We start from the raw sequence: 61,944 nt of genomic DNA, 5'->3' as shown, positions 1-61,944 counted from the left end.
TATGTATTATCGTAAGTTTAAATTATATTGATAAATAAATATTTTAATTATTAATAAATTGTATTTTTGAATTAATTTTTTTGAAATTAAAAAATATATAATTATTTTTTTTAATTATTTTAAAATAAATTACAAATAAATATTAAAAGATGAATCCTTTGAGACCTAAAATAATGTTTAAAATTTTAAAATAAAATTTATTATTAGAATAAAAAAATTTAGGAGATTTTGAGAGTGTTATAACACTATTAAATTTACCAAAAAATAGTTAAAATCTCAAATTGAGATTTAGTATTAAAGATGTACTAAGAAGTCTCTTTCGAAGCATCTCAAGAACAGAAATCATAAGTATGACTAAAAAAAAGTTATGTGCCAGATTACTGCTTCCAGTAAATGCCTGAAACCACTTTTTTGTATTGCGGAGTTGTTAATCAATGCATGCTCGGTGGTCATAGAAAGTGGGCATGTCGATCTATCACTTTTCTTTTTTTCCAACTTTGCTTTGACCGGTAAACTATCTGAGCTTGCACGCCAAATCAGTTTGGAGCATTTTTTATAACTGCTGGAATCTGCTACACTTTCTTCCGAAATTGTTCATATATGGCCTCCACTTTTTGTTTGAGTATGTTGTTGAAAAGTAATTTTAAGATAGTTAATTTCGTTTGAATGTAGAAAAAAATTAACTTTTATATCTTTTAGACGATAAGAGAGTACAAAAACAACTGTGAGGAATAATCATAAGTTACAAATTTCATATATATATATATAAAAGTGAGAATGGAATTGTTTGTAATACTATATGCACAACATTTTTCTCACGTAACCAGTGGTGGAGAGAGAAGAGACAAAATGTAGCTATCATTGAGTGGATGCTAGCAATTTACGAAAGTAATAAAAGAAAATTAAAAACCTATTTAATAACTTTTTTCTCCTTCATCGTATTACATCATCAATCAAATTAATCATTTATTTTTTCTCTTAAAATTATAGACAACTTAAAGTTATTTAAAAAAAAACATTTTTCAACATAAAAAAATGTTATATACACCAATTTTTGGAAAGAAAAATATTTTTTGGATAATCTTAAATTTTCTATCACTTGAGAGAGAAAAATGAGATGTTTTCTACCACTTGAGAGAGAAAGAGGAGATGAGAGATACCAGGTTTATTAAGCTACAGGTTTTTATTACTTCTACAAAAAGCAACTAACTATGACCCGACGAGTAATGATAATTGGCATAATTATTGTATACATAAACCTCACTCAAGCTCTAACAAGCCCTCTTGAGTCTTGAATATTCTATTAAATTTTTTATGGAGCCCCTACACGAGACATGAATGCAAACTTGCTAAAACTAAAATCTAGTGTGTGTGTATATATATATATATATATATATATATTATTCCTTCACAAGTTTGACATCTGGATTTCTCATGGTTTTGAGCCACATGTCAGCCATGATTCTTGATGAAATGCTCCACAGAAAATCTGGCCCTTTTACCAATGCATGCTTGCCTTTCTTCCCTGCCTTAAGTTTTCCCAATCCATATTCAATCAACCATTGCATTGCAGTTAGCCTTTGCTTCTCACTGTCCCATGCATTCTTTGTAACACTCCTCACTTTCAAACCTCCCATATGCATGCTTGTTACCTTGAACATTTTCTCCTCCTCATCATCTTGGTAGTGATCACATTCACTCCCCTTTGTGTCTTCTTCACTTGTTGCATGAATGAGAACCACCACAGGACCTCCAACTGCTTCAAATCTCCTTATTGGATCCCTCAGTTGAACAACAAACATGAGTGTGATGTTTGATGTATCACTGTAGCTTTGGTCTCTGATCCAATCCTCAAGTGAAACAGCAGAAGCTAATAGTTCATTCTCTTTGTTCCCTTCCTCAGTGTTGAGTGGAGAAACATCAAAAGGAGCTTCTTCCTCTGCCATGTCAACTTGGATTTTCAACCCTTCAACTGCCATGAATTCAATCTTCTGCATTGTGAAGGCTAGAATTTTCTCTGCTGTAAGTGGGGTTTCATCCACATTCCAAAGTCCTGTTGAAATCCGTTCTTGTCTTCCTGAACTCATTGCATTGGCCATTCCTTTGAGGGCAGAAACTATACGTGCAGCACTCGAACTAGCTCCTTCTTTGTTTCTTCCTTGTATGATGGCAGAAGCAATGCCTTCAAAAGCAATCTGTTCAGCAGTTTTACCTATAAGTTCATCTAGGGGCATCATGGAGAAAACTTGAGAGCTGAGTTCATCAAGGCCAATGCCAGCCAATTTCTGAAACAACTCTAACCCATTTGGGAACTGATTTGATGCCAACACATAAGGCTTTGACATCTGCATTGCTAGCTTTGGAGTGTCATTTCTAGCCACAGCATTATCTAAAGGATTCAACGATGTCAAGTAGCCTCCATCCTTTGTTTGAACCACACACCCCAAGCCCTTGCCAAGATCCGAGAGATACACTTCAGATTCTGCCATTTGTAATGAGGGGATTTTAGATTGGTTGATTTTGAAACCTCTGGCCTTTTGATCCTCAAGCATGTGAAGAAACTCCCTTGTCACATTTTCTTCATCAGAATCCAATCTTGGTGAATCAGCTTCCTCACTTTTTGTGAACTTCTTGTTATCTTCTCTCATTATGGACTCAAGAGCCTTTATCTGCTTGGCAATTGAATCAAGCTCAGTTAATCTAGTAAGGCGCAGTTGATCATGCAGTATTTCCTTGACAACCTCACTTGTAGCTGACTTCACTTCTATGGATTTCTCAGATTCTTCTCCATCATATTCTTTCTTCTCTTGAACTTCAACCCCTTTATCAACAACCTCAAAATCTGGGATATCAAAATCCTCCAGCTTCTCTTTGCTACCACCATGTTTCTGGATAGAGGGAGGGGCATCATGAACTAGGTGTGGATAATCATCAAGATTCAAATCATCTATACATTGAATATCTTCTGCCAACCTTCTCTGTGAAGGAGTCCATGCATCACTTCTGCTTGTTATTCTAGGACTTGGCAAGCTGAATGATGACTTGGATTGTTTGCGAGCAAATGAAGATGTGAGATTTCTGAACCTTTTGGACTTCATGTTCTCATCCTGGTTGTATATCTGAACTCCTCCTTCTTTCTCCATGATTTGGAAGCCAAGTTTCAGAACAAGTTCTCCTCCTTTTGCCTTCCCTGACAAGCCAAAGCTTCTGTCCCACTGCCTCACACGCAAGCCTTGCTGGCTTTTCTCAACGGATTCTTGAATCAACTGGCTCAAGTCAACACTGTTTCTTCCGAAGCTAAGCTCTTTGGCATCAACTGCAACAAGGTATATCCAAAATGGTCTTGGCTCAAACTTAAGCTGCTTTCCACTACCATGGTTGCAGTAAACATGGCACCTTACGAAAAGGGTCTCTTCAAAATCTGCACCACCTTGATCAACCCTTGATGGCATTGTCTGAACACTCCCATCTTTGGTCTCTTTCTTTCTAACACAAACAGAAAGCCTTAGTCCATTCATGGATGAAGGAAGGCCTTGAGCAGTGACCACTTCGACAGAAAACAAACAGCTTAGTTTATTCATTCCAATATGAGAAAGAATCCTCATAGGCTTCCAGCTCCAAATCCCTTTCTTGTCACCTGAATTTTCTGTGTCATCGAACTTTTTGGTATCTGGCTGAGTGAGAGGTGCCTTGGCATCTTCAGGCTTTGGCCTTGATCTCCATGGAGACAAGGACATGCGGCGAGACCGAGTTTTGTTGCTTTGCTTGTTGTTGTTAACTTTAGCAGTGTCATTGTCATGATCTTCAGCAGATGAGACAAAAGGAGGTGAGGCTCTTGGTATAGCTAATGAAGCTGTTCTTCTAGATGTGTTTGAGATTTGTGAATATTGGTTAAGAGTTTCACTAAGGGCCTCTAGTTTCTCAAGGAGCTGAACATTTGAGTTTCTCTTGGTAGAGGAGTCATCTGCTGCCATCATTAGTGAATGAAGAACAGAAGTTGTTGCTACCAAAAAATAATTGCTGATGATTTATGTCACAAAGAAAGAGATCAGTTTTCGGACGAGGAAGAAGATAAGGTGGTTATCACACGCTTGGAAGGTTGGATAGTTAACTTGGGAGGAAGGACTATGCATTTAATGAATGATGAAAACAGTGAAGGTGTTGGACCTTTCTGAACCAAGAATCTGATGAAGTGTATTTGTGGTGGATAAAACATGAACGATGGGATTGGCATTGCATTGCCTTGGTGACCAAGACAAGTTTGAAAAGTAATAGACAAAAGGTCCCAGTGAATTTAATCTTGGTTTTCCCTATGGTTACACAGCACCAGAATATGTTGAGGGGTATTTTAGTTGATACGGCAATGTCCAAATATGCAAATTTTGTAGTTATTTATCAGGAAAGTCACACGTGCAAACACTTCATAGGTATTTTTTATTTAATTATAGTTTGTTGGGCATTTATTTTTTCTTGGAAGTCCTTAGTTCTGTTCTTAATATGATCATTACTTTCTAAAAATTTCTGAAGAAAAATAATGTAACCCCTTGTGGGACTGTTTAGACACGTGGTGCATAGAATTTTAACCTCTTATGGGTGATGTCAATTATTTTCCTCTAACATATTAATGATTGTGGCTTATAATTTACTCAAATGTTGTCTATAGTTTGATTGTCTGTGACGATCATGACAGTCCATGAAGATCCTGCATCAGGTACTACTGCCTCTAGGGACTTATTACTTTTTTATCATCCATGTCCTTGTCTTTTGAACTTTCTCACATATGATACTTCAAAAATACTCCGAGTTTGGCCTATATCAAACAAGTGTAATATTTTCTCATAATTTTATGTTAGTGCAAATCTTCGATTCCTATTTTTACCATTTTATATTAAAGATAAATGCTAACCAATACTCTTTCATGATTTTTTATTAAAATACGTAAAAATTATATTGTTTATGATTTTTTTTATATTCTTTCATAATTTTCACATTAAATTTTATTTAAGGATATTGGTCAATAAGATCCTATATTAAAGTATGCCTCCATTGGTGACATGCAATGAATCTACTAACACCGCAGAGCAATGTAGGGGGAAATCAAAGTTATTTAAGTAATTTTACATAGAACATAGAAAAAGTGAGTGTATTTAACAAATAAGAAGAGTGTAAATAGTGAAAGCCTTGGATGGGGTCCAGAACCAAGTGTTATTAATGTTAGGAATATCTCATGCTTGGAAGGTAGGTTAATTAACTTGAGGTCGAAGGACTATGCTATTATATATGATGGATGATGAAAGCTAGTGAAGTTGTTGGACCTTTCTGAACCAAGAAAATCTGATGAAGTATATTTGAGGTGAACGAAACATGAACGATACCATCCCATTGCCTTGGTTGCTGACCAAGACCAATCTGAAAATTAATAGGCAAAGTGGTCCCAGAAAATTTAATGCTGGCTTCCCTAGCTAGTCAGATGCAAGGGGTAATTGATCACTGTGATAACCTTTTGTAATATGAAAATTTTCTATTGGTGTGGACTCAAAGATCAATGTGAAAAGTAGAATAGTCAAGAATTCAGTCTAGCTAGAGTGGTCACAAAGGATTAAATTGATGTAATAATTGCTTGGCTAAGCTGCAACCATGTAAATGTTGGAAGAGAAACTCTTCCAAGTTCATCAAGGGCATACGTGTACAAGAGTAGACGTACACACGAAACATTATTTCTTTTTTTTTCTTTAGACACATTAGAAAATGACGTTCACAAACGTTGAAGGGAAAAGAGGAAGGAAAATAGCCCCACCAATCACCCGCAAGTGTAAAAATTTCTAGTAGAAGTCAAAGAAGATGAAAAAGGTTCTTGATGCACTTCTTATATCATTGAGAAGCTAAACATTGAATTTCCCAAAACCTTTGGTAGGGAAGAAAATCCCTTGTGATCAAGGAGATCAATTATTTTATTTTCATCTTAATTTTTTCTTGCTTATTATTTTTTGGCAGACCTGATCAATGCTTGGTTTTTGCCATGTCTATATTGTTTTTAGCCATGATTCTATTTCTTATTCATCTTCAGTCCTTCACAAAAAATTTGCATTAATTTTTTTATTTTGTGTTATTAATTTAGAATCAATTAAAACAAGTTGAACCTCCCTCTATTTGTTTTAACAAAGACTAGCTTTTTCTAAAGTAATTTAGCTCTGGCAAATTGATGCCTAAGGAAGCTTATGCGTACACTCCCTTTTGTTTCATCATTTAAAAGTAGTTTGTCATTCATGATTGTACTACTTCATGAACTCAACATGCTAGTTATCCTATCCAACAATTTAATTGTTTTCTCCATCTTTGTTTTCCTAGGAAATGTGGTTAATTATTCTTAACTATATTGACACAGAATTGCAATTTAGAATTGGAAACTGAAATTTCTGGCAAAACGAGCTAGTGCCACCATTACACGAAAATTTTTAACACAGTACTAGTACATGCATTATGAATTATGATGAGTTGCTCAGAGTCAGAATGAAGTTATTCAACATCATGTGAAAGCACACTCCTATTAGCACTATATCAACTATTATAATTATGCATATTTGATAGTATTACATATATACTTATGTGATTTATGGGACTAATAAAGAAAATGTGATTTATGGAATGCTGAGGAACACATGCAGTTGATGCCAATGCTGAAACATTTAATATATCACCAAGTGGAATACAATCTTTGATTGGTGTAATCTATATGAAGTTTTTCCATGACAATGAGCTATCCAAGTTGTGCAATGATTTTTCATAATGTTGTGATTTGTGACCAAACAATTACTTGCCTCCCCATTATTTTGAACAACCATACAAAGATCCGGGCAAAAACATGTACTTAAGCATTAGAACTATTTGTTCCACTTGCAAATCAAGATGTTTAATTTTGCCCATTCATCATATATTCATTTGCTTTTTGCGCTCATTAAGTATATGGTTGTCATTTGCTCTTTCTTTTTGGGATGAAATAAAAAAAACAAGGTTGCGTTCCACGCAAGAAGTAAAATATTCCTCCCTATAGTATTAAAATGGCTGTACTAATATTTCTCTACTTTATAACTCTGTGTAATTATTATAAAATAAGTTGTGCTACCCTCCTTGTGACAGGCAACTCGTAAAGGTAAGCCTAATTAAATAAGTTGGTAAAACGCAAAATAAAAATAGTAAATTAATTTCTAGGTCCTGTGTACTATTGTACCTAAAAAATGCTAAATATATTTCTATAATTTAAAGTCATATAATGAATTCAGTTTATTTCTATTTTTAAAATAAAAACTATACAAAATAATAAAATAGAAATATATACCCTTAATTTAAAATATTTTTTTATAAAATACCTTAATAAAAATTCTAGCCTTTCAATACTTTCTAGCTGAGTTAGCTTTATCAACTAAATCCGAATAACTCATCCTTATCAATTCCTGTGCATGCACTTGACCACGTGTGTGTCTAATTTTAAACTACAACGATGTTCTTAGGTTTGCGCAATACTCGTATCTTTTCTTTATTTTTCTCTATATGTTTCCATGCGAAGTGTGTATATGTGTATCATTTTTCAATTTGAAAAATGCATGTGTCTACTTGCTGCATCTGTATCACTATATATAGAACCAAAGGCAATGCACCAACATACAAGTGATATTTTTACCAAAATTTTTAATTATTTACCATATTAAATGATCTAATAATAAAGCAACATAATGTTTTTATCAAAATAATTTTTAAAATTTTTTAAAAGTTAGATTGTCACCTCTCCCAACTTTCAAAATAATTTTATTGAAAATATAGCTAAAATGTTTCCCAACTTTCTAAATAACATTCTAAAAGTTTTTCCAAACTTTAGATGTCTGAGAATCTAAAAATTTCCCTTACACTAAATCCTCCCTTATGGTTTAAATATTTGAATAATTCACACATATTTGCTATATTTTCCGCTAATCTTAAACTTTTTTTCAATCATTTTTAAAGTTTTCTACATGTTTTATGTTTATATAGTCTTTTGTTATTCCGCTCGTGGATCAACCCTTAGCCTGCGAGTTAGGAGTGCTGCTAGGTGCACCCAGCAGTTTTGCTGGTGCACCCAACAATTGCTGTGAAAAGGCCATAATGCTCCTCACTAATTTTTTTTTTTAAAAATGAAACCTCTCTCTCTCCCTCCCACGTTTGCGCTTCTGCTTCTTCTTCTTTCGGATCACCTTCCTGCTTCTTCTTCTTCCTGCTTCTTCTTCCTACGTCTTCTCCATTGCTTGCGCGTCTTCTTTGTGCCTCTTCTTCTTCTTCGTTGAGGAGGTTGCCGAGGTAGCTTGCGGTGGTGCTGCGAGGAAGCTTCCGCGAAGAGCAACGATCGTTGAGGAGGTTAGCGCGTCCACCGTCGAGGTAAGCACCGTGAACCTTAGCTTTTTATGGTCCAGTGTTGCCGGCGATGACAGAAACCGCTGTCGGAAATCGCTGGGAGCTTTACGGATCAAGTGATCCGTAAGCATCTTCCGGATCAACTTGATCCAGAAAATATTTACGGATCACTTGATCCGTAAAGTATGTTGAGTAGTTTACGGATCACTTGATCTGTAAAATACTCAATATACTTTACGGATCACCTGATCCATAAAACTCACAGTTTGATTTTAATTAAAAAATTGCCAAATATTATTTGATACCTCTGAATGTATGCTAAATATTTGATAAATAGTGTCATGAATATCTACTGTTTCATACAAATTGCCATGAATGTATGCTAATTATTTGCTAAATACTTTATTTGATTTAATGCGAATATGTAATTGCCTTTTATGTGATTACATACAAATTCATTCCTTTAACTAAGTTATGACTAATATGATTGATATCCCTATAAGCTAACTTCCATGTGCTTCCATATAAGCCAACTTCCATGTACTTCCTTTAACTAAGTTATGACCAATATGATTGATATCCCTATAAGCCAACTTCCATGTGCTTCATATAAGCCAACTTCCATGTACTTCCTTTAACTAAGTTATGACCAATATAATTGATATCCCTATAAGCCAACTTCCATGTGCTTCATCTCAACATATCGAGGCACACAGTCAGCACCCAAGCAATCTGCAACTTCTTGTACCTAAATTCATATCTAACAATTTAATTAGAGGAGAACAACAATGAATAGAAATAGAAAATCCAAATTAGAGGAGAACAACAACGAATAGCAATCTGCAGCTTCTTGTACCTAAATTCATACCTTAGATAGATGCAAATACTTGCAATTAATGGATTAAACTAGGAAATAGGAATTTGACATGATAGAACTAGGAATTTGGCATGATGGTAGTTTGCTTAGAACCTCTGAGCCTGTATGTGAAGAAATGCATTTGGAATCATGAACCAACTATCCCAAAACCTTAAGTTATTTAGAACTCTAAGCCACATGGTCGGCTATAATATAATATCACAAATGATGAACCAACTATTCCATACAAATGGTTTTATATCAAACTTTAGAGCAATAAGCATTTTGGTCATCAATTAAGTAGCCATTCTATCACCTAATGCTAATACTAATTCAATTCCCAAAACCCTATCATAATCATCAATTAAATTTCAAAAATTGAAAACATAAAAGGTAGAGAAACAAAACACAAATTCTCAATTAATAAAAGGGACTTTAAATTTAATCACAACCTCGAGATCCTTGAATTTACTTTGGGCTACACTAAACATTATTTTATCACAAATTGCATGAGATATTAGAATGAATCATAAAAACACTTGGTAAACTACTTAGTAGTTAATATTTCAATTAATATTGCTTGGGGCTCATAGGAATGCACTTCACTGCCAGTATAGGTTGAACCAAATGAGTAGTTGCTTCCATTTCTTCCTTTAACTAAGTTATGACCATAAAGGATAGAGTATCCTTAGAAAAGAAATAGCTCATAAAGGATAAAGTATCCTTTAACTAAGTTATGACCATGTACTTCCTTTATAGGTTGAACCAAATGAATAAGCATAAAGCTTGACCAGTCCACATAAGGTTGATTTCTTCTTTCTTTGGCTTTGTTCATCTAATATTAAGAAGATTGATTTCTTCTTTCTTTGGCTTTGTTCATCTAATATCAATAATATTAGGATCCATAATCAATTTCCATTCAATCATATAGTGTACTGAATAAAAACTAACCCGATAAAAGCCTAACATGTGTAGCCTTTCTTGACATGCCTTTCTTGAAAGCCTAACAGCTTGCGCGACTTCCAGTCAATGAAATTTGCGTTAGACCAATGAAATTTGAGTGAATGAAATGGGTGATTGAATTTGCGTCACTCATTTGCAGATCATGGTTAAGACCAGAGGATTAGGTCGTGCCTTAGGTCAGGTTACTAGCAGAGGTGTCGGCAGAGGAGATCGTGATGATTCCGATGATGCTCCGCAGTGTCGACGGCCTACTGCATCCGCACGGAGGCAGCGAGTCGCTGTGACTGCGGATCACGTCGATGAGCTAGTCATCCCTGCGCCAGATGTTCAGGATGACTCGATGGAGGCACCAGCTTCTGTAGAGGACATTCCTGCGGACTTTCCTGCGGACACAGGCGCAGAGCCTGCTGAGGACGCGCATGAGGAATTTTCGGGTGGTCCGAGCGACCCATCCGTGTTGACCCTGTATGCGAATCACGTTGCTTGCAGCGTATGGACGGGAGAGGTATTTATACTATTTAATTTTAGTTACTTGTAATTAGTTTTCCTTTAAATGATGATTTTAACGAATTTTGCGTTCCTTTATACTTCAATTCAGGAGTGTCCTGAATTGAAGCTATCCTCTCATGGGAGGAAGGTCCACAGTTTAGGTAGGTCTGTCTCTGTCATTGAGGGACTTGTTGCTGGTACAGGACTAAGTCCTCTAATCGCGTGTTCGGTAGACACCGGCGATCAGGGACTTTTTTCCGCGTTTGTGGAGTAGTGGCACTGGGAGACGTCTAGTTTCCATCTCCCGGTGGGAGAGCTCACCATCACATTGGACGACGTCTCCTCTCTTCTCCATCTTCCCGTTATTGGCGACTTACACTCATTTGAGCCCTTGCATGTGGACGATGCGGTTCAGATGTTGGTGGACTTGTTGATGGTCTCTCCAGAGTCTGCTAGGGCTGAGACAGTCCAGTGTCGCGGACCGTACGTACGCCTGCAATGGGTGCGTGATATATATGAGCGTCGATGCCAGGCAGGTCATTGGACAGCTGCGGCTCGCGCATATCTTCTTCACTTTCTGGGTTGCACTCTGTTTGCTAACAAGAGTGCAACCAATGTCCATGTTGTCTACTTGGAGGCCCTTCGTGACCTTAGTATGACGGAGAGGTACGCTTGGGGAGTGGCTGCTTTGGTGCATATGTATGACTAGCTGAACGATGCATCTATGAGCCACAGCCGACAGCTCGGCGGTTACATCACACTGCTGCAGGTAACAAATATGTTTTTTATTCGTTCAGCCTCAATAATGTTCAACTTTAAATTTTGTTACACTTTCATTATTAATGTTTATAATTTTGATGTTACATCTGTAGTGCTGGATTTATGAGCACTTTCCCTCAGTTGCGGACTCCACTGCTGATCAGGAGTACGACGAGGATTCTCCGCGTGCGTGTAGGTGGATTGCGACCAAGAAGACCGTGAAGAGCATTCGTACGCCGGCGTACAGGGAGCGCCTGGACCGACTCCGGATTCCGAATGTCTGTTGGATCCCTTATGGGGAGCACCGAGAGGTCCGGGACTTCCACGTCAGATCATGCTATTCCGGTCTCTTGCGCTGGGGCCTGTTGCTGTTTATTACCGACCAGAGAGGGTCGTGCGGCAGTTTGGCTACACGCAGACCATTCCTGCTCCTCCTGTCGATTCATGGGTCTCGTATGATGATATACACGACAGGTAAATGCACTACGAGGATCATATCGTTCCCGCAGGTGAGGTATGCGTTGTGTCAGGGGCGTGTTCCAGTGACTACATGGACTGGTTCTTCCGCATCTCCCATCCTTTCATGACACCAGGCCATACATTAGATCCTCTGCCTCATGGTCACGCCCCGCAGCCCTGAGTCGTCCCTCAGACCCCACAGACGAATATCCCTCGCGTGCCGGAGCCAGGAGCATCGTCGACATTTGCGGAGGAGCCCAGACATGCAGTGGTAAGTAATACTAATAATTTACGTCCCTTACCTCAATATTTGCATAATAATTTGTGTAATTAGTTTGTTTTGTATGTAACAGGAAGTTTGTGATGACATTGCTGAGAGGTTGGAGCACCATCTGAGTCTAGGGGTGGTCACGCCTGGCTCATCGACACATGAGGTGATCGAAGAATGCCTCAGGTTGGCCAGGAGTGTGACACATGACCATCTTGTATATGTTAGGTCTAGACGCAAGCGGCGCACGGATCAGGCGTAGTTTATGTACATATTTTATATTGATATTCCATGTATATACAGATATTGTACATAAACTCATTTCATGAGTATTGTTGGTTTTATTTATTTTCATTAGTAATGTTAGTTTTATTTATTTTCATTGATTGTGTATTCCATTTGTGTCTATATACACGCGTGTTATTAAAATGGTCTAGTTAACTTAGTTATAGTATATGTAAATTATTATAAATGGTCTAGTTAACTTAGTTTACCAACTAATAAAAAATAATTTGAAATATGACTTTAAATATAATTGAAATAAAGAAGTTGAAAAAGGTGTAAAAAAAAATTAAACAAAAAATGGACATCATTCGTTATCTAAGATCCTTATTTTATATAACGTACTAATATTTTTAAATTCTCTTATAATTACTATTTTCCCACTTATACTAATGATCATGTAAAAAAATGTACTATAAACTAGTTAGTATTTTAATTTTTAATATAATACTAATTATTTTTTTTATATTCTTTATAATATTAATGATATGATGAATTCTTTATAATATTATCTTTTATGTATTTATTGATTTTTATTAATATGTATAAAATAACCTTAAACAATAATTATAATGGGACTCAGTAAGTATTTTAATATCATCTTCTAAACAAATTTATTCTAAAAAAATATATTAAAAAATTAATTATTTATAATAAATCAATATTTATAAATATATTATAATTAATAAAATAAAAAATATATTTAATTATATTATAAATAAATATGTTGTATCTTTAAAGTATATTATAATTATTTTTTCTGTTACGGATCAAGTTGATCCGTAGGAGGAAAACCAAGCAAGAACAATTTTATCATTTTTTAAGAATGCTGGGTGCACCTAGCAACACTCGCGAGTTAGTTGGATTAAATGCGGACTATACAAAAAAAAGGCCTGTTAGTCTAGTCCAATACGTATAAGGGAAATGCTTTGGGCACCCAATATTTTTGTTAGTACACCCAGCAGTTTTCCAAAATGCTAAAACTGTCCTTATAGAAATTCTAGGTTATAAATAACATATTTCTTTTTTCATTTCTGCAGCGCCTTTTTGTTTTCGTAAAACCTCACTTCACAATTGAAACTTGCTTCCATTACCTTTTGTTGGTGTACGTTTGTTGTCGTCGGTGGTGCATATGTTTTGTTAAGGATATATGATGAAGTTTGGTGGTTGTTTAGTATGTTTTAAATAATATTACCAAATCAATATTTATAAAATTTCTAAACTATTGCTAACATATAAAAAAAATTATTTTTTAATAATTAAAAAAAACTCATATGGATTGATAATTCATATGAGTCACGAATCATCAATCCGTATGAGTTTCTTTTTAAAAAAAATTAATAATTTTTTTACAAAAATAATTAAAAAAATTTAAAAAATTCATACAGGTTGATGATTTGTATTAGTCATATGAATTGACATATCACTCATACAGGTCATTAATCCGTATGAAATTTTTAAAAAAAATCATATAGATTAATGATCTTATGAGTCATATGGATTGTCAATTGTCAATCCATATGACTCATACGGATCAACAATTTGTATGAGTTTTTTAAAAATAGCTTTTAATTTTATTTTTTTTAAAAATAATTAAAAAAAAACTCATATGGGTTGACATTTCATATGACTTATACGGATTGTCAATTCGTATTTAAAGAAAATGTGAAAGATATTTTAGTCCTTTTCACCTATGCAGCTAGATGTCTTAGTAAAAATGTTAAATGCTCAAAGCAATTCCCTACATATAAATGTGATTATGTGAGTCATCACAAATTAAACAAAACAAATTGAGCTACCTCATACACCCATCAGTAATTAGTTTTTTTTTATTTTACAAAATCAATAATTAGTTCTTGAATTTATATTTCAGTGTCATTTTAGTTAAACAAATTTAAAAATTAAATAAGTTTTTAAATTTTCTAGAATTTTATTTATTCCCTAAAATCAACTCCCTTTTCTCGTTTTGGTCCCTAATTTGAAAATTCTTTTTAATCAGTAAAAAATTTAATGGTCATATATTATCAGTGTAAACAATTTTATATTAACCTTTAATTAAAAATTATCATTTATATATATTTTAAGTAATTATTATAAAAATAAAAAATTTATCATACATAATGAATAATGATTAAATATCTATGTAAAATTATTTTAGTGTATAACCCATTTTTCTCAAAATATAAATATACAAGTAAGGGATACAAAAAATACCCAAACCCATATACGAAAAGAAGAGCAAGAAAAGCTTCCCATCTAAGAATAACAATGGTTAAGATGTATTTACAGACATCAATGACCATAAATACTAATAAACCAAAGCTATACAAAATGACAATAATAACATAAGTTTAGGCATCAAAATGGAAAATTTATATATTTAGCAAAAATAAAATTCTAAAAATTTCAAATATTTATTTACATTTTTTCTTAGTGTCAAAAACTAAAATCACATCGAAATACAAATTCAGGAAGCAAATGGTTCATTTACACTATACTCATCTATCTATAGTTTTAAACACGCATTTACTATTCTAACCCGCTTAACTAAAGTCCCATCTCATCCCTTCATTCTAATTAAATTTCATGGCTGTTGCTAGGTGCACCCAGCAGAATTGCTGGTGCACTCAGCAATTCAAGTAACTACCAAAAATACCCTTCATTTAAAAAAAGAAAAGTTAATATATTTAAAAAAAAAAAAAAAAGCTGCATCTTCCGCCCTTTCTTCTTCCCCCGTGCACCCAGCAAGCAAAGCTTCCTCCCCCTTTCTTCTTCGTCTTCTTCGTTCTTCCTGCGCGGACATTTCAAATTTCTTTTCTTGCTGATTTGGTAGGACGTTTCTTCGTCATTTGGTAGCAGATTTGTTCGTCATTTGGTAGGACGTTTGAAATTTGGATCCTCTCCTCCACAGGCTTTCGTTCCCTTCTTCTTCCGCCATCGAGGTTAGTTTTCTAACCACCAATGTGTTTGAATCGCGTAAATGGCCTTAGGATTGACGACATTGTTGTGTTTTGGTGGTGGAGGTTGAAGACGAAGTTCTTCCGCGAGAAGAACCTTCTTCCGCGTGTGTGAAAGCGGAAGAACCTTCTTCACCTTCTTCCGCTGGCACCCGCGGAAGAACCTTTCACCTTTCTTCCGCAGCAACCCGCGGAAGAACACCTTCTTCCGCTGGCTCCATTTTGTTCTCGCGGAAGAACCTGCGGAACCTTCTTCCGCAGGCTTTCAATCCTTCTCGCGGAAGAACCTACCAAACTTCTTCCGCAGGATACATTTTGCTGTATATTTGGTTTTTTTCTTGAAAATTATGTCTGCACCACATAAATATTGATATTATTAGTTAGTTTTATTTATTTATTAGGTGTTACAAAGTGTATATGGTATTTAAGTTACACAAAGTCCCTAATTTTGTGTTTTTTAGTTGCTCTTAAAAATTGTATTTAGGATGTAAATTGAAATTATATTTGGTGTGATTGATTTATGCATTAGGATGTCAAAGAGAGGTGGATGAGTACAAGCATACCCAAGTGCCAAGCTGTTGTTGCCACAAATTGGAAGCACTTAAACGCATCTCTTGTTTGATTAAATGTAGATGCAAATGAGACTGAATTTGTAACTGATTTGATTTAGTCATCGTTGGAAAGATTATAAAACATAAGCAAATATGTATAAACCCAAGAAAAAGGGTATTCCATATGATGTAGTAATAATTGTCACATCTTGCAGTAATGCACATCATGTGAGCATCTAAGATGTTCCTTTAGCCCTGTTTTAGCAAAGCAATTCATTAGTAAAATAATTTGCTCACACACGTGACATGTTTATATACCATCCATGTATGTATAGTTTATGTCAATACAAACCTGAGGTATTACTTTGTCCAGAGTTTCTAAGAGTGGATCTTCTTCTAGCTGTCTAATTGATAGGTTAATCCTTGATTTTCCCCTGCAATAACTTAGATAAGTCAAAAAATGATTTCCATAAACACACAAGACAAAATGTAGCAAAATAGAAATAAAATACCAGGCATTTTATGACATGGTATAAAAGGCTCTATAACCACATGTTCCATAGTTGCCCTCATTTTTCTAAAGAAAAGCTAAATTTTAACACAAGGAAAGGTATTATTGTTTGTAATTTCCATGCTTCAAGTCCAAAGAGCTCATGGACGAAGAGACAAGTTAGATATAAAAATCATTTGTGCATTCATTCAATAGCTTAGTGCATGTTTAGATGTTAGTTGATGGAGTTCAAAAGTACTTTTAGTTTTACTCCCAAAGCAACAAAATGACAAATTCTTCCTTCTCCATTTTATGTTTTGGAATTCATGAATGTGCATTGGAATTTCCAAACCAACTTTTATCCAAACATAGCCCAAGATCTTTTGAAATAGTTGGTTCACAACAAAGCAAAACATGCAACTTTACTACACTTAAACCCAATGATATCAAAGCATGGATTTAGTCAACCAGCAAGAATATCAACAGAAAATTTGTGTAAAAAGCACAACTATTGTGAATCTCACCAATCAATACCGACAACTTTGGCCCTCACTTCATCGCCCACTTTTAAGATATTAGCATTATCTACTTAACTTCCTCTTGAAAATAGCAATTCATTAGAGCAACCCCCTTTGTACCAATCCTCTCCTTTTATAATATACTGCTCATGAATTGCCTTTCAGCTGATTGAAACTTCTCCCTTTTTTAGAAGCTTGATGAATTTTAGCTTCATCACAATTTTAGCTTTCATCTCCTACAAGTACTTGTTGAAAAGTTAAGTTATAAATTGGATCTGAAAGACAACAAATGATAGTTACCATATAACCAGTCCTTGAAGTAGACATGAAGTGCAGATGACAATTCTCGTTTGCGACATTCTTCTAAAGGTGCTTCTCATAAGAGTTGCCTTATCTCCCCTAACAATGACTTAAAACAATAATTGAACAAAGAGAAAATTGATGAACGTAAAGTGAAAATTGAGAGAGTTTTAATCATTTTCACTAGGCAAGCAAGTCATATGTCATTAGATGTGAGTATTGTGATGATTAGACAAAAATCTAATGATTCATTAAATAATTACATTGTTAGATTCACTAGAGAAACTCTACAAGTACGCAACCTCATTAGTGGCTTGAGTCAAACCCTACTAGTACGCAACCTCATTTGTTATATATGCATTTGTATGTCAATTATTTGGATAAATTATGTTGAACTAAATATATAATTTGTGGATTTGGATAAATTATGTGGATTAGTTAGAATTCCAAAGCTTTGTTACACAAATTATTTGAGTGTTCTTCATGATTTCAGATCATGGTTAGAACACGAGGTCTACGTCGTGTGGTAGGCACAGGTAGAGGCAGAGACCTTAGTCAGGATGTGGCTGAGGTTGTTCCTCGGTGTTGTAGGCCCACTGCCTCAGCACGTAGGCAACGGGTGACGCAGAGAGTCGAGGATGTTCCTCAGTTGACTGAGGATATGCCTCATGCGTCTGATGGTAGCCCAGAGAGGACAGCAGCTGCCGATGATGCTGAGATAGATCGATTGGCTAGTGATGGGACAGCTGATGATGATGAGGGGTTCCCGGGTGGGCCACGCGATCCATTTGTTTTGATAGGATTTGCTGATCATGTGGCACACAACATATGGAGTGGACAGGTACGTACTTATTTTATTCCAGTAATTAGAAAGTAGTTTCTTTTATTTTGAAATACACAAATTTATAAACTGTTATTCAATTTAGGAGCGACCCGATCTCAAGTTGGTCTCCCATGGTAGGAAAGTAGATAAATTTGGGAGACCGGCTGCTGAGATCGAAGGTATGATTGCGGCCACCGGATTGGATCCATTGATCAGGTGTTCTGTGATCACCACTGATCCTGGACTCATATCCGCCTTTGTTGAGAGGTGACATAGGGAGACGAGCAGCTTCCACCTCCCAGTAGGGGAGGTGACGATCACTCTAGACGACGTTTTGTCATTGCTGCACATTTCGATTACTGGCACGCTGCATTCATTCGAGCCGCTGGCTACATCTGACGCAGTCGCCCTGTTGACGGAGCTACTTGAGGTCACCCCAGACGAGGCTACAGCTGAGACACGTCAGGCAGGTGGGCCTCATGTTCGGTTGTCCTGGCTTCGGGACATGTACCAGAGTAGGTGCCGGGCCAGGCAGTGGGTTGCTGCAGCTCGGACGTACCTACTTCATTTGGTTGGTTGCACTCTTTTCGTTAACAAGAGTGCAACCCATGTCCATGTTGTGCACCTGCAGGCATTCAGAGACCTGGGCCAGGCAGGGGCATTCTTTTGGGGAGCGACCGCTTTGGTCCACCTATACGATCAGCTTAACGAGGCGTCGTAGGCCCCTACACGACAGATGGCTGGTTACATTTCACTACTTCAAGTGAGTATCGCTGCTTGTAATTTAAATTAAAGTAAAATTCAATCCATGTTTGATTGCTGATGTTGACTTTGTGTTTGTAGTGCTGGATTTACGAGCACTTTCCATCAGTCCACAGGTCTGTTGTTGACGATGGTTATGCTGAGGCTAGCCCACGTGCCTGTAGGTGGCTTATGGGTAAGGCCCAGATGACCGGGATTAAGGGAGCCCCTTACAGAGCACGTATTGATGCCCTGACAGTGACTGACGTCTGTTGGATGCCGTATGCTGAGCATCGGGGAGTTCGAGGCTATGACTTGATCTCCTCGTACACGGGGCAAGTCAGATGGGGTCCGATCATCGTCTACCTTCGACCAGAGAGGGTGGTTCGGCAGATGGGGTACATTCAGACCGTTCCTCTGCCACCGATTCGTGATTCGTTGACAGGTACTGATATAGACGACCGATGGGTACACTTTTCAGACCATGTGGCGCCTACAGGGAAGCTCTGTGTAGTTCCTGGGCAGGTGGCCCCAGACTACATAGAGTGGTTTTTTCAGATTTCGCACCCCTTTGTGACGTCGACGGAGGACACTGCTGAGCCGAGACCTGCGCCTCCCCCTCCCACTGATGATGACTTCGTCGAGCCACCTGTCGCCGAGGTTCCAGTCGCGTCAGATCCCCCTACGCATTCTGTGGTAAGCTGTGTACTTTTTGTTAACTTAATTATTTTTTATAAATTCATACTAACTTGTTATTTTCACTGAGACAGGTTGATTGCACAGCATGTGTCAGGATGGGAAGGATTGCTGAGCATTTGGAGCGCGTCATCAACCTCAGGATGGTGACTGCAGTGACTGACTTATATGATATCATGGATCTTTGCCTGAGGATAGCTAGAGATGACGACCCAGATGACAGTCTTAGGCCGCGACAGAGACCCCGCATAGATTAGGATTTATCTTTTTTATTGTATTTGTTTATGTATTTAAATTTTAGTATTTGTTAAAACACATTGATTTAGATAATGTCTCTATTTCTTTATGTATTTAAATTATCTTTTTACTTAAATTGTTAATTTTAGTACTTGTTTATGTATGTGATAAATATAAGTTAGAAATTTTTAAAAATAAGTTACAAATTTTAAAAAATAAGTTAGACATTTTAAAAAGTAAGTTAGAAATTTTAAAAAAAAGAAGTTAGAAATTTTAATTGATTGAAACAAATAAGTTAGAAATTTTAATTAAATGTAATTGATTGGATAAAATAAGTTAGAAATTTTAATTTATACTGAAAATTATTATATAGTTTAAACAACAATAAGTTAGAAATTTCAAAAAAATAAGTTAGAAATTTTTAAAAATAAGTTACAAATTTTAAAAAATACGTTAGACATTTTAAAAAGTAAGTTAGAAATTTTTAAAAAAATAAGTTAGACATTTCAAAAAAATAAGTTAAATGTTTTTTAAAAATGAGTTAGAAATTTAAAAAAATAAGCTAGAAATTTTAAAAAAATAACTTAGTCATTGAAACAAATAAGTTAGAAATTTTAATTAAATGTAATTGATTGGAAAAACTAAGTTAGAAATTTTAATTTATACTGAAAATTATTATATAATTTAAACAACAATAAGTTAGAAATTTTAAAAAAAATAAGTTACAAATTTTAAAAAATAAGTTAGACATTTCAAAAAAATAAGTTAAATTTTTTTAAAAAAATGAGTTAGAAATTTTAAAAAAATAAGCTAGAAATTTAAAAAAAAAATAACTTAGTCATTGAAACAAATAAGTTAGAAATTTTAATTAAATGTAATTGATTAGACAAAATAAGTTAGAAATTTTAATTTATACTGAAAATTATTATATAATTTAAACAAAAATAAGTTAGAAAATTTTTAAAAATAAGTTACAAATTTTAAAAAATAAGTTAGACATTTTAAAAAGTAAGTTAGAAATTTAAAAAAAAAATAAGTTAGACATTTTAAAAAGTAAGTTAGAAATTTTAAAAAAATAAGTTAAAAATTTTAATTGATTGAAACAAATAAGTTAGAAATTTTAATTAAATGTAATTGATTGGACAAAATAAGTTAGAAATTTTAATTTATACTGAAAATTATTACATAATTTAAACAACAATAAGTTAGAAATTTTTTAAAAATAAGTTACAAATCTTAAAAAATAAGTTACACATTTTAAAAAGTAAGTTAGAAATTTTAGAAAAATAAGTTAGACATTTTAAAAAGTAAGTTAGAAATTTTAAAAAAATAATTTAGAAATTTTAATTGATTGAAACAAATAAGTTAGAAATTTTTTAAAAATAAGTTACAAATTTTAAATAAATAACTTAGAAATTTTAAAAAATAAGTTAGAGATTTTAAAAAATAAGTTAGAAATTTCAAAAAAATAAGTTAAATTTTTTTAAAAAATGAGTTAGAAATTTAAAAAAATAAGCTAGAAATTTAAAAAAAAATAACTTAGTCATTGAAACAAATAAGTTAAAAATTTTAGTTAAATGTAATTGATTGGACAAAATAAGTTAGAAATTTTAATTTATACTGAAAATTATTATATAATTTAAACAACAATAAGTTAGAAATTTTTTTGATAAAAGTTGATAATAAAAATTTTATTCCTTTTTTATACATACTACACATTACAAACGGGTCACAAAAATAACAAATTGACACACTAAGACATATTACATCGATTACAACATCATGGACAGAAATTTAATTTGCACGAAACAACCTAACATTTAACTAGTATTCAATCACGCAAGGATGTAACCACATCGTCCTCATTTTCCATAACCACTTTACTAAAGAGAGCCAAAATTTCTATTGGCACAAATTGTTTTCAGTAATTGGACTCTACCAGCACCTTTAGCACGTCGTCGTCACATTTCAGCTCAATAATTTTAAATTCTAAAACTTTCTCAGAATACTCCAAATGACTAGGTTGTCAATAAAACAACCGCCTTATAACTTGGGATTCGTGAATCCCATGAGGAGGATTCCCTTTAGGTGCTACTTGCTTGATCAAATCCTTCAGTTGATCTATGCTACATCCTTTTGGAATATCAAAATTTTTTGGATTTATTCCGGTGAACGCGTAACCCACAAAGTTGTTTTGGCGTGACATGTTCCACCTTCCATTGTAATACAGAACCGCATCATGTGTAGGGATGTTGGGGCGTTCAAGTAAGTTTAAAATTGCATCTGCTGTTCTACCAACGATACATAACAACTCAATCGGTCCAACAAATGAAACTTGATCATTATACATTAACATGGTGTTCACATCCATGTCATTTTTCAATTGCATACTTTCAAAGTGAATGTTGTTACCTGTATCTTCCACTGGTCGCCGGTAATGAATTTCATCCACAACTTGATTGTTGTTTAGCTGAAGGCTGTTGTGTATTCTGTTTTTGAGAGTTGAAAAATCGCATAGATTTGGTACTCGCATGGACACTGGACTAGAACTTTGAAAATAAACCCCACACTCGTTGTGGATGACGGTTCCATTTGGAAAAATGAATGCCAACCTCGAGTTCACGATCGTCTGGGACGAAGTCTCTCCTAAGAATGCCATTGTTTATCGAAAATTAATTTGACAAACTCTGAATACCAGTTGTTGTTGAGTACCATGGACATCCCCATCTGTCATTTATATAGATGGCCCAGCCAGGCACATGGCTTCACTTTCACGTCGTTCACTGTCGGGTCACGTCAGTCATTGTCGTCTGACGTCATTAACTATTGTGTAACATCAAACCCAGTTCACAGAACTACTTATTTCATCAAACCTTGCGTGGAAAAGTCAGCATAAGGAAAGCCCAAAACCCGAAAAAGTTGGTTTCAGGGCATGTAAAGTTGCCTAAGTACCCCTGTTCGGGGATTTTTTAAAATTATCTGGGAAAGCCGTGAGACTCTCCAAAGGTGGCCTGTCTCATGTTTACACATCAACGAATCCAAAAAAAATAACAGCAGACACCGGTTCATTCGAAAAGGGCCTGCAACAGAAGGCCCAAAACTCAAAAAAGTTGGTTTTGGGGCATGTAAAGTTGCCTAAGTACCCCTGTTCGGGGATTTTTTAAAATTATCTGGGAAACCCGTGAGACTCTCCAAAGGTCTCCTGTCTCATGTTTACACGTCAACGAATCCAAAAAAAATAAAAGGAGACACCGGTTCATTCGAAAAAGGCCTGCAACAGAAGGTCCAAAACTCAAAAAAGTTGGTTTCGAGCCATGTAAACTTGCCTAAGTACCCCTGTTCGGGGTTTTTTTAAAATTATCTGGGAAAGCCGTGGGACTTTCCAAAGGTGGCCTGCCTCATGTTTGCACGTCAACGAATCCAAAAAAAATAACAGCAGACACCGGTTTATTCGAAAAGGGCCTGCAACAGAAGGCCCAAAACTCAAAAAAATTAGTTTCGGGCCAACATTTACTCTGGCCCTTATCTGGCATGTCCATCCTTCTTGGCGCGGCATTTAATTGGTCATCAGAAAAAACTGAAGGACACCTCACTTGTTTCTCTTTCGGGCACCACCGGTCTTGTCGTCGTCGAAGGCGCCCTTGCACTTGCCGGCATAACCTTTTCCGCCGACCTCCTTGCCTTTTCCTTTGGCCTTGTTCGTCATTTCTATAGAGAATGCAATGAGAGCAACGCCAATTGCATGGTCAGAGTTAGAGAAATGGAGAGAGGAAGAAGTGTGTGACTGGAGTGTGTGTAACTGTGAAGAACGAGGAGTCCAAAATGAATTTTACTATAAAAAAATTCAGGAAAAATGTGACCGACACATATCATGCGGTGCGTAGAAGAATCGGCCATTGGTCAACTTCTCAGAGGAAAAAATCATTTAACTAGTACAAAATAATCTTAAAATTAACAAAATAATTTAACTAAGTAACCCACGGAAGAAGGTTCTTCCGCAGTTCTTCTGCCGTTGACAGGGGCAGAAGAAATCTTCCGTGGGACTCCACGGAAGAACCTTCTTCCGCATTTATAATGTCAACTGCGGAAGAAGGTTCTTCCGTGGAGTCCCACGGAAGATTTCTTTCGCCCCTGTCAATGGAACAAGTTTGCAAAAAAGCATGAAGGGCATTTTTGGCAATTTTAAAATTTGCTGGGTGCACCAGCATTTCTGCTGGGTGCCCCAGCATTTCTGCTGGGTGCCCCTAGCAAATCCCAAATTTCATCAGTAGCACAAATGATTGGGCTTTCCGTTCTACTTAGAATTTTCCATGAACCGGTTATGTTAAAAAGTACCAAAACCCGAAAGAAAAAAAAAATGAAGAAGAAGATCTGTGTAGCTTGTGTTCCACGAGAGAAATAAGATATTCCTCCTCGTGGCTCATCAGTAATTTAATACTAGAATAATTTATTCATTATGATTGTTGTGCTGCGTCGAGGAGCTAATGTTTTTTTTTAAATAAAAAAATTACTTAATCCTTATGCCTAGGAATTTGTTAAAAAAATAACTTTGTGTATGATCCCCTCTCTCTCATTAATTATTTTACTTCCAACGTCTCTCTTATTATTGTATAACTTGTGTAATTACTTTTAAAATGCTCTCCTTTTGTGGCAGGCAGCTCATGGGTTTGCTAAAAATAAGCCCAAGTAAGTTGGTAAAATGTAAAATATAAATAGCAAACTGATTTCTAGGTGTACTATTAAATATATTTATAATTTATAATTATTAAATGAATCAGTTTATTTCTATTTCTAAATAAAACAATGTAAAACAAAAAAAATTAAAATATATTCCCTTAATTTAAAATAAACTAAATTTATAAAATATCTTAGTTTTAATTTTAATTTTCCAATACTTTGTTAACTTAGCAAACTAAATCCGATTTAGGGGTGAGGATAAAATCCGAAACCGACCGTCATCCGAAAAAACCAAAAAAGAAAAGGTGCACGGATCGGATCGGATTGGGTGTCGGATTGAGAGAATAAAAAAAATGGATAGTAGTGGGTTTTTATGAGTAACAATTTTCTACACCCGTTTATGTTTTTGTTTTTTCATTTGCTTATTATTTTATTATTATATAACAATCAATTGAGCCTTCATTCATAAAGTTAAAGACAATGCTTTCTATTGAGAAGATGAACAGAAAATAGCACAGGAATAGGTGCACTCAAGTATTTCCAATTTCAAATAATATTTTTAATTCATAAAGCATTTCCAAACCCAATCTCATACTTGTACGTCTTTCTCTCCTTGTACGTTCCGTGTCTCAATCTCATACTTTCTCTCCTTGATCGGATGAGCTATTTTGGATCCGAATCCGACCCGTGCCGTGCTCAGCCCTAATCCGAATAGATCCATCTTATCCAAAACATGCATGTGTGACTTTGTATTAAAATAATGTTTTTATTAGATACGTGACATATATAAGGTATCTTATTTGTTTTTCTTAATGAATTTGATTTGAATAACATCAAAGGAAGGTTATCAAACTCTATAATGTATATAAATTTGTGAGAGTTTTAAAAACTTGGTAAATTTGACAAATTTATAAAAGTCTATTTTATATAAAAATACATATAAATAACATATCAATTAAATATTTTAACATAAAATAGTAAACAATAGATAATACAATACTTAAATAATCAAGTTTAGTAATGCATCACTACTAGATGATAACTTACAGAGGTGATAATGGTGATAATAGTAATAGAGCATTCTCATAATTGAGGATTTGATATTAGTGGAAAATAAGGATTTGATGTTATTAAAGAACAACAATGATTTTTGATGCTGTTAGAAATGTGAGTTCTTTGATTTAAAGACAACACACTAAATGACGATATGTTAAAATATAAACATATAAAAACAACCCAAAATGACATTCTAGTTTAGTCTAATTTTTAAACTTGTTGACTCGTTAATTGGAATACTTAATTTGCATAGAGTCTAACAAGTTTACATAGAGTTTATTAAAAAAATTTACATATGACTCAACTTGTAGAGAATAAATAGACTCGTAAATTCCTAAAAATTAACAAGTTAACTCGAGAATTTGATAAACATTCATTAAAGAACAAAAGGTATCAAGAATTATATAAATTAACAAATAGATGTGATTGAACTTGAATATATATGTGAGTATTATACATCTTTTAATATTATGTGTGTTTGATTCCAAAAAAAAAATAAAAATTGGAACATGTATGGTTAATAATAATTAATCATGTATCAATTTTTAATTTGAACATGTGTGACTCTGGCTTCGTCTGTATTTATAGTACTATATAAAGAGGCAAAGGCAATTCAGCAAAACACTCAAGCACAACATCTCTATCGAGTAAATTAACTATGAAGCCTACCCTACTATTATCCCTTTCCTTCCTGCCTCTCTTTGCTTTGCTGGCTCTTTCAGAAGATGTTGAACAAGTTGTGGACATAAGTGGCAACCCCATTTTCCCAGGTGGCACATATTACATTATGCCATCAACTTGGGGCGCTGCCGGTGGTGGATTGAAACTAGGCCGGACTGGAAACTCAAACTGCCCAGTTACTGTTTTGCAAGATTACTCAGAAATCTTCCGTGGCACACCAGTCAAATTCAGCATACCTGGGATAAGCCCTGGAATCATCTTTACAGGTACTCATCATCATCATATGTCTCTAACCAGAAATTGTTGCATATAGTTTGAAACTATTATAGGCCTATTATATCAATCAATCTCCGGGTAACACATATATAGCTAAGTTGTATAACTTGTATTAATTAGCTTTTTCTTGTAAGTTGAACAACTTAATAATACGTGTTTGATGTGCTATGAAAATATTGTATGTGACACGTATTTCAATACAAAATCAAAATAAATAAACAAACAATACATAGGCAAACCAATCATGCTCTTAATAGCCTTGTGGAGATTAATTAATTAGGATCATAAACACATGACAACCCAAATTGTCAGCTTAGCTAACATTCTTTTTAAGATACATTCAATTTATAAAAAAAAAAAAAAAAAAAGAGGGAAATATAACGGATATGTTTGAAAATGTCTTACTAATTAATTTTTTTTATCATTTTTTTCACCACTACTAAAAAATAATGAACGGGTAGCTAATTTTTTTTATTAATTAATTAATGTTAATTACTAGTTTTTGTTAAAATATTAGTGGAAATATTCGAACTCACCATATCTTCTTTCCTTAAATCCTCCTTCTCAACTACCAACCAAGTGGTAACTAAATTTAGTGATTTTTTTTTATTAAAAAAAACTAAATTTAGTGATAGAATATAGTTTTTCCTTGCTAATTTTGAGGTCGTCAAGTTGTATTGACAATTTTTTAAAAGAAAATTGTTTGTGACTAATTTTAATGTTAATATTTTCTAGTAGTATGTTGAGCCCTTTAATTAATTGAATGTCTTTGTTTTTGGAAAATATCTATATATCCATGTAGGTACTCCACTTGAAATCGAGTTCGCAGAGAAACCATATTGTGCTGAATCCTCCAAATGGGTGGCGTTTGTGGACAATGAAATCCAAAAGGCATGTGTGGGTATTGGTGGTCCTGAAGGTCATCCTGGTCAACAAACATTTAGTGGCACATTTAGCATTCAGAAATATAAATTTGGATACAAACTTGTGTTCTGTATCACTGGCTCAGGCACATGTTTAGATATTGGAAGGTTTGATGCCAAAAATGGTGAGGGAGGAAGACGTTTGAATCTCACTGAGCATGAGGCCTTCGACATTGTTTTCATAGAAGCTTCTAAGGTTGATGGAATTATCAAGTCCGTAGTTTGAATCAAATCAAATAATGTCAAGGGTAGCTAGATAGTGTTGAGTTAATGCTTAATCATATGTTTGTCGTTGTGATATGCATTAAGTACTCTGCTCCCGGTTGCTAACAAAACCCCAATGCAAAAATAAGTGATAAAATAATGGTTTTGCTTTATTGTATTCTCATCTTTGTTTTATTGGGTTCTTTCTCTTTGTTATCGTAAATCTTTTAGTATTTGAATTCGATTACTATAAAAAATAAATGAAAGGCATTAGAAAAATAATAGATATAATTTTAATTCTAAAAATTGACTCAAAGTTTGATTGATGAATCTCAAGTTTAACTTTTATATATACAATTATGTCAAATAGTTAAATAATAAATAATAAAGAGTCTTTCTCTTACAGTAATTTTATTTAACTTAAATGAGGTTAAGATACATCTCGTTTCTAATAGAAAGAGCATATTACCTCTAGCAACACGCACTTTGTTTATTCTTCGTAAATATCTTTCTTTAAAAACAATTTTATTTAAACTAACGTCACATGTTAAATATGGACACATCTTCACCTATAAAAAAAAATTAAACATAAATTATTTCATTAAATAATTGTTCTCTCATGTGAATGTAACTCAAGATCTATATATAATTATATTAATTTTTGGGTTAAAGATATTAATGCAATTTTATTGATAACTATAAAATTATAAATAAAACTCATTAAATAAGAAAGAAATCTATAAAATTGTATAAGTTTTTAATAAATTTTAATTAATTAATAATAATATGTTTAAAAAAATTTCCTATTAGATTTCTCTATGACAATGGTGATGAACACTTTTGAAAACAATTTGACTTTTATTTATTTATGTCCTATTGATAATATTATTAATTATAACACGAGGGTCTTGTGACTCTGAGCATGCATGCTTCCTGGCTGCAGGTTCTATGAAAAGATCGAAAGAAACCTTAGTTAATTTAATTGTAATAAAAATACTGAGACGCCCACGTGGCTCAGTAAGTCACCTGCAAAATCATAAAACATTAAACGTGTCATTGTAACAATAATTTATTGTTTTATGGTCTTCCAGATAAAGTAGACCAAGCATGTGGAACAAATAAAAATAACTTTATGATCCTCGAGGAGCTCGTGCTCATGGAATTTTATTTTATATGCATAAAAAATAATTTACATAATGGGTGTAAATTACGTAAATATCTAGTATATAAGAAACTTTTAGATTAAAAAAATTACATAAACAATTTTCTATAAGTATCTAAATTAGTGTGTATTTTGTCATTTTTCTCAAGGATTTATCTAATCTTTTTCTCTCTTTCTTTTCACCCAATTCTTTCTCTTTCTTCTTTTTCAATTTTTTTTTCTGTTTTACTTTTCACGTTTCTTTCTTTTTGTGTTTTCTCTTTTTAATTTTATATTTTTTCTTTTCTTTTTATTTTAGGATTTCCTTTGAATTTAGTCCCATGAAAAAAAAAATACTTTCATTTGAACCCTCAAATCTTGAAAATAGCTTCTTTTAGTGACAAAATTTAATTTGAATTATTTTTGTTAATATTTGAAATTTGAAATGGGGAGGGAGTAATGAGTTGATAACTAAATTTAATGACAATAATTTATTTTCTCTAGCTAATATTGAGGTCTCTAAACTTTAGTAGCATTTTTTTAAAAAATTAAATATAAATTATTTGGTCAATAATTTTTCTAATAGTCTGTTAGGCCTTTTTATATTTTGTTTTTGGAAGTATCATGTTAGGTACCCCATTGGATATTTTTCCAAAAAGAAGCCTGGGTGTGGTAAATCCTCCAAATGCATACCAAAAAAAAGTCATGTGTGCATATTGGTGGTACTGAAGGTCATCCAGGCGAACAAACGTACAATGACACTGTTTACATTAAGAGATATAACGATAGATACAAGCTTTTGTTCTGTTTTAATGTCTCAAATTACAAAAATTGTTCGGATATTGGGACATAAGACAGTGGTCAGGTGGAAGACGTTTGATTCTCACCGATCAAGATTGTATTTGTTTTTGTATATGTAAAGGGAAGGCCCAAAGTCATGATTAGGAGGCCCAAAAAATTGAAAAAAAAAATTATAAAATAATGTGGTAAAAAAATTACACATTATTTTATGTTATTTTTGTAAATAAATGAAAATAATTATCATGTGTCAAATTTTCATTTATATCTCTAAATAAAAGTGTGATGGGTGATTATCAAGTATAACATTTTTTTATTGTTAGTTTTTTTTTTTCATGTATTACATTTACAAATTTCTAATCCAGTTTAACGTATCGTCATGTTAAAATAATTTTGTTAAGACTGAGAGTGGCCCAAAAAATTAAAAAATATAGAAAATTATGTGATAAAATTTATATATATATATATATATTATTTTATGTTAATTTTATAAGTAAATTGAAATTATTATCTCCTATCATGTCTCCTTTCATATATTTAGTGTCAAATGGTGATACAGCTTAAAATAATTTTACACTATTATTCAAAATAAATTATCCTTTGAATTATTTTAAAATAATTATTTTTAAAAATCAATAAATTTATTATATATAACGAATTATGATTAGATAATTATGTAAATTGATGCATAATATTTTCTTCTCATGTATCTAAATAAAAATATCAATCTTTTTTATTGTTAGTAGTTTTTTCCCTTGTGCATTACATTAATTCTAGCACATTTTTACATATCAACATGCAGTTGACATATTTGTGTTTTCAAACAAAATACCAAACCCAAATTAAAACTCAAATTAAAAAAATTACACAATTATTTATAAATAACTGTACATCACAATTTAAATTATTTACTATAAATAAAAAATATAATTTATATAGTCATATATGTTTAGAAATATTTGTTTATTATGAACTTCAATAATAATAAAATTTTATATTTTAAAGTATATATTTATTATGAATTATAATTATATATAAAAATTATTTAACTTGTGCAATATTCACCGTCAAAACTAAAAATGAATATATTAATAAAAAAATATAATATTTAATATGAAAATATGATATTTTTGTGATAGCCAATAACATATAAATGAATAAAAAATATAGAATGTCTTTTTGAATTTTGTTAAAACCATGTTATTCATTTAAATATTAAAAAAATTCATTTTAAATTAAATTATGTGTCTATTTTTTGTCTAATATATGTTTATATTTTAAAATGTTTATACCAAAATATTTGTAAAATTTTTTCATTTCAATGGCCAAAGCTAAAATACATGATACAAAAGTAAAATATGATATGATAAAACACATGATACAAAGGTAAAACATGATGTGATATAATTGTACAACTAAATAACTATGTGCCTTATGAGACTCCATCATAACATACACTTATACAACATCAGAGCAACTCATAATTCCTCGAAACATCCATATAAAATATACAACTCTATAAAGGTAAATGTTAGGTTTTGATGATCCCATGATCATTGGACAACTTATTCCTACCTTAAATTTTGATGATTAGAAATGTATAAATTGTTGATAGACAAATGAGTTTCTAGACAAATGTATAAATTGTTGATAAACACAACCTACTACATAATGAGTTTCTAGTCCACACCTCATATCCTACAAGCTCTTAGAATTAAGCATTCACTCATAAATGATAAACTGAGCAAATTGTTTTATTAACAAGTTATATTCAACGTCCAATGCACTGTTAAGAAACATGTGTCCACTAATTATGAAAACTAGTGTCGTTACACTGAGTTGCTTTTATTCATGTCCAATTGGACTTAATCACTTAAACTTACTCATTTTATACCTTCACATAAGTGACGTCCAATATATATCAAAATTTAGTGTTAGCTACAAAGGGAAGTGCATGTAACATTTGAAATTAAGGTAAAGACAAAATAGAAGAGAATAAAAGGATTTAAACAAAATATTCTTTAGAGGTCGCTATTGTCGCAAAAGAAAAGCATATGTCACTATGATGTTTGTACTTTTATCTTTCTTCTCTACAATCAAAGCATGCCACATCACATTGCTTCAGTTGGGAGACAACATTCATATGAAAGGATTAGTGCTAAATCCATAATGGATATTTCATTGAAGTTTATAAAAGGAGAATCATGCACAACATTTGAACAACAAAGTATATTAAGAGAAATTGATCAAAAGAACATTGAAGTGAATCTCTATCATTTTAGTGGACGATAGACATTGTGCTTATTTTGTTCATCCTTTGCTAAGCAAAGTTACTTATATTCAAGCTTAATTTTTAATTCACTCTTTGAGTGTTGCTAAATCATTGTATTCAATCAAACTTATGTTTGTAAAAGCTAGGAGTGACTTAGTGATAAACAATATTTGAGTGTTTTTAGATTCACGAGGGTTTAAGGGTTTGTCAATAGTGGCCTAGATAATATTAAGTGTAGTCAGGGGTGGCATGATAGAATACTTGTTTGTAATCACTATTTGATTAGTAGAACCTTTACAATTGAGTAAATGAGAATTGGACGTAACTCTAATTGAGTGAACCAGTATAAATCAAGTGTATTTACTTCTCTCTTAAGTTTTCATTTAGTATTCTTTAAGCACTTATTTTACACAATCTTGCAGACAAAGTTTTCATTCTTTGTTTTCATACAAAACTTGTTTTGTTAAGTAGTGGACGAAAATTCCATCTATTTAAGTAAAACTTGTATTTGTCTGTGGATGATAGGTTTAAAACCTTCTTAACTTGTATAAAAACACCATCTTGCGAAAAAAAAAGGTTTATAGTTTATCTAACACATTATTCAAGTCCCTCTTCTAGTGTGATTTTAGTAAAATTCCTAGACTCTAAACTGGTCAACATTATACAGGATGTTAAGAAATAAACAACAAACGGGAAGTACATCTTCACATCTTGGTATGCATATCTACGAAGTCTTCGAAGACACGGGATGACCTCTTAACCATATGCTCCTCACGTACATTAGATATATGATCATCACAGGCATGAACCACACATACAACAACGCAAGAGTAAGCTTAAAAAAACAAGCATACTAAAGCAATATAGAAATTAACAATTAAAACATGATCTACTATCATCACATATATAACAAAATATGTAGATCATATATAAAGTATAAGTGTTCGAATTCTCAAAACAGGGCATCTCATAATGATCATTAGTTCATTAATCATCACATCAAGATTCAATCATCACACACTATCACCATCATCAGTACATTTTTCACTTTCTGGAGGTCTTGATCTTTCCTCCGCAATCTTCCATCTAGTTAAGTCATCCATTTTTCGCCAAGTGATTCACCCAAATTTCCTAACCTTAATCCTCCTAGATAGAATGTCCCTAACCATTTTCTTCCATCTTGCTAGTATTGTGTGCCTTTTTGCATAAAACCAAGATCTTTATGATAAACCTCTTTCTTTTCCAAAACATGAATCAAAACAACTTTATAAAGGTGAAAACTCACTTTGTCATTAAACATACAGATCCATTTTTAAAAGAGAGTTTTCAAAACAAAGAAAAGGTTGAACTTAAACTTTCAACAAGTTTAAAAACATAAACCACCTTTTGATATTTCAAATCACTTAAATCATAGATAAATCAAGACTTTCAACATAATTTTAAACATCAAAACCCCTTTACACAAAGTTTTTAAACCACACACCCAAAAGATGTTCAACAAATATCTCAAAACATTACTCCAAAAACATAAGAAAGCTAGGTCATTACTATGGGATATAACGAAGGTTTTCTTCAGGGTCATAACTCTACTTGCCTTAATCATCACTAAGTTTCTCACACTATAGGAAATTACTCCAAAACACAACTTTCACCCCTTTATTCACAATTTCTACTAAGATATCCATCCTCACACCAAAATTGATATACCAACTCCTACCAAGGTACGAGATCTTAGCTTAAGAAAATATCGGGTCCTAATAAACATCACTAAAAAATATGACCCCTCTTACTACTAGCTACTAAGAGAATAATCTTGTGGTTGACTTCAAAATCTAGTACTAGAGGTTGAGGATCAAAGTCCTAGAAGTTTGTAACTCGGCTTGGTCAAAGCAAGGGTTTGACATCATCTCACAACTGTGTGTGTATTCTCAACAAAAACATCTCATACTCCCTCGCCAACAAAACAACATCCCACAAAAATACTAACAAATGAATCCTCTAAGATAAGGGTTAGTTGAAAACAAAAAAGAAAGATCATGCATGAAACTTTTTCAAAGAAGAAAAGGAAGATACAATCGAGGAAAAAAACATGAAAATGTTCATTGAAATAAAGCTCATGCAAAAAATAAGGATGATGGATTCTGAATGCATAATATAATTTTTGTACATGATTACTTTTGAGCTTCATTTCACCTGGCAATTGACTGCTTTTTTTCTTAATTTTTTCTTAGTTAGTCTCAAATAGCTAGAATTTAATGTTTTTATAGAACTCTAAGCATGTAAATAAAAATTTAAGCATTCATCTAGTTTTCTTATGTTTTTATTAAAGTTTTTGGAACGCCAAGAGAGGAAGAGAAGTTGTCACACCAAAGAAGGCTCGCTCAACTAGCTATGCTTGCTTAGTGAGAGAGCTTGTGCATAGAAGGACATGTGACAACTCATGAATGGAGAAAAAGGGACCAAGTCGTATGAATAACTCGACCAACAAGCAAAGACAACTAATATGAAGAAATTTTAATTCAAATTGAAAATGTTGAAGAATTCATTTAGCAAGTCCAGCTAGCCCAGCGAGTAAGGTCTATTGAGGAAATATCTTTTGGATTTTGCAAAAAACTTCCTCAACAAGTAGAGTGTCTACTGAAGTGATAATACAATGGCCTTAGACCCATTATAAAAGATACATTTCATTGGGATCAACTACACATCCTCTTAGATGCTAAAATAACAAAATGTGGTATCAATTACTCCTAAAAAAAATTTATATAAGCTTGACACATAATAGTTTTCGTTAAATTAGTGTGATCCATAATAAATGTTTGGGGCAAAAACGGAACGACACTGCTCTATGAACAATAAAATTGCCTTGTGTGAGTATTCTCGATTACTGAAGTATAGATACACAAGCTCTAATTGTAATACTTCATGGTAATTCATTTCGCATCAAGACATCAGTTAATGAGATGTCCTTTCACGAGGGTAACTAAAGTTTCTCTCTAAATTTCGCTTTCTCCTCAAGGACTTTTAAGCCAAAATTATATTGCTCTGCATTAACAATCACAGGAAGCACAAAACCAACTGAAGTAGAATCTATTTCTTTCCTTCTACTTCTCTGTTCTTTTGATAAATCTTCAAAGTTGCACCAAGAGGAGAATAATTACATCAAACAATTAGGTTTCCCCACAAAAATCCTTGGTCGTGTGACTGTACATAGTAGAAATTAGTTGCAAGCTCAGCACTGGCTTTTGTAAAAAGTTTTGAGTTTCTATTTACTTAAGTACATTGCATCTTCCTCTCTTTGTTTAATCTTTTTAATGTGTATCTTAAATTCAGAAATGTATGAGATCAATGACTACAGTTCACCCATGACTTCATTTCTAAAACCAACTAGACTTTCTAAGACAATGTACAAGTCTTTTTGTCTTCAGATTTGATTTATCAAGAGAATAGAACTGATGAACCTGGTCATCAACAATGCAGCTGCACCCTGGAACTTTATAAGACTTTTGTTGCTTCAATGTCCTCCACACATTCCTCACTTCATCCCACTTCCCTAACTCCCCATACACATCAGCCAACATAATCCTATAACCTCTATTATGTGGATCTATTTCAATCAGTTTTTTGGCAGCAAATTCTGCCAAATTTGTTCGGCCAGGAACCTTACATCTGTTAAGAAATGAGGCCCAGACAACCTCAATTGGTTCCATGCTCATACCCTTGACAGCATTGATAGCTTCATCCAACGTCCCTGCTCGACAAAGAAGGTCTATCAAACACCCGTAGTGATCAATCTATGGCTCAACCCCATATTCCCGAACCATCAACTCAAAATACCAATAACCCTTCTCAAATAATCCACCATGAGTACAAGCATTCAACAAACCAATGAAGGTGACCTCATCTGGTCCCATGCCATCGCCACCCTCCACCATTTGCTCAAAAATGGCAATTGCACTATCACTCTGCCCGTGCAACACAAAACTGTTAATCATCGAGTTCCATGAAGTCAACCTCTTCTCAAGATTCATCTCAAAAACCTTTCTTGCTTTTCCAAGGCTTCCACACTTCCCTTACATATCCACAAGCGCATTCGAGACAAACGAGTCAAATGCAAACCCATTTTTGTACATATAACCATGTATCCATCTCCCAAGCTGAAGCATCCCCGTGTGACCACAAGCCGAAAGTGCACAAGCCACAGTAACCCCATTCGGCCTATTACACTCACAAACCATTCTCCTAAACAACTTAATCCTAGTGAAAGCCCCATTCTGAGTGCACCCAGCAACGAGAGTATTCCACGATGGCACATCCCTCTCTAGCATTTCACCAAACACCCTCATAGCACCCCCAACCCTCTTAAACCTAGAAACTATCGCGGTAAAAGACACCACATTTCTCTCAGACATTTCATCAAACACCTTCTTTGCATTCCCTAACCCGTCCGAAACCTTGGAGTAAGAGTCAACAAGAGCCGCTTGCACAAGTGGGAAATAATGAAACTCGGATTTAACGATCTGGGCATGCAGGAATTCAGCGGTGCGTGACGCGAGACAGGTTTTAAGCGCTTGGGGGAAGATGAAGTGGTTGGGGCGGGGGGGATTGGGAGTGGAGCATGTGGCAGAAGAGGGAGAGAGTGGAGGGGTGGGCGGCGTAGGCGGTGAAGAGGTGAGTGTTGAGAGAAGGAAAGTGGTCGAAGATGAGGCGTGCGTAGTGATGTTTGAGAGACTGATGGCGCAGAAGCGAATGAGCTTGAAGGCGTAGAAATGGGCGTGGGCGTGGGCCAGAGTAGTGAGGTAAGCTTGGAGTTGCTTGAGATGATTCAGGATTCAGGTGGAGTGCTGCTAGGTGCACCCAGCAATTGCTGTGAAAAGGCTATAATGCCCTTCACTAATTTTTTTTAAAAAAATGAAACCTCTCTCTCTCGCCTCTCTCTCTCCCGCGCACGTTCTTCTTCTTCCTCAAACGGTTCTGCTTCTTGCTTTTTCTACTTCTTCAGTTTTCTTCTTCCTCCCGCACAGCTTCTTCATTCTTGTCTTCTTCTTCGCCGCCAGTCTTCTTCTTCTTCGCCGCCATTGCCGCCATTGTTGCTGTGTTTAGGAGGAAGGTGTGGGTCTTCGCGTTTGGGCTTCTTCTTCGCATTTCTGCTTCTTCTTCGAGGTAAGTTTGTCGTTCGCGTTTTGGTTTTTGCTGGCGATAGCGAAAAACGCTGTCAGGAAGTTGCTGGGTTGTTTACGGATCAAGTGATTCGTAAACTACTTGTTAGTGCTTTACGGATCACTTGATTCGTAAGCATTTTCCGGATCAACTTGATCCGGAAAATGCTTACAGATCAAGTGATCCGTAAAGCATATTAAGTGGTTTACGGATCACTTGATCCGTAAACTGATCCGTAAACTACTCACAGCTTCATTTTATTTGAAAAATTGCCAATTATTTGATACATTGTGAGTTTTTTTTAAAATTAGGAATTTTGGTTATTAGGATCAGCTCTGAATGTATGCTAAATATTTGATAAATATTGTCATTTTGGAGAATATCTACTATTTCAATTTGATTTAATGCGAATATGTAATTGTCTTTGATGTAATTGCCACTTAGAACTGAATGTGGTATCGGAAAACTGATTCAAATGCCTAGACAACCTCAGCAAATTAAGTTCAAAAGTAACATGATTAGGACAAATCCCTAAAACTTGATTAAATGTTGATCCTTGAGAGAAAAAGGAAAATGGGAAATCATTGTTTCACCTAACTCACCTGCCTAATGTCTATGAATTTCTTTTGCTCCCTCTAAAGCTCAAAGGCCTGCAATCATTTCATTCTTCAAAAAGAAGTCCAACCTCCTTTGCTTTGAACAAAGACAATGAATTTTATTCATGTCTTAAAAGGAGAAAACATTCATTATCCGGTGGTCACACTACTAACTTCAATTTCAACGTTCACAACATATTTAGGACTAGCATTATTAGCTTTTTATAGAACTGGCCAACAAAAACATATTGGTCAATGTGGATTATTTCTAGATAGAATGCTATAAGGACAATCAATTAGTGTATATAGAAAACATTTAGAGAGAAAGTTTTATGAGGGTTAGGAGAACAATTAATCCAAATCCTATAATGATTGCAACTTTTACTAGCTGTTCTTATTTCTATTTCAGACTGAACATCAATATTGTTCTATATATTAATATATATTGTTCTTAGATGGAATTGTCACAAGCAGTAGAACAAGGAATGGTCCTAGTTGTGATAGCCAACAAGGGAGGGAATTGACATTGATATCATAATGAAGTGAACATGTTATGGCAATTGAATTAGTTTAAAGTAGTGGGTTACTTCTATTAGAGTCATCCAAATTTGTACATTTTAGTAAGAATTTAAGTCTTCTTATGCACTTGTTCAAGTTAGCTATTTTATTCCTTCACTCAATCCTCTAATGGGTTCTATTCTAGCTTTGGTCAATCATAAAAATAGAACAAAACACAATATTGTGTTGAGAAATGGTATATTTTGATTCTATTTTGTTTATCCACACACATCAAACACTATCTTAGCATTAATTCCTAATTTACGTTTATCCACACACATCAAACACATCAATCCTGGTTTGATTCTATTTCCTTTATCCACACACATCATTCCTTCATGAATCATTATTTCTCATATTCATAAAGCTCAGCAAGTTTCCCACTAAGCATTTGAGATGTTGTTGACCATTTTTTATGCTTAGTTTGTTTATCCACACGCATTTGAGATGTTGTTGACCACAAAACAACACCTTGCTGAATCAAGGTCAATACCACTAAGCATTTGAGATGTTGTTGACCATTGTTTATGCTTAGTTTGTTTTTCCACACAAATTTGAGATGTTGTTGACCACAAAACAACACCTTGCTGAATCAAGGTCAATACCACTAAGCATTTGAGATGTTGTTGACCATTGTTTATGCTTAGTTTTTTTATCCACACAAATTTGAGATGTTGTTGACCACAAACACAAATTTTTTGACCATTGTTTGTCAGATTCATAAAGCTCAGCAAGTTTCTCTCTAATAAGTAAAACATATGATAAAACAACAAGTGGTCATTAGAGTAACTGAATTGAGTTAACCAAATGCTTGAAATTTGAGAAAATGAAATGAGTGATGGATTTTGCGGTACTCATTTGCAGATCATGGTTAGGACTAGAGGATTAGGTCGTGCCTTAGGTCAGGTCACTGGCAGAGGTCTGGGCAGAGGAGATCGTGATGATTCCGATGATGCTCCGCAGCGTCGACGGCCTACTGCATCCGCACAGAGGCAACGAGTCGCTGTGACTGTGGATCACGTCGATGAGCTAGTCATCCCTGCGCCAGATGTTCAGGATGACCCGATGGAGGCACCAGCTGTTGTGGAGGACATTCCTGCGGACGCAGGCGCAGAGGCGGCTGAGGATCAGCACTAGGGATTTCCGGGTGGTCCGAGCGACCCATCCGTGTTGACAGCGTATGCGGATCACGTTGCTTGCAGCGTATGGACGGGAGAGGTATTTATACTATTTATTTTTAGTTACTTGTAAATTATACTATTAGTTTTCCTTTAAATGATAATTTTAACGAATTTTGCATTCCTTTTATACTTCAATTCAGGAGCGTCCTGAATTGAAGCTATCCTCTCATGGGAGGAAGGTCCACAGTTTAGGCAGGCATGTCCCTGCCATTGAGGGACTTATTGCTGGTACAGGACTAAGTCCTCTGATCGCGTGTTCGGTAGACACCGGCGATCGGGGACTTTTGTCCGCGTTTGTGGAGCGGTGGCACCGGGAGACGACTAGTTTCCATCTCCCGGTAGGAGAGCTCACCATCGCATTGGACCACATCTCCTCTCTTCTCCATCTTCCCGTTATAGGCGACTTACATGCATTTGAGCCCTTGCACGTGGACGATGCGGTTCAGATGCTGGTGGACTTGTTGATGGTGTCTCCAGAGTCTGCTAGGGCTAAGACAGTCTAGTGTCGCGGACCGCACGTACGCCTGCAATGGGTACGTGATATATATCAGCGCCAATGCCAGGCAGGTCATTGGACAGCTGCGGCTCGCGCATATCTTCTTCACCTACTGGGTTGCACTCTGTTTGCTAACAAGAGTACAACCAATGTCCATGTTGTCTACTTATAGGCCCTTCGTGACCTCAGTATGACAGAGAGGTACGCCTCGGGAGTGGCTACTTTGGTTCATATGTACGACCAGCTGAACGATGCATCTATGAGCCACAGTCGACAGCTTGGCGGTTACATCACACTGCTATAGGTAACAAATATGTTTTTCATTCATTCAGGCTAAACAATGTTCAACTTTAAATTTTGTTACACTTTCATTATTAATGTTTATAATTTGAATGTTACATCTATAGTGTTGGATTTACGAGCACTTTCCCTCGATCGCGGAGTCCACCGCTGATCAGGACTATGACGAGGCTTCTTTGCGTGCGTGCAGGTGGATTGCGATGAAGAAGACCGTGAAGAGCATTCACACACCGTCGTACAGGGAGCGCCTGGATCGACTCCGGATTCTGGATGTCTATTGGATCCCTTATGGGGAGCATCGGGAGGTTCGGGACTTCCACGTTAGATCATGCTATTCCGGTCTCTTGCGCTGGGGGCCTGTTGCTGTTTATTACCGACCGGAGAGGGTCGTGCGGCAGTTTGGCTACACGCATACCATTCCTGCTCCTCCTGTCGATTCATGGGTCTCATATGATGATATACACGACAGGTGGATGCACTACGAGGATCATATCGTACCTGCAGGTGAGGTGTGCGTTGTGCCAGGGGCGTGTTCCAGTGACTACATCGACTGGTTCTTTCGCATCTCTCATCCTTTCATGACACCAGGCCACACATTAGATCCTCTGCCTCATGGTCACGCCCCGCAGCTCCGAGTCGTCCCTCAGGCCCCGCAGACGGATATCCCTCGCGTGCCGGAGCCAGGAGCATCGTCGACATCTGCAGAGGAGCCCATACATGCAGTGGTAAGTAATACTAATAATTTACATCATTTACCTCAATATTTGCATAATAATTTGTGTAATTAGTTTGTTTTGTATGTAACAGGAAGTTTGTGATGACATTGCTGAGAGGTTGGAGCGTCATCTGAGTCTAGGGGTGGTCACACCTGGCTCATCGACACATGAGGTGATCGAAGAATGCCTCAGATTGGCCAGGAGTGTGACACAGGACCATCTAGTATACGTTAGGTGTAGACGCATGCGGCACACTGATCAGGCGTAGTTTATGTACATATTTTACATTGATATTCTTTGTATATACAGATATTGTACATGAACTCATTTCATGAGTATTGTTGGTTTTATTTATTTTCATTACTAATGTTAGTTTTAGTTATTTTCATTGATTGTGTATTCCATTTGTGTTTATATACACGCGTGTTATTAAAATGGTCTAGTTAACTTAGTTTACCAACTAATAAAAAATAATTTAAAATATAACTTTAAATATAATTGAAATAAAGAAGTTGAAAAGGGTGTAAAAAAAAATAATTAACCAAAAAATGGACATCATTCGTTATCTAAGATCTTATATAACGTACTAATATTTTTAAATTCTCTTATAATTTCAATTTTCCCACTTATACTAATGATCATGTAAAAAAATGTATTATAAAGTAGTTAGTATTTTAATTTTTTATATAATACTAATTTTTTTTTTATAGTCTTTATAATATTAATAATGATATGATTAATTCTTTATAATATTATCTTTTATGTATTTATTGATTTTTATTAATATGTATAAAATAACCTTAAACAATAATTATAATGGGACTGAGTAAGTATTTTAATATCATCTTCAAAACAAATTTATTCTAAAAATATATATTAAAAAATTAATTATTTATAATAAATCAATATTTATAAATATATTATAATTAATAAAATAAAAAATAGATTTAATTATATTATAAATAAATATGATGTATTTTAAAGTATATTATAATTATTTTTTCTCTTACGGATCAAGTTGATCCGTAGGAGGAAAACTAAGCAAGGGCAATTTTGTCATTTTTTAAGAATGCTGGGTGCACCTAGCAAGTGGTTGCTTTTGCTCAGTGTGTCTAAGACATGTTCGTTCAGGTTTGGCTTCATTTGGGTTTTTTTTTAAAGGATTTGAGTGTCATTGCAACTGACAACATGTGGATTTCAAATGCTAGTTGAACGTCAGACATTTGATGAAAGGGACATGCTAGGTGCACCCAGCAACATTGCTGGTGTACCCAGCAATTAAGTGAATGGGCAAAATTGCCCTTGCGTTAAAAAAAAAATAATTCTTCTGGTAGAACAATTTGTGTTCTACCGAAAGAACCTTCTTCCGGAAGAACAATTTGTGTTCTACCAGAAGAACCTTCTTCCGGAGAAACCTTCTTCCGGAAGAACAATTTGTGTTACCGGAAGAACCTTCTTTCGGAAAGCTTTCCGAAAGAAGGTTCTTCCGGTAGAACAATTTGTTCATCTAGAAGAAGGTTCTTCCGGTAGCTTCTCCGGAAGAAGGTTCTTCCGGAAAAACAAATTGTTCTACCGGAAGAACCTTCTCCCGGAAAGGTTTCCGGAAGAAGGTTCTTCCGGTAACACAAATTATTCTTCCAGAAGAAGGTTCTTCCGGAAGAAGAATTATTTTTTTTAACGCAAGAGCAATTTTGTCCATTCACTTAATTGCTGGGTGCACTAGCAATGTTGCTGGGTGCACCTAGCATGTCCCTTGATGAAATGTAGCATTTGTAATAAGATAAGGAGTCGTGTAAAATGAACCATGAAGGATGGATACTTAAGATTTAGAGTAAAATAGTAATCTTAATACTAAATTAAAGAAAATGTATTATCCTCTTAACTTTGATCCATTTTTATTAACCTTTGCAGAATTAATTTTTGAATAAAATTGATTTTTAAACTGAAATGATTTATGTTTGAAAGATTTTATTCTAAAATCAAATTAGTAGTATGATAATAACATTATGTATTTTTGGATTCAAGGTAAAAGATACCTAAAGTTGAAGCTAAACTTTTGTGACTTTGTACTTAAATTCACATTAACGAGTATTTTAAGGAGATGATTAACATGAATTTAAATATGTAATAAGGAGATAAAAAAGTAAAGTGATCAAACAATCTTCCCATATTTCATTTTATTCTAATATTGGATATGATTCAAATAATAAAAACTCGATCTCGTCTTATTTCATTCTACTCCACCAATTCAAACATTACCTTAATTTATAGAAGTTTTGCTTTTTTTTCTAAAGTATGACTAATGTGTAATTTTAGTCTTTCAGTCATTTTTCATTCAAATTAATTTATTTCTAACACTCATATATAAACCTTCAAAGCTTTGTTTTTTACTTGAATAATTAGCTATTTAAGATGAAATTGAGATTAAAAAATGGTGTAAAATGCACAGAAATAAAGATTTAATTGAATTTGATGGATTTTGTAGCATGTAAGATTAAGGTTTTAAAGGAGAATTTTGAGAAATTTTAAAGAAAAATATAACGCTTTTTATTGCTGATTTTTGAACGAAAAGTGATTTATTCAATGGATTCAATTCGTGTAAACTGAGGAAAAAAATGGAAAAAAAATGAGAATTTTAAATAAAAAAGATTATTGTTACAATTTAAAAAAAAAATAATGTTAGATATGACCTTAAAATGATTGGAAAACCAAAATCGTATTGATAATGGTAGAGAAATGAAAAATATAGAAAATATATGAAGACAATAAAATTATTAACATGTTTATGTGCACAGTGACATATGTTCGAAAATCTCATTTAGTTAGAAATAACAATTGTTTATTTTTGGTCGAATGACCATTTCTAGTCCACAGCAATCCAATGTTCCAAAATCACATCTAGTGAAGAGAATTAAGTTGTTTTTGGTGGAATGGCTATGTGGTCCACACTAATAAAAAAAATACAAATTAGATTGATAGAAAGTGATGGAAAAAAGCATGAATACAATATAATGATATTAATTAAATTTTATTTTTAGACTATTTAAAATAAGATAAAATGCATTTTGTAGAGAAACATCCAAACTTTTTTGGTTTATTACGTTTCATTTCCATCCCAACCCAAAGTGAATAGAACGTTTTTCTCTTTGGAGTTGATCTCATTTAATTTGAAAAATGTAGCTATAGAATTTTCCAAAACAAAATTGTAACCTTGGATTATTTTAAAATCATAACAAAATTTATTTACTACGAAGTTGGCGATAAAAGAATGATGGAGAAACAGGAATGCTTTGAAGTCTTTATTGTTACATTGAATCAAGCTCACCATGAAATTAAATCAAATCAAAATTTTAAGCAGGTAAACTGGAATCAATTTGTAATTTATTGTATTGATCTTTAACGGAGCTAAATATCTTACAAATTTATGGACAGCGACTGAAGCACCTGCCACACTAAATCTGCTTTACAAAACAAAATTGAGTAAGACCCTAAAATGTAAATAGAAAAGGGCATGTAGCCTTGACCCATAATGTTAGAACAGAAGGGAAATCCCCCCACAATTTGTAGCTAGCAAAAAAATAGACAAAATTAACCCTTCACAAAATATGATGGTTGGATAAGAGAAAATGATTGAAATCTCTGATCCATCCAATAAATAATCACAATGTCAACTCATTATGGATCCTATTTTGTCAAATTAATTTTGGGTCTCTGTATTCTTCATTCCTTGCACGAGCCAGAGATTCCAAAAGTTGATTTCTTGTAGCATGCTACATCCCTTTGCAATTACAAGCTACTGCAAATCTTCTCTCTCTTTGTCCTCTTTCAAAGTTTCTACCTCCTGCATGTCTTTGTCCTTTCCCTCCTTTTCTTCCCTAAGTCTTCCGGTATCATTGGTCATTTCCTCATTGCCTTTTTTCATGTTATCACTTGGTTCTACTTCCTGCATGTCTTCGTCTTTTGCCTCCTTTTCTTCCCCATGTTTTCCCATAGCATCGATCATTTCCTCATCATTATCTTTTTTCATGTTATCACTTGTTTTTTTTACATCACTATCCTCATCGTCTGCCACGTTTTCCTTCTTCACAACTTCTATTACCTGAAGAAGTTCAAATGGAGTAGCAGCTGGGTCCAGCACCCTGCAACCCTTTGGAGCCTCTGGAGCTTCTTGACCAGTGAGTACATATGAAGGTATTTGATGAGAGAATCGAAACATCTCTTCCCTCGGAATGATCCTGATTTCTTTTGGATCTAAGTGGTGGTGAAACACTGTCCTGAATCCAGCCACTTTGACCAGAGGAATAACATCTATACCATGCCCTTCAATAAAATCCTCAAGTACTTCAACCACATCAAACTTGTGTATAACCTCATCTGCTGTTAGCTCATTCCAGTCAGGAGACCAGTTCCTGTATATGGCCCAAACATCACCTTTCCTCGGATATATACAAATGGCTCCCTCAGCACCAGTTCTCCACCTAACCTTATGGGAGAAAAAATTGGTAGAACCACAAATTTCAGGTCTGCTTGTTCTGAAATCCCCACAAATTTTTGAAAAGCCTGAAGCAACCCATTTTAGGGGGCCCAGTTCACTGTTGGTATTTGGGTTGAGCCAACTGATCTGCATCTTGAACGGATTCAGGGAGATGATGCGGCGAATCAGCACATAACATCGAGGCATCCCATCATCGTTATCATACACGGCCCATACTTGATTTTCACCAAAAGATCCTTCAGTTCGATCTTTGCAAAAATCATGGAAATCAGGATATAGTACATCTACAGGTGTTGTTTCCAAAAATTTTCGGCTAACTTTAGCAATTGTAGAACCTGCAAATGGCTTGATGGCTCGGGATCCGCTTTTTCTATCTTCTGACTTCTCAATGTTATCCTGAGCACACATCTCAGAGTTTCTGGAACATTTTTCTCCTTTCTCACTCACTTCTTGGAAGTCATTTCCATTCTCTTTCATCGCAGTTTTATCAACAGCATTTGACTGAACTTGCCTGAGTTTATTGCTAATTTCTTTTCTAGCTTTTTCCATAAGAAGATTCTTCAGTTGAACTGGGGAGATATCTCCCACATGGCCGGTCTTGCTGATTCCATTAACCCTATTATATTCAAAATTGCCCTGTTTAGATCTGAATGAGTTTGTTTCCTTACCATGGTTACTCGCACTAGCATCCTCCATGCCCCCCCTTCTTCTCTTAGAAGGATTATAGTAACCCTTTTTAGAAGCATGCTGCTTCCTTTTTAAGGCCTCTTCCCTTTTCCTAGCTGCTTGTGCCTCTTCACGATCTCGCTTCACCTTATCATATGCCTGCTGAACCACACTTGCAGCTTGAGCAACATTAGAAACACCAGATATTTTTGAGAATGGAGCCCACTGGAAATTGGCCTTTTCATAGGAGTCAGTCTTACTACAAGACCCTCCTCCAACATTTGGGGCTGCCATGTTATTCTTTCCAGCATTAGATTTGCTTTTATTAGGTTGGCGGCTGGAATTTTGCTTCTGTGAAAAACTCCATTGAGTTGCAGGTCTAATACCACTTGCAGGTGGAGGAGCAGTTTCTACAGCCACAAATGCCTCATGGCAGTTGGGACATAAGAGTTTAAGGTTAAGATAAACTCTAAGATACTCATACTGCATTTTGCATCGACGGCAAACAGTCCAAAATGTATTTGATTTTGACTTATGAGTAGAAGATGAAGCATGCTCTTTTGCAGTATTCTTCCGAGTAGTTGCACATGAAGGGGCGGTCTTAGTGAAATTGAAACTACCATTAGTCCCTTTTTGTGATGATGGACCTCCAAACTTAGTAGAAACTTTCCGGTCTCTTCCACTTCTCTTATCATACGATGCCCTTTTAGCCTTATCTGATAGTAAACTCCATGCCTCTGAAATGAGTTTAAAGGCCCCATCAGCTCCAATGGACTTGTTCTTATCAGGGTGAAGCTGGAGAGCTAGCTTCCTGTATTGTCTCCTGACAGTATCTTCGTCAGCAAGGGGGTCCACACCAAGCACACCATACCAATCTGCTTCTCCATTTGTTTTATTCTCGGCAGCAATATACACATCAAGTGTTGCTACCATTTGAGAAATACCCTCAAGATCCGGAAATAAATTTAAGGCCTTCAAAGCAAATTTCTTTGCACCCAATGTATCCTTTGCAGCAAACTTCCTCTCAGCAATTTCTTTAGCTCGGGTAGCCTCATCCTTATTGCACTCCATTTCAGTCACCTGCCTTCTCAATGTTCTTGTCTACTTTCTCAATACGTTGTTGAGATATAACAATATCAACATTTCAATCTAAAAATTTCCTGCTTCTTTAAATATTTCTACATAGTTTGAGTTCCCATACAAGCTTTGAAAAGCAATTTGTCCATGGCAACCGAACCCTATAAAGACAAAGCAAGCAAGTTATAGTAAATAAATTAACCCACGTAGAAAATTGAATTCAAACAAATTTAACTACAGAAAACTACACATGCAATATTATTTGGGTAATGTTGCAGTATGCTCAAGCTTACAGTCGCATCACCTATGGCCTGCATTTACACATTTCACAAGAGATGCACAGTTTTGAAAGAATAGAACCTACACAAGTTTTAGAAAGTGATCAAAGCAGCAATCAAGCATCTAGCTGTGACAAGACCATTATTATTTTAACAAACACCACTAATAAAAGTAATTATGCTGTGTAGACCCAAAATTTTGGTGTAATAGGAATTGAATCAAAATTGTCAATCACAAAATAGTGGCACAAAGCAGCCAACTCCAAATCTGGCTATAACAGTAGTGGGATGGCCGCAATGCTAAAAGCTTAGCATACATGTTAAGTAATTTATAATTATACCACATAAATATAAATGCTCAAAAATTCAAAAAAGAAAAAGCAACAAAACTTATAAATTTAAAAAAGAAAAATTAAAGGGAGGAAAACACCCAGTCGAAATTGCAAGATTCCCTCATCCCCATAACAGCCTGCACAACACTCTTACAAGGGGGCAAGAGTGGATTTTTCTAACTCTATTAGAGTCGCAGCAAGCAAGCAAAAAATACGGGAGTGATGGCCACAAGAAAAACCGCAACACAAAATTGCTTCTGTAGCGGTCAACAGCCACTCCGTAATGCACCACCACTGTCGCGCCGCTATTGTGGGGCTCTTGACAACTATGAACTTAATGGTGGGAAATTAATTAATTTTTTGTATTTCAGAAGTTTAGTACAGAAATGGAAAGACATTTCATTTTACTCCACGATGTTTTAAACCCTAACCAGACCAGCCAGTTCAACTGATCAAACCTTAAATTAACAACATGCGTGGCAAATTAAATTAAATCTCAAATATAGAAAATACAAGGTAAATATTATTTGAGCAATGCTACAACATTCATCGGCCAACAATTACAAAATATACAACAGCCAAACAGTTTAAAACAGTGTGAGACCTAAAAGTTTTGGAAAACAAACAAAGCAGCACTCAAGCATTGCATAACAAGAGCATTATTATTTCAACAAATACTACTAGAAGTATGTCCATTACATTTACAGTTTACAGTAAACTAATGGAAAGGCATTTACTTCCATTTCATTACATCAATGTTTTAAAACCCTAACCAGACCAACCAACTCAACCAATCAGACCATGAATCGGCTGTTTCTACAGTTGATTCCCATTATTCCTTACCATCAACTTAACCTATTAAACCAACTCGGGCCTCTCGGCAGTTTGATTTAAAACAAATAGCATTATGTCCTTATGTTATTAGGCATATCACATGAAAATGGAATCAACACATAGAGGAATAACAACAGCAATTGAAACTTAAGCAAGGAGACAAAATCCAAAAACACAACAGAACCAATTCCCCTACTAATCCATAATTCATCACATGGCACGCAACTTCATAACCGAAATGAAAATCAAATTTACTCATTTCAAGTAAAAGCAGTAATAGCATAATATTCCAAATTACCAGAACCAAAAACTCGAAGACACCGAATCTTCCACCGGAACAGCCTGAGAAAAATTTCCAGCACACTATGGCGATCACCGACGGAGAGATTCTGATAAAGGGAAACGAAACCCTAAATATTAATATCAAAATTAACAAAGGAAAAATAAAAAATGAAGAAAAATGAGAAAAAGGGCAACCCTAAAATCAGTTGAAGTTAACGATTTTGGAATTAACACAGGAAAAATAAAAAAATGAAGAAAAATGAGACAAAGGGCAACCCTAAAATCAGTTAAAGTTAACGATTTTGGATTGAAAAGTGAGAATAAAGGAGATTGAGTAATAGGGGTTAAGGAAGCACGAAAAATAGCACCATTTTCATTTTTTTTCTTTTGTTTTGGAGTGAAGAAGAAAAGTGGGGACTTACAGTAACGGAATTGAGGATCTTTGGAGAGGAAAGAAGAAACAGTTCCAGTGAGAGTTGTTTTGTTTTGTTGGCTCTGTTCTTCTCTGTTTTGCTGTCTTGGTTACGAATTGCTCATGCCTTTTCTCCTTCTCTCATGTTTCAGGGTCACACACACTTGGGGAGGAACATCTCTTTCACAATGATAATTTTTATTTTTTTTTCTTTTGTTTTGAAGGAATTTTATAACAAGTTGCGGCATTTTATAATGTTTGGTGTGAAGGAGTATTACTGTATTAGGGGTAATCTCATGTGATTTTATGACAACATGTTACATTATAGTTTTTATTTTAATTTATGTGTGCATTTAATGCCAAAAAAAAATTATATTGAAACAATTAAAACTCATTATTGTTTTGACTTTTGGGGTAACTATCATAGAAAAAGAGTATAAATTCACAATGTAAAAAAATTTATATGTTCATCTAATCAAAATTCATTGTGTAGGATAAGTTTATTGATTTTTAAAATAATTATTTTAAGATAATTTAAATAAAAATTTATAATTAAATGATAATGTAAAATTATTCTACGCTATTCATGTATAAATATTAAACTCATAAAAAAATAACAAATTTATTGAATTTGAGAATCTGTAATCAATTAATGATTATGTAAAAGTTTTTTATATGTTCATTGCATGTAATATTATTTATTTATTTTTATTTTTGAAGTAAGAAAAATATCTAATATTTATAGTAATAAATAAAGGATTGAGATTCTCTAAAAAAAATTAAAGGATTGAGATACTCAATTCTATTTTAGAAAACATTAAATTATAAAATATTTATTACTTTTTTATTTATTTAATTTAATACTTATGGTCAAAGCATATATTATTTGATTTTATTTTTTTTCTTTTAAAAATTAACTCTTAAACATATTCTTTATTACACAATTCTTATATATATTTTTTACGATCGTTGTTATGGTGGATCACCTTCATAGGTGATCCATTATGCATATTTTCAACCCTTAGATTAATCAAGGTACACAATTTTATTATACACCCTCTTGTATTATAACGTTCCCTTCCTTTTCTTCTCTATAATCCTCTCTCTTTACTGTGATCTCCATGGTGCCTCCGTCGCTCTTGGTCGTGTGATGTAGTCGATAGTGATTACCAACGCCAACAACACTTTCTTCTCTTCTGCAACCTCCCACGGAACCTCCAAGCCATCGCTCCCACCTTCACTTTCTCTTTGAAAATCAAAACCTAATTCTTATTCTTATTCAAGAAAAAAACGAACTCATAAGTTCAAAATCCACCCATTACAGCGCATCATATTTTTCCTTCCCCTTTTTATCTCACCACATCAATGCAAATCAAGAATTTGAAAAGCATGGTATGACATCAAGCAAAAACAAAGCGCATCAAACATTTGAACCATAATTTAGGGATTCAAATTCACATGTGTCTCCCTCTACTCCTACGGCAACAAACAAATGAAAATTCATTAAATATGATTCAAAATGAATCTTATTCTATTATTGATATATTTTAATTCGATTAATATAAAATAATTTTTGAAATAAAATTTCAAATTTGAAATATAAATCAATCATTTTTCCTATAAAATTTGATATTTGATAGAATAATATATATAATAAGATAAAATATAAATTTTTATATTATAATTATATTTTTTTTAGAAATATGAGGCAAGAGACGTCGAAGGACATTATTCTCCCTTCATTGTTTAGAATTGTGTTGAAAAAATGCAAATCCATCAAACAAAACTGAGGCAAAAAACTTGCACCCAAACAAAAAGGTTTTATTTTTATGAATGCACAAAAAAATTGTTGAAAACATTTTGATTTTTTACATGTCAGTGTTGCTGATAACTCACTTGTCGTCATTGCCATCGTCACTGGAGGTGTCGTTTTGGAAACATCGATGGCCAAGAGCGACAATTACTGGGATCTCATTGTGAGCTATCAAGATGAAGGTGTCGGTGTTGTCACTAATGTCATCGTCAACGGTGCGGTTTCGAGTGGTTTAAGGCTAAGAGCCTAATTTCGTGCATGTTTTGTAAATGAATCTTAAGTGATCTTGAAGTGAAGTGATGAATATGAAGGAGATGAGAAGAAATTAAAAGAGGAAAGAAAAATATTAGCATTGTAATAAGATGTATAGTGGTTGGACAGAGGCACCATGAAAGTTGTGGGAAAGGGAGGGGGTGATAGAGAATAAGGGGAAAGTTATAATATGAGAGAGTGCATAATAATACTTTACACCTTGATTCATATGAGGGTTGAAAATAATGGTACATAATGGACCACCTTCATAGATTACATTGTAACTTTTTTATGCATAAATGGTGAAATTTTAAAAGTACACATTAATTTTATGAGTTATAAAATTGTAGGGTTAGTCTCATGTTATCTTAAGGTCTTTCTCCTTTATAGTGTTTTTTTACTAGATTTTTTAAATTTCCTTTGGGTTCGTAATCATATGTTGTGAAATTTTAGATGCACGTGTATAGGATTAATTGGGCGAGTTGTGAAATTTTAGAGTTAATCTTTGGTTAGACCACCCTTCTTATATATTCAAACACAAAAAAACACACTTCTTTTAAATATATTTCTAGATTAATTTGTGATCTTCTTTTGAGTATGTATACTGTAAAAGTTTAGATGTACAAATATCAATTATTAGGCGAGCTATGTGGTTTTAAAGTTAATCTCTTTATTGTTTAATTAAGGGTATTTGTCCTATTTTTTTTATTGATTTTTTTATTGAGTTACTTTGTAAATTTTTAAATGCGTATATTGTAAAATGTTAGATATGCATTAATAGGGTTAAATAAACTTGTCCAATGAACTCATTTTTTTTTAAATCATTTTATATCAATTTAGGGTTGGCTATATTTATTTTCATGTCACTAAAAAGTAAAGCTTCAATCTAAAAGTTGCTCTAGATTCCATCAAATCAAAATCACAAATTATATCTAACTTTACATCTTTTTAAGCATCAATGCTCCTTGGAGTTAAATTTTTCATTAAGAACTAATAGTATACATCAATCACAACTTATTATGATAGGCAACTAGCTTATCTTAGCAGCTAAGGTAAGAAATGATCTAGGCCATGCTACGAGCTTTATGATTTTCTATATTGATTATAAAAAAAAATCACATGTATGACATATTATATTTAATTAAAAACTATAAAGAGATAAAATAAGTAATCTTCACGTAAAAGATAGAAAGACAATCTCTACTGAAAAAATCATTGGATTCTAGAAGAGATAGGCCTTCGTTGGCTAATAAGATTTATTTCTTAGACAAGGTGATAGGTATATTAAACAAGGACTCCCAATGAGGGGAAATATTGATTTGATGGCACAAAATCTAATCCCTATTAAGCTTGACGATGGTAATAGTTTGCTACCGAATGTTTTGTTAGATGATTAAGTGTTTCAAGAATTGTGCAAACCTTTGAAAGATACACTTATTATTAAACTATTAGGAAAATCTATTAGATATAATCTTGTGAAGGAGAAGTTGAAACATGTGTGGTATCCATAGGAGGTTTCATATTATGGATTTTGATAATGATTTCTATATGGTCAAGATCAATACGAATGAAGGCATAAAGGGAGTTTTGAATTACTATTCTTGGGTGGTATGTGATCACTATCTTGCAATTTCTAATTGGAGTTGTTGATTTTGCTTTTCCTACAATCAAGATTGATCGTATGTTAGTGTGGATTGAATTTCCCAATTTAAATTAAGTTTATTATGATGAAAGTTTTTTGTCGGTCATGGCTTCTACTGTGAGAAAGACTAATTAAAGTGGATCATAATACTCTAAAAGTGAATTTTCATATTATTTGCATTATTTGTAGATGTTTTGCCACTTAACAACTAATGGTGGGTAAAGTTTGACAAAATGGCCATTGGTACAATGTAAAAAACGAAGTAATTTTCATATTATTTGCATTATTTGTAGATGTTTTGCCACTTAACTCAAAATGCACCTATAAGGTTGCAATCCCTTAGGTTGCATGATCCTCAAAATGAATAACAAATTCAATATTAATTGTGGCATAGTTGTCATAAAGAGGAAGTCAATCTTCATAGAGATTGGTTGCTTATGCAAAAAACACCAACCCGAAACTACTAAAAAATATATGATTAAAAAGTGAAATAAGGTTTAAATTAGAAGTAAATTTAGTGGTTTGTAAGAAGCTAATTAGAAAGAGCATAATTGGGGGATAATAACAAAGGAAAACACATTGATGGATCCTTGCACTCAAAAAGCCAAACCATAAGCCAAATTCTTACTAAAAAAAGCAAAGGGTATGGAGAAAATCAAAGCTATGCTGCAATATGCATGATCAACCACCAAAATTAAATGTGATCAACAACCAAGAAGAGGTAAGCATCTTTGTTTCAAGAAAGTCTACTTGGGAGCCTCTATTGTGTCACAATCAAACATTAACAAAATCATGCATACCAAGATTCCACCTGAACCCACCCTTAGGTCGCAAGTGTTTTGTCTTTTATTGAACAAATAATCAAGAGTACCACATATAGGCTTCTTTAGTGTAATGCCTATTGAACATTTGGGATGTGCATGTTATAGGTTTGTTAAGTAAATGCAACCATTAAATTTAATGCTATAGGGCATGTTGCTATCCTTTGATGCCATGTATGAGTGGATAATTAACCAGAACTAATAGATGAAATTGAGGTTGAAATGGTGTCTTTAACCCTATAAATTTATACCTTTATTCCTCAAGATTGAATTCAATAATATTTCTATCCTCTCTTGGAATATTAGAATGGAAAATAATGCTAGAGCCAAGATGTAACACCTCGATCAAATCACACAAGAATGAAAGAGATTCAGAGACTATGCAAGTATGAGACTGTACAATTGAGGATGACTTAAAGGAATTAATTGATACTACCTATATCAACAAGAAGTATCTACTTTTCGGTAACCCATCACATATGAACTCCACAATTAGGCATGCTTGGCTTGGAGTATTTATGGGATAGGTGACTTTCTGGGAAGTTTCCTAGCAAGCATGTGAGTGAAAGTCTCACATTGGTTTGTGAAGATAGTCATTGATCCTAGAAGCAAGCAAAGCTGATTGTCGAGATCTCAGAAATGACTACTTACGAAGGGTTCTGACCGGTATAGGGTTCTAACGAACAAGGAAGTTGAGTGAAGTGTTACCGTGTGAAGTGTCATAGTGTGAGAGCCGTCGAGAAGTCAAAAATCAAGAATGTTACACAAGAGACATTTACATGGACTTATATTTAAGTTTACACTTATTGTTTGTAGTGTTTATGGAAACTTAACTTCTTTTTTAGAAGACTATTACTTACTATAAATTGACTTGGTTATAATCTAATCATGATCATGGAAGCTTAGGGTCATTCTAGTGGTTTTTGGATCCTACAACAACACAATCATATTTTGTATGGAATTCTATCCAAAAAGTTTAAGACTTGTTATGATAAGGTTATTAATTGAGATTTGGCAATGAGGCTTCTTCCTTTTGTTACTCACTGTGGTTGAGTATCAAGTCTTTAGCCACGATAGTGAAATATGTAATGACCCGTTTCGTCGCTACGATATCACTACACTAAATCGCGAGAAATTTCAATTTTTAAATGAAAACTCTGTTAATTTGCTTATGAAAAATGAAAGTAATTTTTTTTCGATATACATTCACCAAACAACACGTCATTACTTGAGTGAATACACACACACACACACACACATATATATATATAGGAATAGTAACTCAGTACACATCATTCACATAATGGAAAATAAATTTGTTCATACATATAATTAAATTTGTGATTTACATCTTCAATTCAACAAAAAGAATTATGGAACCAGCTATGGAGGAGTTGATTAACAAAATACAACTCTTTCTCAAAATAATCTCAACGTCATCAAGTCGGCTCGGCGGCTCCATAAATGAATCTCATTTCTCGTACTCTACTGTTATCACTCTGCTCCCACGAACAAAGGTTCGCGATCATCACAGGTACCAACCACACGGTACAAAAATTGCGAGGTGTGAGTTTATTATAAAAGAGATTAATACAAAAATCAAATAACTACAATTAGTAAGAAAACATTAACAAATATCATAAGCTTACATAAACATTCGCTAGTCCAACACACACTCAACAAATAGTCATCATCAGTCAATAGTTCCAATCAATCATGCTCAGTATGATGCATGCACCTGACCTCAACTCTCAAATGCAATGTGGTACCATCCCCAAGGAAATAGCCTAAGTGTGTCCACACGACACTCTCACTTAGAAAAATTAAGCAGTAAGTGTCGAGGTAACCCTATCGTGCACAGGCAACTCCCCTCCCCCCTACCCACGGTGATCAGCCTGAGTCTCAAGGGAGTTTCAAACCGAGTGACATGCCCCCAAGTACAAGTATTCCTCCTCATGAGAAACTACAAGTACTTAATGACAAAGTTTATATTATTTCTATGTCATATGAAGTATGAAACATGGACACCATCAATGCACTGACCGTAGATAATTAAAGATTCTAAGCCATCCCCCTCCAGAGATGCTTAAAACTCTTTAACCATTTTATTTCCCCCACCAGGGATATCCAACAAGGTCATTGCACCCCCCATGTACATACACAACATATCATCACAGTGCATTTTTAACATCATCAACATTTCATCTCAACATCAACATCATCTCATCTCAATGACATTAACAACAACAACAACATCATCTCATATTAACATAATCATCAATAACAACATCAACTCATGATAACATAGTCATCAATAACAACATCATCTCATATTAATTAATGTCATTAATAAAAAATATCATCAGTAAGTCACACTCTGCGTATACATATATAGTTCATGCATGAGATTCTCACTCCTTAGGTTTTCAGACAACACAAGTCTAAAAGAAACAATAATGTTATTCATCAATAATAGATATATAGCATCCCATTAGTCAAAAACATTATTTTCTTGAAAACCAACATGCAACAGGGATAAACATACATCTCCATAGTTAGGTTCCTTGACCCTAACTATGGTATTAAAAGCTGTAAACAATAATAAACTCCCCTCAACTATCGTGAACTCTCTTTCAGTTCCTTTTTGTGTCGCTCAGAGGTCTTTCTCGTTCATGCTCGTCAGTTCAAACGCAAGGTTCAATATACCAAATTGAAGGAAATTTAATATAGATTTCATAAAGAAGGTTAATAACAATATTCGGAGTCAAATACCCCCATCAAAACATAACGGGTTGATGAGTGTTTCTGATTCTACTAAAAGGAAACATCATTTTAAAATTTCATTCACGCCAATGTGACCGGGGTTCAGTGAAGGTCATGAAAATAGTATCAATGTTATAAAAGATAACTTTTACAATGTCTCATTTTCAAGGGTTTTTCAAAGGAAGTGTAAAAACACCCTATTATAGTTCCCAACACACAAGAGATACTAAGAGAAACTCAAACTAACTAAGAGAAAGACTTAGAAGTCAAGATTACCTCATAGAAGCTTTGAAATGGAGGATTGGGGGAATTTTCTTCACCGAATCCTTGAGGAGGATTCTGAGGATTTCGCTCTGATTAAAACATTTTTCTTGGTGTGGAGGTTCGGCGGCAAGCAATGGTGGCTCGTGGCGGCCACCGGTGGTCGTGGGTGGTGGAGAAGGAGGTGTTAGGGTTTGGGTGACATTTTGGAGAGGAGGAGAGAGTGAAAATCGTGTTTTTCATGCTAAATAACGTATTTATAATCTGTAGATCCCGCTTAACGAGATCGTCTTGTTAAGTGGGAGTCCACTTTTTGCGCTTAGCACGACAATTCACGCTTAGTACAACTCCCTCTACACTAAGTCTTGCTCAGCGGACCAATTCTCACTCAGCGCAATTCCCTCTCGGGTTGGAATTGCGCTTAGCGCGCCCTTTGTGCTTAGAGAGACATAAAAAGTTGTTACTTTCAAAATCCCAACGGTCAGAATATGGATAAATGTCTTAGAAGGATCCAGAAAGAATTTGAAGCTGATCCAACGATTAACGAATCCGGGATCGCGATTTTTCTGAAATAGGTTTGGGTAAAATTTGAAATCTCATAATTTCAACTTAGCTCAACAAAACTCAACATAACTCAATATCTACATCAAGAAATTCACATATGGCTGATTCAAGCCATACCTCAACTCATTCAAGTCAACTTTATAGTCAAATAACATGATAAATACAATTAAACATCGATTTATAACTAATAATATTTCAGGGTGTTACAAAATATGTTCGCATACATGATATGGACCTCTGAATCAAAGATGTGTTATGGGATAATAGTTTAGCATTGCAATAACTTGTTACTCCCCTACGAAATAATGTTAAGGTGGCGATTAATCACACTCAATTATGCCTTCACGAAATAATTGGTGATCTTTCTTATGGAAAATGAATTGTATCAATCTTACACAACAAAATCGAGTCATTCTCAACTCCTTAAAAATATTATGTGCATGTTGAATGACATTTACATGAACATAGATTTGGAATTTATACTCTCCAGGAAATATCAAATATTTTCTCTTTTTAGAAACTAATAATGCTTGTCTATAATGCATTGCACTTCAATGTCCTATATGGATTGGCTTTACCCTTATTTTTCTTAATTTTGTCACTTAGGACTTTTAGTGTTCACTGGTGGGTTTTTTTTTTTTTTTTTTCATTTCAAAGAGGTTTTGTCATAGGAAAAATTAGTCTAGTTTGAAACTTAAAGCTTAAGAACATATAATGGTTTGAAAATTGAAACCAAGAAAAGGACAATTGAACAAAGGAAAGGTGTCAAGCTTTGAAACTTGAAGAAAATAGGAGAAATTAGGAAGAATCACAACTAGAAAGTGACACACCATATATGAGGGGGTCTTCAGCGGTGTTAATTAATGATATATAACACTTAATTTTTTTTTTCAAATTATAAAATGTAATCATGTGATAACGAATTTTAAGACATTTCAATTATTTAAAACAATAATGTGTGTAATAAAATCAAAATAAAAAATTAGTACTCAGTATAAATGCACCATTAAATATTAGTTTTCATGACAATTATATTTAATTGCAAATTGATATATTGAATATTTAATTTTGTTAATTAGATTCATTTGACTATATTTAGTTTCAAAATTTATTTAACAAAAGACAATAATTATCATTTTTTAATTTGATTCTATCAAACAATTTTTTTTCTCATTGCACATGTGACTTTTTTCTCCTTTTTCTTTATATATTTAAATTTCATTTAAATTCTAATAAAATTATTCACATAAAATTTAACTGAATTATACCATTAATATTTATTCTAATAAAAATATGTATACTTTTGAAAATCTTAATTAAAACAATCAATACAAATATCAAAAGACTAGTATAAGTATCAATTTCATATAACTAATTAAATAATTTTTTTAGAATATTATAAGATATATATAATCATTTCATTAAATATATTATGACAAATAAATTTATAATAGATATTCATATTTAGTTTAAATTAACATATTTATTTTTTAAAAAAATATTTATAAATTTTTATTTTATATACAAAAGATTCAATAAAGTCAACAATTTTATGATGCTTAAAATTTATACTTAAATAATAGTATAAAATTCGTTATTCTATCAACCCATTATAATTTAATTTTGTTTACATATGCATTAAATATGTTTCATTAAAATCAAATGTATTTACACACAAAAAAAAGAATTAAAATGATTAAATTGTTAGCTATGAATGTACCATTAAATATTAGTTTTCATCCTAATTATAATTGATTGTAAATTAATTGATTGATATTTTGAATAATTAATTTTCTTAATTGAATTCATTCGACTATTTTAATGGTACTTGGTTAATGATTAATTGATACATTGTTTTCGAAATGCACTTAATAAAAGACATTAACTATAAATTGTTTTTTAAACTGAATTAACTATCAATTTTTTAGTTAATTCTATTTTTTTTCGGATTTACTATTTTTTATCTTTAAACTTTTTTGGATTTATAATTTTTTAGTCTCTAATCTATTTTTTTTTATAAATTGTGTTTTTAGTTCCTTAGCATGCTTACTCTTAGTCATGTCTCTATTAACTTTATTGGAGAGAACTTGATGAATTAAAGAGTAATGTTGGGTTCTCACAAAAAAATAAAGAGGTAATTTAGTTTTGAATATTCAAGGTACAATTAGATAATATTATATATGCAAGAAGAGTTACGGTAGGGAAAAATGGAAGAGTATCATATAACGTTTCATATAAGAGAGAAAATTATATAATACTTATAATATTTTAGGGGTCTAATTGAAATAAATAAATGAAACAATTTCTCATTGAATGCTAAAAAGTAATAATTCAAAGATTTTCATTAAAAGACAATTAGGATTCGAACCGTATTACTTGGTAAAAAAAAAAAAATACTATCTAGTACTACTATATTAAATACACAGAAAAAAACAATATTTCTTCTTTAAAGAATTAAAATGGCGTGACGAATTTTCATTTAATGAGTGTCATCCACAGCCGATAGTTAAATCTATTGCATCTACATCTACATACATGCACATCCAACAATAAATGGCCACTGAAAATGAACGACGAGGAGAAGAAAATTGACAAATAATACTAACAAATCTCTTTTGCAACGGTTGGCCATGGTAAACACCATTGGTGGTTTTTTCTGCTATCAATACTCCATTTATAGAAACCAAACCAGAAAATGTAGCTAATGGCTGCAAACAAACACGAGAGAAAGTATAGAGAAGAAGGCCTTGAGAGAACGAGAAATAACATTGACAATTTGGATTACACATCACATGGTCAAAGTGTCAAAAAATAGAGAAAAAAAAAAATCACACTTTATCGCACAATCACCCACTACATTACACTTCCTCAAATCACAGATAGAGAGAGAGAGACACACACATACGTGTGCCATGTTGTTTGTGTTAGCAGTTTTCTTTCCTTCGCCGATAAACACTCCTTAGCTCTATCTTGTTGCTCAATCCTCTCCCCTCCAATCCAATTTCTCTCTCTCTCTCTCTCTTCCCCTTTTCTTTTCCCCTGCATAAATTCCACGCACACCCACTTCCCAATCCGCGCACACAGATCCAAAGTTCTTCTCTTTTTCACCTTTCCACGCTAATTCCCCATCTGGGTCATCCAAATTCACAACATTACTTTGCTAATCAACCCAACCCTAATTCTCTGTTTTTAATCCCAATTTTCATCCCTTTGGTTTTCCTGATCAGAATCTTCCACCCATGTCGCGAGTCTTCGGTAGATGGAAGAATGCGAAGGAAATGGCGTTGCTTTCGGGGTCCCTGCCACGTGGGCACCATCGAACCGGGTTCAATTTTTGCCCAATTTCGACCCACCTGAACATGATCGCCGGCCACCGGTGGCGGGAGGCTCCGGTGGGGGTTCAGGAGCGGTACAAGTGGGACCGCGGCGGGTCGGACGATACCTCGTCCCGGAAGATCCGGGCCGAGGCGAATTGCCCACGTTGCACCAAAGACATGAACCTTGTTTTCTCCAATCGCCACTTTCCCACCCCACAAATTGAATCTGAATTGGGTGGTGGAGAAAGAGAAAAGGGTTACCAATCGGTGAACCTTTGCCCAAGTTGCAAAACTGCTTATTACTTTCGCCCTTATGACACTACACCTTTGCAAGGTACCTTTGTGGAGATTGGTAGGGTCACTAGTACTAACAATAATGGTGTTAATAATGTAAGCGGTAAGGGGCCTTCTCCTAGGAGGATCACACATGGGAAGGGTGGTGGCAAAGAGGGTAGTAGTAGTAGTACTAATAAGGGGGAGGAATTTGGGGGCAAGAGTAATAGTAATGCAAGTAAATGGCTTGAAGTGTCATTGTGGGAGACTTTGATGGCTTACAATGGTGGTGCTGGTGGAGGTGATGGTAGTAATGGCGAGCCACCTGAGTCGTGGCCGCTGCCACCAGATGATGGTAGTAATGGGAATGGGAATGGGAATGGATTGGCTGTGCATACTCCTCCAGGCCCACCTTTTGCACCTGGGATTAATGTTATCCGGGCTACGGGGCCACGGAATGGCGGATCGGGTGGTGCAGGTGGGGGCAAGGGCGAGAAGACTGCCTGGGGAGGGTCTAATTTGGGGAAGGATTTTCCCTCGCCCAAGGAAATCTGTAAGGGTCTCGACAAGTTTGTTATTGGCCAACAGAGAGCCAAGAAGGTATCCTGTTTTTCTGAATTTTGTTTGTTGTGCTTTGTTCGGCTTGCTGATGTGCAATGTAGGTGTCAGTCTGTGGTTTGTTTAGGATGCAAAATGAGGAATAAAAGAAAATTAGTGAAAATGTATGTGTCTTTTCTAGATTAATTGTTTTAGTTTTGAATTTGATTTGATTCCTCTGGTTTTCTCCCACTCTTTGTATATCCAAAACAATTAGACTTGCTGATATTACAAGTCACTGCAAATGCATTGTTTTGACTGTACCTCATTAATGGTTTATTTTCCTGTTGAAGGTGCTCTCTGTAGCTGTTTATAACCACTATAAAAGAATATACCATGCCACTTTACAGAAAGGGTTAGTTCTTTTACTACCCCAGTGGAATTACAACGGATTCTTTTGATTCCTTATTTTCCCCTTTTTATATAGATCTCTTAATATATAAACTAAACCATATGTCACGG

General features: G+C 34.1%; 8 protein-coding genes and 1 pseudogene across 10 annotated transcripts in view; 6 read left to right on the top strand and 3 right to left on the bottom strand.

Moving 5' to 3' along the window:
- Positions 1 to 1,224: 1,224 nt before the first annotated feature.
- Positions 1,225 to 4,301, bottom strand: LOC114367107 (protein PLASTID MOVEMENT IMPAIRED 1-like). The gene has a single exon (XM_028324214.1). The coding sequence runs from the start codon at positions 3,975 to 3,977 to the stop codon at positions 1,401 to 1,403; it is 2,577 nt and encodes an 858-aa protein (XP_028180015.1). The 5' UTR covers positions 3,978 to 4,301; the 3' UTR covers positions 1,225 to 1,400.
- A 6,042-nt stretch (positions 4,302 to 10,343) lies between these two features.
- Positions 10,344 to 10,964, top strand: LOC114368427. The gene is made up of 2 exons (XM_028325707.1): positions 10,344 to 10,706; positions 10,800 to 10,964. Exons 1-2 carry the CDS (start codon positions 10,344 to 10,346, stop codon positions 10,962 to 10,964), a joined length of 528 nt encoding a protein of 175 aa, XP_028181508.1.
- A 141-nt stretch (positions 10,965 to 11,105) lies between these two features.
- LOC114368426 lies at positions 11,106 to 12,438 on the top strand. The gene is made up of 4 exons (XM_028325706.1): positions 11,106 to 11,356; positions 11,426 to 11,459; positions 11,563 to 11,958; positions 12,262 to 12,438. Exons 1-4 carry the CDS (start codon positions 11,106 to 11,108, stop codon positions 12,436 to 12,438), a joined length of 858 nt encoding a protein of 285 aa, XP_028181507.1.
- A 6,395-nt stretch (positions 12,439 to 18,833) lies between these two features.
- LOC114368425 (protein MAIN-LIKE 1-like) lies at positions 18,834 to 19,791 on the top strand. The gene is made up of 3 exons (XM_028325705.1): positions 18,834 to 18,860; positions 18,941 to 19,534; positions 19,609 to 19,791. Exons 1-3 carry the CDS (start codon positions 18,834 to 18,836, stop codon positions 19,789 to 19,791), a joined length of 804 nt encoding a protein of 267 aa, XP_028181506.1.
- A 6,318-nt stretch (positions 19,792 to 26,109) lies between these two features.
- Positions 26,110 to 27,772, top strand: LOC114368647 (kunitz-type trypsin inhibitor-like 2 protein). Its single transcript, XM_028325862.1, has 2 exons — positions 26,110 to 26,451; positions 27,264 to 27,772. The coding sequence occupies exons 1-2, from the start codon at positions 26,163 to 26,165 to the stop codon at positions 27,608 to 27,610; spliced, it is 636 nt and encodes a 211-aa protein (XP_028181663.1). The 5' UTR covers positions 26,110 to 26,162; the 3' UTR covers positions 27,611 to 27,772.
- A 7,401-nt stretch (positions 27,773 to 35,173) lies between these two features.
- LOC114368424 lies at positions 35,174 to 36,619 on the bottom strand (annotated as a pseudogene).
- Positions 36,620 to 39,847: 3,228 nt separating this feature from the next.
- Positions 39,848 to 41,071, top strand: LOC114368423 (serine/threonine-protein phosphatase 7 long form homolog). The gene is made up of 3 exons (XM_028325704.1): positions 39,848 to 39,913; positions 40,195 to 40,812; positions 40,895 to 41,071. The coding sequence occupies exons 1-3, from the start codon at positions 39,848 to 39,850 to the stop codon at positions 41,069 to 41,071; spliced, it is 861 nt and encodes a 286-aa protein (XP_028181505.1).
- A 3,096-nt stretch (positions 41,072 to 44,167) lies between these two features.
- On the bottom strand, positions 44,168 to 49,407 carry LOC114368644. Its single transcript, XM_028325860.1, has 3 exons — positions 49,190 to 49,407; positions 48,784 to 48,874; positions 44,168 to 47,202 (listed from the first exon to the last, which is right to left on the bottom strand). Exon 3 carries the CDS (start codon positions 47,033 to 47,035, stop codon positions 44,597 to 44,599), a length of 2,439 nt encoding a protein of 812 aa, XP_028181661.1. The 5' UTR covers positions 47,036 to 47,202; positions 48,784 to 48,874; positions 49,190 to 49,407; the 3' UTR covers positions 44,168 to 44,596.
- A 10,521-nt stretch (positions 49,408 to 59,928) lies between these two features.
- The window catches only part of LOC114368638 (CLP protease regulatory subunit CLPX1, mitochondrial-like), a 9,743-nt gene continuing 7,727 nt past the window's right edge, over positions 59,929 to 61,944 (top strand). For 2 of the 3 annotated variants that reach the window (XM_028325854.1, XM_028325855.1), the window contains exons 1-2: positions 59,929 to 61,485; positions 61,776 to 61,837. In XM_028325854.1, the coding sequence (XP_028181655.1) occupies positions 60,535 to 61,485; positions 61,776 to 61,837 (1,013 nt within the window). In that variant the 5' untranslated portion in view covers positions 59,929 to 60,534. The remainder of the gene's footprint in view (positions 61,486 to 61,775; positions 61,838 to 61,944) is intronic. The other variant, XM_028325853.1, reaches the window with a different exon arrangement.

This window comes from Glycine soja, chromosome 9, assembly GCF_004193775.1.
Source record: "Glycine soja cultivar W05 chromosome 9, ASM419377v2, whole genome shotgun sequence".
Lineage (NCBI taxonomy): Eukaryota > Viridiplantae > Streptophyta > Magnoliopsida > Fabales > Fabaceae > Glycine > Glycine soja.
The sequence above is the reverse complement of the archived record's forward strand: the minus strand, read 5'-3'. Positions and strand labels throughout refer to the sequence as shown.

Bases quoted from the DNA above. Each gene is read 5' to 3' on its own strand.
- LOC114368427 (XM_028325707.1), top strand. From the start codon at position 10,344: ATGGTTAAGACCAGAGGATTAGGTCGTGCCTTAGGTCAGGTTACTAGC. The intron at 10,707-10,799 runs GTATTTATACTA...ACTTCAATTCAG, and splicing joins GCAGCGTATGGACGGGAGAG to GAGTGTCCTGAATTGAAGCT.
- LOC114367107 (XM_028324214.1), bottom strand. From the start codon at position 3,977: ATGATGGCAGCAGATGACTCCTCTACCAAGAGAAACTCAAATGTTCAG.
- LOC114368644 (XM_028325860.1), bottom strand. From the start codon at position 47,035: ATGGAGTGCAATAAGGATGAGGCTACCCGAGCTAAAGAAATTGCTGAG.
- LOC114368425 (XM_028325705.1), top strand. From the start codon at position 18,834: ATGGCTGGTTACATTTCACTACTTCAA. The intron at 18,861-18,940 runs GTGAGTATCGCT...TTGTGTTTGTAG, and splicing joins GTTACATTTCACTACTTCAA to TGCTGGATTTACGAGCACTT. The intron at 19,535-19,608 runs GTAAGCTGTGTA...TCACTGAGACAG, and splicing joins ATCCCCCTACGCATTCTGTG to GTTGATTGCACAGCATGTGT.
- LOC114368647 (XM_028325862.1), top strand. From the start codon at position 26,163: ATGAAGCCTACCCTACTATTATCCCTTTCCTTCCTGCCTCTCTTTGCT. The intron at 26,452-27,263 runs GTACTCATCATC...ATATCCATGTAG, and splicing joins CCCTGGAATCATCTTTACAG to GTACTCCACTTGAAATCGAG.
- LOC114368426 (XM_028325706.1), top strand. From the start codon at position 11,106: ATGTTGGTGGACTTGTTGATGGTCTCTCCAGAGTCTGCTAGGGCTGAG. The intron at 11,357-11,425 runs GTACGCTTGGGG...TATGAGCCACAG, and splicing joins GACCTTAGTATGACGGAGAG to CCGACAGCTCGGCGGTTACA. The intron at 11,959-12,261 runs GTGAGGTATGCG...TGTATGTAACAG, and splicing joins GGATCATATCGTTCCCGCAG to GAAGTTTGTGATGACATTGC.
- LOC114368423 (XM_028325704.1), top strand. From the start codon at position 39,848: ATGCCAGGCAGGTCATTGGACAGCTGCGGCTCGCGCATATCTTCTTCA. The intron at 39,914-40,194 runs GTTTGCTAACAA...TTACATCTATAG, and splicing joins CACCTACTGGGTTGCACTCT to TGTTGGATTTACGAGCACTT. The intron at 40,813-40,894 runs GTAAGTAATACT...TGTATGTAACAG, and splicing joins AGGAGCCCATACATGCAGTG to GAAGTTTGTGATGACATTGC.